At 40.1% G+C, this 60,948-nt stretch overlaps 3 protein-coding genes across 3 annotated transcripts; 1 reads left to right on the top strand and 2 right to left on the bottom strand.

The window, feature by feature from the left end:
• Nucleotides 1-1,045: 1,045 nt before the first annotated feature.
• Nucleotides 1,046-26,617, top strand: angel1 (angel homolog 1). The gene is made up of 11 exons (XM_079853193.1): nt 1,046-1,207; nt 5,386-5,564; nt 7,020-7,473; nt 10,084-10,301; nt 12,541-12,610; nt 13,538-13,968; nt 14,515-14,641; nt 17,731-17,856; nt 18,214-18,244; nt 23,987-24,150; nt 25,647-26,617. The coding sequence occupies exons 1-11, from the start codon at nt 1,144-1,146 to the stop codon at nt 25,811-25,813; spliced, it is 2,031 nt and encodes a 676-aa protein (XP_079709319.1). The 5' UTR covers nt 1,046-1,143; the 3' UTR covers nt 25,814-26,617.
• Nucleotides 26,618-29,245: 2,628 nt separating this feature from the next.
• LOC307148203 (uncharacterized protein) lies at nt 29,246-29,974 on the bottom strand (the record flags this gene model as incomplete). Its single annotated transcript, XM_079853558.1, has 2 exons — nt 29,676-29,974; nt 29,246-29,560 (listed from the first exon to the last, which is right to left on the bottom strand). Exons 1-2 carry the CDS (start codon nt 29,877-29,879, stop codon nt 29,246-29,248), a joined length of 519 nt encoding a protein of 172 aa, XP_079709684.1. The 5' UTR covers nt 29,880-29,974.
• Nucleotides 29,975-39,118: 9,144 nt separating this feature from the next.
• LOC307148202 (nuclear factor 7, ovary-like) lies at nt 39,119-57,949 on the bottom strand (the record flags this gene model as incomplete). Its single annotated transcript, XM_079853557.1, has 7 exons — nt 57,505-57,949; nt 52,466-52,561; nt 52,019-52,249; nt 51,919-51,941; nt 51,719-51,837; nt 39,284-39,831; nt 39,119-39,124 (listed from the first exon to the last, which is right to left on the bottom strand). The coding sequence occupies exons 1-7, from the start codon at nt 57,904-57,906 to the stop codon at nt 39,119-39,121; spliced, it is 1,425 nt and encodes a 474-aa protein (XP_079709683.1). The 5' UTR covers nt 57,907-57,949.
• Nucleotides 57,950-60,948: the final 2,999 nt, after the last annotated feature.

The following is a 60,948-nucleotide window of genomic DNA, read 5'->3' as shown; positions in this document are numbered from 1 at the left end:
TATTTCCCAGTGAAAGGGAATATTGGACAGAGGGCAGGGTTTGACTCTAGCGCTCCTCCTCTCCATCTCTGCTCAGAGCAGACTAGCGGTTTGAGGAGTGGTTCAGCGTTTTCAACCCAAGCCGTCAAACTGACGTCATCAGAGAAGGAACGCCAATCCAGACCGGAAGTAACTTTTCAGACTTTAGATTACGACGGCAAACAATTTTTTTCTGTGTATTAACTTGCACGGATTAATTGTTCACCACAAGACTAGTAATATGCGCTAGCAAAGTAAATAGGGTCAATTTTGGTTTCATGTCGACTTTAAGGCATGAAGACATTTTCTTCAAGGAAAAAACATTTAAATATGTCATTTTGGTGATCAAAGATGAGTTTTAAGGGATAAAATGATTGACTACAGGGGGACTTTAAAATAAGTTGCCATGGTAATGCATGAACAAATAAATACAAACAATTTGCTCATTTAATTGTTATAGCACGAAATTGAAAAGATGTCCTAGTACCTTGGAAAAGACTTATCAAATGACAAAAACAACAACAACGATAATATTAATAATCCTCAGAATTGGTCAAATGGAATAAATCTCACAAATGTTCATGCTCAGATCAAAACGTGTAAATGTAAAAAAAATGTGTTTAAAAAAATAAAATAAATAAGCATAAATGTTTTGATCTGAGCATGAACAGTTGTTATGCATTACTATCTGAACAATTTTTTGAGGATTTTTGTGTCAACTGTTTTCCAAGGTAGGAAGCTATCTTTTCAGTTTTGTGCTATAACAACTAAATATGATGCATTATAATTCTGTGCATGCTAAGATCATCACTACTGTATGCTGCAATATAGATGCAAATGCACGCAGTTCTGATAACGTCTTTCATAAAGTCATCCAATATTACCGATCAAAAACAGCTTTTATGAACTCATAACATTGCAAACATCAATCATATTCAGGCACAACATATATAAAAGATACTGCATATTGAACGAATACAATTTGATGAAAAATAATGAATGTTTTTAAACAAAAACATGACAGGTACGCTCCTGTCGGTCGTGACGTCATCCCGCTGGCGTTGGTCGTCATGCTGTTTACGTTCAGCGTTATGAATAAAGTTTGTTCTCGTGCTCCTGTGAATCATGATAGCGAGTGTGATGTTTTATGTGCTCTATCCGTTCTCGATGTTCATCGGAAGACTCTCAGGTAAGAAGTTCTCTGTGTTTCGTTCAGTTTGCTGTTTGTTGATGTTGCAGAACGAGGACGAGCACGAGCACGAGCACGTGCGCCCGAGGCTATGAACCACAACAGCGTCCGTGAGACGCGCAGCATGTCGAGGTTTGGGTTGAATAATGGATATAAAGTGTGGCGACAGAATAAGCGATCAGCAGATGCTGACATATAGCTGGGTTCTGCAGGCCTTCATTTATGTGCACGCTGTCAATCAATCAATCATCCATCCGTCAATGCTGTCAAACCACCCAATCAAATCATTTCTAACATAACCCATCTGCTGCAGTGATGGTGTTAGATGGGAATGCCATGGTATTTTGATTTAGGAATAGTCCGGGGCTGGCTGTCACACTTTTTAATCAAGTAAATATCTCTAAGGGTTGGTTTATTTTTGAATGTTTCCTATGAATTCCGTTCTATTTTTTTTCATGGACTATTTTTTTCATGGACTAATTTTATGGTTAAATTAGCCTATATGTTAGTAATAAATCAAGCATGTCTAATTAATTGAAATCATTAAACGTATACAATTTAACTACAATTTATTGAAAGTAAACAAAAATTTTTTTAGAGCCATTCCACCGAATGGAATGGATGACATTTCTGTCCCAAGGACATTATATGTATACAAATTAAAAATTAATTCTAGAATACATTTTATTATCCCACACATTAAGCTACCTGCATATAGCATAATAGTTAAAAACATTCATAAAAACGAACTAGAATCACTGAAACAATAGCATTTGTTGCATGCCCCCACTCTCTATCTCTAAACTTTATCTTGATATGATTAAAATCCTTCAGAAATCTTTTATTTTATTTTTTTTGCATTGTTGTGTGACTTTATATCCAATCTATGCTTTAAATGTTTTGTTTTGTTTTCATGAGAAAAAAAATATATTGTATCTAATATTTTAGATACAATACACATTTTAGTCGTGTCCCCGGGTTTTCACTCAGTCCTGTTACCCTAACACATGACCCCTCTGAAAAACTTGGAATATTCCACAAGACACATTTTCAACAGGAAGTTGCATCATCTGGATCTTCTGAAGGCAATGGGAAGACCAAAAGTAAGTCCTTTCATTTGAATTTCTGTATATTTTATGAAATTGTAACTATGACTGAGAAGGTCAATCTTAATATACTGTCCTGTTACCTAAATGATTTCTTAGATGTTATTTGTTTATTTTAAAAATATTCACTTTTGGTAGGCCTAAGTCACTAGAATTTGCTCAGTGTCCTCATGCTATTAGCATGTTTGCTATGTGGCCATATGTCATGTATTTGATAACGTTTTCCTTAATAACTCAATCCTGTTACTTTCAGTCCTGTTACTCATATGAAGAATAACAGGAGTGAGTTAAAGTAACAGGAGTGAGTAGAGTCCTCTGTTTTGTTGAATTAATACTGTAAATATTAGTTGATCTAATACTATTCACCTGAATTATGAGTTTTAAGGTTGCAATTACTTAAATTGTAGACATTAGTGTTAGTTTTACGGTGTGAATGCCATACTTCCAGGGAGCCAGTCCACCACGAAGTGACTTAAATGTTTTGTCTTTCTTATATTTTGTAGAAGATGGAGAAAGCCCATACTCTGCAGGTGCCAGAAACACCCAACTATGGCATAATGCAATGGAAGGAGCAAAACACACCCGCAACCCTCTCTTTCCCCCCTTTTTGTCTTAACTTCCCTCTTTCCCCCTTTCTCTCTCTTCTCCTCTCTCTCCTTCTTTCTTTTTCCACCTCCTTCGCTGTGAAATACTACTAGCACACAGTACATCACTTCAACACAGAAATCTTATGCACACACAGTCAAGTACTCTCTTTTTCATGCACACACATGTGGACACTCATTCCTGTTACCCAATGTTACCCAAATTGTGGTTCCTGTTACAATTTTTTTTCTTTTTTTTTTTTTCTAAAAAAATAAAGTTAAAGTTAAACCACTGTTTTTTTTTATCAGTTTTGTTTGGTCCATCATTTGTACAATTGTTTAATAAATTAAATTATAAAAAAATTATAAATTGAGGCTTCGGACTTCTTTAAAATGAAAAAATGGCTTTGTGTTTTTTATTAAAATACATTTACATTTACATTTATTCATTTAGCTGACGCTTTTATCCAAAGCGACTTACAATTGCTAATTATGTCAGAGGTCGCACGCCTCTGGAGCAACTAGGGGTTAAGTGTCTTGCTCAGGGACACATTGGTGTCTCACAGTGGATTCGAACCCTGGTCTCTCACACCAAAGGCATGTGTCTTATCCACTGCGCCACATATAACCAGTACATTTCTTTAAAATAAACACTTTCTTGTGAGGAAAGCAATGGAATGAATTGACATGCTTTTAAATATGCTTTTTTTTTTTTAACAGGCACATGAGTTTCGGTAACAGGACTGAGGAAACATGCACCCATCTTCTGCTTAGAAACCTTGTAAAAAATTAAATAAAGTTACCTGAGATTGACCAATACACATTTTGAATATTTAAATATGTGTAGTATTAGATTCAGTGTAGAAAAAAGATTAAAAAAAATAAAGTTTAATTTTGAAGAGTTACAACAAGCAAATGTCACCCATTCGGTGGAATGGCTCTTTAAGGGCCCTAAGAAAGTCACCATGAAATAAAAATGTTTTTTTTTATGGAACATTGCAGTATTTATTATTATAATTCTTTTTTTATTTTATATATGTACCTCGTAATCTTTTAATCAGAGTGATGAGAAGAGTGAAGTCTCTTCTCTGATGACGGGGGCGGGGCAACCTGTCACTCACATCATGAGATCCACTAATAGCAAACCACAACCATCCAATCAATTCCCTATGGACAAAATCAAGCCCCGCCCACATTTGTTCTTGTTCCAGAAGCGTTTCACTCTATATACTGCACAATAGAGGAGAAAAGACTAGCATAACTTCCATTTCATGTTAACTTTACCCATCGGGCACACATATCTGCCATGTTTGTATTTTTTTAACACTTAATTCTTGTTTGAAGTTCTGAACCGATTCCTCCTGCATTAGTGCCGGCCACTTTTTCTGTGTTGGTTCAAGAAGTATTTTTCCTATTCATTTTTCCTGTGAGGATTTAAACAAAATCTTTGTTAAAGCGTTATAAACCATGAACCAAACCAGTCAGCTATGAGGAGAATCACAACATCACAAACTTTGAATTGAAGCAACAAAAGTATATGAAAATTAGACAAAAAGACAGAGATACAAGACTGTGAACTTTAGTGAGGGAAAGAACTACAATCCCATGAAGCATTGTGAATGACAAACTAATTAAAATCAATAGAGAAGTATAAAGCCATTCATTTAAATTTGTTGATTACATCTATAGAAAGAAACAATATATTTTGACTTGATTACATCATCTGCAGTGCTTCATGGGAGTGGGCGGACCTAAAGAACTCTTTTGGCACAATTTGATCACCATGATACTCTAATTGGTGGAATTTTCTGCACAGCATCATGGGTAATGTAGTTGTTCACCATAAATTCCGCTGATTTCTGATTTTGAATACCATTTAGGATGGATATGATATGAATTGGGATGCAGCAACAGTTCCTAAATTAATCAAATTGGTTGAATGAATGATTCAATGACTCACTCATAAAGACAGTCAGTTTGTCGCCACCTACTGGTGTAACAGTGTAACATGCAGAAAGAGTCACGGTAAAATCCTCACCTCCAACACACAGACGGTCAGTCTGTCTGGACGGAACAAACTAAGACAAGCCGAGTATAACACAAAAAGTCATAATTCATAATTGGAAGAATTCATAACCTGACTTATGACTATTTAAAAATCAAAGTGTTTGAAACTAACCTAGAGAAAATAAGAAAATTTGTGCAATTGTGTCAAAATCTTTTCGTTACATCATGACAAGTTCCCCATGTGACAACTAGCCCCGATCTGCCCTTGGCTCTGAAATATTACCATATTCATACACTATCCTTTTCCAAGAAACTCCAAATTGCACCATAGTACTGCAAAAAAACAGAACCTGATGTAAATTTAAGAATTAAATTACACTAAGTGTCTCTTCAAAGTGAGTGACCTAGTCATGGAAATGACACTACATGAAATACATTTACAAATAGATCTGTGTGTCACTTTTATATTTTCTCTCGACAGAATTGTGGCGCAAGGCACCGTTTGTGTATGTTAATGGGAAAGAGGTCTGGGATGGTGGCGGCGCTGTTTCTGGACCGCAGCAGACGGGCCTGTCACTGCAGTGGCACAGCGCTGGAGACACGGACACCGGTCCCGATCCGGACCACACGGAGACAGAGAGTTCTCAGGGAACGCTGGAGGTAACAGATGGACCGGGTCCCTGCGGTCCTTAAAGTCTGCAATTCAGTTTTATCAAATTTAAGGCCATAAAATGCCTGTAGTCAATAGTTTTATCCCTTAAAACTGATCTTTGATCACCAAAATGACATATTTAAATGTTTTTTCCTTTTTCAATGCCTTAAAATATCTTGAATGTAACTCGACACCCTTGCCTCATTTAGTATGCATGGTTCTATGAATATGCAAATGAGCCCCGCCTCCACTCACTCACTCAGCTCAGAGATCCACTGGTTGACGATCACACGTTGATCTGATTGGTTACAAGGTAGTTTGTGACGTCAGAAACACCAGCGATTTCAAAGCGTGTTTTTGAGACTGTCTTTGGTTCACTGCAGTTTTAAGGAGGAAATACTCAGCAATGCTGTCGACTTATGAATTTACACATGGTTTGTCTTAAAGCAGATTAAAAACATCACATAGACATATAAACAACATTAAAAGCTTGACTTTCACCACAGGCGGACTTTAAATATCTTAAATGGTTCAAGAAAAGTCTTATTTATCATTTCAAGAGGTCTTAAATTTGGAAACAGAAATCATGGAATGGTTTAATATGATTGATTATTAAACTTCAAAAGGTGATGATGTAATAATAAGCGCTGCATGTTTCAGAGTAAAATGCTGTGCTGTTGCCCGTTCTACAAGCTCGTGGTTTCAGAGCAGTTCACAATCAGTGCAAACTGCACGCTTATGCCAAACGATCACTTATTGATCTACTGTTGATGAATTATGACATTGTTTACCTTATAGTGTTAATAATAAATTGCATGCAAAATTGTGGCCTTTTGGAGAAATTAGCTGTTCTAATTCGCGCAGTGTATACAGGGTTTACCAGGGTAACCGCTATATTTCTGCTGTTCCATCATCAGCATCACCTGCTGGAAATCATATTATTAAGCCATATCGTGATTCCTGTCTGTATCCAAATTTAAGACCTCTTGAAATGCAGTTTTCTTAACCGGTGGATCAAAAAGAAGCAAATGTGCATGCTGAGGCATATATAATATATATTTAACAAACAGAATATAAATATAATCACTTTTTACTCTAAAAAGAAGCAAATGTGCATTCTGAAAATCTAAACATATATATGCATATATAATATATCCTGCATAATCATGCATTTTAAATAATATATCCTGCATAATCATGCATTTTAAATATATAATATATCATGCATAATCATGCATTTTAAATATAATCAACAGAATATAAATATAATCATTTATAATTTTGACTCATCCCATAAAAAAATGGTTTGAAGGATGAAATGTGAAGTTTACTTGTTGTTTTTGTCAAAATCTGTATTTGAACTGTATATTGTAGTTTTCACAGTCATAATTATGCTCTACCCCCCCGCCCATGTGGTAATCATTTTATGCAGGTCTTAAAATCTGATTTTTACAACCCTGCAGATCGCCTGCATGGAAACTTCTGTGAACGATGGAAACACAGACGATGAGAAAGCGGCTTTGGTGCTGGAGGAAGAAACAAGTGATCGTGACCCTGTGATGAATGAGTCTGCGTTTGCCAGAACTGACTTTCAGAGTCACTCTGACATGGACGAACACAGCTGCGCTCAGACTGATGCACATGCGGGATGTGATGACCGGATAATGGACTCCTCCCTGTCTGACATCTACCTGGGCTTTGACTCTGACTCTGGAAACGAGGCTCTTCTCCACACCGGCAGCCCAGTGTTTGACCTGGCAGCTCTGCTTGCAGACTCTCAGGTTCAGACCGCAGCGGAGCCCTTCGGCTGGCACTTCCCCACCGGTCTCGGACTGTCTCAGATGTGTTATTGCCCTTACGTGCAGTTTCCTGACGTCAGCTACTATCCTGCCTTTCAAGACAGTGACAGTATTGAAGGTTGGATTCTCTGATTTATCCTGCAAAAATATACACTCTTCCAGACAGAAGTTTAGACGCACTGACTGAATGATTTTAAAGGTGTCTGCTCCGATTACTGAAATATGTAAAAACTAGGGCTGTGCAACGATTAATCGCTTCCAAAAAAAAGTTTGTTTACATAATATATGTGTGTGTACTAGAGCCCTGCGCGGGACTGTTTTCTTCATCCCGCTCCCGCCCGCGCCCGCCGAATTTCTGACCATTACCGCCCGCTCCCGCAACGTATGTGTTACACTCCCGCCCGCTCCCGCAATATGTATGTCCACTCCCGCTCGCACCCGCAAAACTCTGAGAATTTATTCCCGCACAATAATAGAGATGCATTGATTATGTGTCTTCTCCCCTCCCGCAGGAAAAAACATGTATTTGTATTGCTATTATTGAAGAGATTCATGGGGTTGTTTGTTTCGTTTCCCTGGCCGGCTTGTATTCTGGACACATACACACAGGACAATGGAGGAAATCGAGTGTATGCTGTTTTTGGATGGTTTTGTTTTTGTTTTTGCTGTTTTTATTCAGGATACTCCTGGCGCGTGCAATGATGACGCAGTGAATAGTGATGATTCTCTTTGATCAGCAGTCTGCCGTGTTTTCACGTCACATTTTAGTATCGCCTCAGCTCGTTTAGAACCTCGCCGGAGGTGGTACGAAAAAAAAGTACCTGGAAGCAGATACAGTTACAACTTTTACACAGTGGAAAACCAAACAAAGGCGAGTCGAGTCGATCCGAGCTGGTACTGTGTAGTGGAAAAGTGCCATTATTGACATCTCCATCATGTCGCTAGGCTACCTCCCGATCCCGCAGTGTTTTTTTTAAGCCGCCCATTCCCGCCCGCAGCAAAGTTCAAACCGCCCGCTCCCGCGAGATTTGCGTTGGGTCCCGCGGGACCCGGCGGGACTCAATCCCAATGCAGCCCTCTAGTGTGTACTGTGTATAATTATTTTGTATATATAAATACACACATGCATGTATATATTTTTAAAATATTTGCATGTATATACTGTATATTTATTTATATATAATTTATATTATATCAAAATCTATATAAATATATACATGCACGTGTGTGTGTGTTTATATATACAAAATAATTATACACAGTACACACAGATATATTATGTAAACACAAACTTTTATTTTGGATGCGTTTAATCATTGCACAGTCCAAAAAACAAAGTGTGCTGGTCAGGTTTGAGATTTTGCTTCCATAACTTGTCTTCTTTCAGACTAGTGGAAAGAAAACATCCACAACACACAATTAAGTGTTTATTTTTTTGCACTTTATCTATTTGCATCTGTAGATTTCAATTACAAGTCAGAAATCTCCACTTAAGCAGCTTTACACACACCCAACTTTACAGTTTTATTCATATCTATGTTATGAATGTTTGTTCATATAACATTCCCCTAGCCTAGAAATCTAGACGCACCCTAGCGGCAGCAAAATGTATTTTGCAGCCAGGGTAGTCTAGCAACTCTCCGTTGACTTTCGGAGCTGTAAAAACCTAAATTGGGTCAGGCCAATCACATTGTGTATAGAGTAGGCGGGGCGGGCTTAACATAATGACGACAGAGTTGCAACGGTTCCCTGCTACTTGAAAACAAAGAATGGCGGCTGCTGCTGGAGAACAGTCTTTCGAATCGGCTTTGGCCGTGACTCTGGAGGACTTGGAGTTAAGTTTTTCTTTGAGAAAAGAGCAAAGAACGGCACTTAAGTCATTCTTAAAAAAGGAAGATGTGTTCGTAGTTTTGATTTCAAAAGTTGAATCTATCAACTAACGTTAGCTCCGCTGTTGGGAAAACACTCTGGTTGGTTGTTGCGCTGTCCTATTGCGTGCTGAGTGAATTTGAAAGACAGCCGTTTATCCCACCCCTCGGATTGAGCCGTGTCTATGGAGAGTTGCCAGACCTAACATCTTGATGTAGGTCTGACTTGCCAGGCTAACATTCCCCTGGTTACAGAACATTCTATTCCTAAAAACATTTTTTTTAGAAAGTCTGTTGAAAGTAAATTTTTATTTATGGAGGGATAAAAAGAGAAATCCAAAATTAACTCTAATATACTAACAAAATAAAACATGAATTGTGAACTTGGCTTTATCCACTGTTCAGATTTCTGTTCTGGAAATGTATATACAAATTGGTGCGTATTTAATTAGATAATGCATCATTTGCATATTTAAACATTTCAGAAAAGCAATGCAAAACAATTTCAGAAAAGCAATAAACAATTGTCTTCATGTACATGATTAATCAAATGGGTAAAAGTATGGTGACATTTTTACTTTTAAATTCTATGTCAAATAAATGCTGTTCTTTTAAACTTTCTATTCATCAAACATTCATGAAAAATAAAATGTATCAGTTTTCACAAAAATATGAAGCAGCACAAAATTGATATGAAATATGGAAATAATAATAAAGAGCCGAGTAGATGTGTCCAAACATCTGACTGGTAAAGTTACTCATAGATATCATCTGCTAAATGATTGTGTAGACGACTCAATCTTCCAATTAAATGACTGTACATTGTAACCACACACACTGTCCTTTGTCCTCTTTCCAAGTGACGTGGCGAGTGTGGGAGGACTTTGGTGAATCCCGGACCGGCGCCTTTGTGGATGCGGCCGATGCGTTTGACTTCAGCATCATGTCGTACAATATCCTGGCTCAGGATCTGCTGGAAGCGCATCCCGGTCTGTACGCACACTGCCCGGAGGAAGTGTTAGCGTGGGACGGCCGGCTCCGTGCCATCCTGAAGGAGCTGCAGATCTGGCAACCTGACGTAAGACCACAGGCAACCCAAAACAGAGAAACATGACGGACATTGATTCTAATAGAGCGCATCAGCGCCGTCCACTTCTTCAGCACCGCTGGTTCCTGGAGTATTTTTTCCATTCATTTTTCCCATGGAAGTCCTTGTTAAAGCATTATGAGCCATGAACAGAACCAACCAGCTATGGGGAGAATCTCAACAGCACAACCTTTGATTTGAAGCAAAAAAGTAAAGTTTTAAAAGCAATAGATTCTATTTACACTATGTAAAAATAGCAGTATTTTCTTTGCAATAAGTAGAAATAGTAGTTAGATGCTATTTATACTTATAAATAGTGGCAGATACTATTTGCAACACTGTGTTGTTGTACATTAAACCGCATAAAATAATAACATACAGAGTAAATTGTTAGATTTATTAAAATTATTAAATGGATTTCTCCCTACAGCTACCCCTAACCCTAAACACTTTATTATTAAACATGTTAGACACTTTATTTCCACTTTTTTAATATTTTCTTAATTTTTATTGAAAATAAATGCCTCTCTGATCTGATATGTAATGGGAAAAGGGAGTAGAGAGAGTTTGGCAAAAGGTGGATTCGAACCCCGGGTCTTTTTGCGTCAAAGCTTTCTGCTTCACGCCTGACTCCTACACTATTGCTACTGCTGACAATACAGCGTCTTGCCTAATTTTGTCTGGCCCAATCAGACGTCAGTGGGCGGAGTTAGTGTAAATAATCTGCCTTGTTGGCAGAGGCTAGTTACACTTAGTGTAAATAGACACCCTGAAAAGTAAAATTGAACAAAAGACAAGACTGGGAACTTGATGGCTTTAATGAGTTGGAGAACAACAATCCCATGAAGCATGGCGAATGACAAATGAATTAAAAAACGAATATGAATCTATTTCTGAGAGCGTAGGGAAACTGTCTTGATTATATCATTAGTGGTGCTTCATGGGAGTGGGCGGAGCTAAAGAGCTCTTGGACAATTTTGCTTGCCGTGACTCTGATTGGTGGAATTTTCTGCACAGCATCATGGGTAATGTAGATAAAATAACGTCTCGGGTTACGACTGTAACGCTAGTTCCCTGAGAAGGGTACGAGACGCTGCGTCACTTTGCCATACTCCCTGCATTCCTGCGATCGACTTGCTCCGGCTAAATCGAAGGTCTCGCAGGTCAGACCGGATGTGCTTTTATCCTTTCCTGGTCGAGACGAAACGCCCGTGACGCTCACTCTCGCCATTGGACTAGTTGACACAAGTGCTACAGACACAATCACGCAGGGGCGTTCCCAAAGCGTCATCAACACGAGAAGTTGAAATAATGCGAACAGATTGCTTTAACAAAAGCATATACCATCAACTAACAAACACGGAGCTCAGAATATGTCTGTCTTTAAAGGTTTATAAGTTATCGTTAAAAATCAATTCCACTATGTAGAAAATGAATGGAGTTTTAACCATCAGACTCACAGATCCGCCATGTTTGTATTTATTTATTTTTTTTTAAAGGGGGGGTGAAATGCTCATTTTCACTCAATCTCCTGTTAATCTTGAGTACCTATAGAGTAGTATTGCATCCTTCATATCTCCAAAAAGTCTTTAGTTTTATTATATTTATAAGAGAAAATAGGCTGTACCGAGTCTTTCCGGAAAAAAACGAGCGTCTGGAGGCGGGCCGTGTGGGCGAAGCCAGAGCCATAGAGAGAATCCGTCGATCTGGGCTTTGTTTATAAAACATTCATCGTCGAAATGCAGGGAACAAACAGTCTACACAACTCGTTTCTGCATCCACTGTTCCTAACGCTGGGTTCTTTGGTAAGCTTTCCCTCACCAAAAACACTTTGCAGCGCTGCCGATGATTTCCTGTTGAAGCGCGTTGATGTGCGCGGTCTCGCTCTCCTCTGGTCGACGTGTGCGTGGCCGCGCTTTTCCGGGAGAAATGCTCATATAAGGAGTTCCACTCTGGTCTACGTCATTAGATCCACGGTCAAAAAAAAACCAGCCGAAACTTGTACCAACCCGGAAGTAAGATTTTCGGCACAGAAATTCTCCGTTATTCGTCCAAAATATTTTTAAAAAACTTTGGCCATGTTAAGCATGAGAATCCATCTCTTTAACACTGTAAACAACTCTGAATACATGAAACACCATTGTACCCCCCCTTTAACTTTTTTTGTGTGTTTGTAGTTTGTAGTAGACCCAACTGTTGCACTAATATCAATATTTCCTCTTCTGTGCAGATTATTTGTCTTCAAGAAGTTCAAGAAGATCACTTTCATAAGCAGATGTATCCTGTCCTGACTGAAATGGGTGAGATGCCGAACATAAACCGCTGCCAGAATTATTCTGGGAACATGAAATAAACCTGCCGCTGATAACATAACAGAGAGGATAATCTTCCCCTATTGAGGAACAAGCCTGCAAAAAAAAAAAAAAAAAAAATGGATGACATAAATGACCCAATGTGTAGATAAAGTCAAGTTAAATGTATTTGTATTGTGCTTTTCACAATACGCATTGTTTCAAAGCAGCTTTGTTAGTGTTATATCTTAATCTTAATATCTTCATGCCTTATAGTCACATTTATCAGGTTAGAGCTGTGCGAAAATATTGTTACATTTTACAACGATGCAAACGCAGTTCTATGAATATGCAAATGAGCCCCGCCTCCACTCACTCACTCAGCTCAGAGATCCACTGGTTGACGATCACACGTTGATCTGATTGGTTACAAGGTAGTTTGTGGCGTCAGAAACACCAGCGATTTCAAAGCGTGTTTTTGAGACTGTCTTTGGTTCACTGCAGTTTTAAGGAGGAAATACTCAGCAATGGTGTCGACTTATGAATTTACACATGGTTTGTCTTAAAGCAGATTAAAAACACCACATAGACACATAAACAACATTAAAAGCTGGATTTTCACCACTGGGAGACTTTAAGAGAGTGCACTGTGTATGTAGTTGTACCGTATCATTCGTTAAGTATCCTTTATTACAACCCTGATAATAAATGTCACTCCATGGCTTCCAAATGCATATGAAAGGTGTCCGGCAGTCTTCATTTTGTATTTGAAGAGCCTCTTTGTTATTTACAACTTATGCAAATTTTCCAATTGCAACAATTAAATCCCTTAATGCACATTTTTCACATGAATACCTGAGTTTTGAGAACTCCAGTCAGACAAGTGCTGAGTTTTCTCTTAATCACCCATTCAATCAAGCTTTTTTTTTCATCAAGGTTACATCTGCATCTACAAACGACGCACAGGAACCAAAACGGACGGCTGTGCGGTGTGTTATCACAGGGAGCGCTTTACCCTGCTCTCCGTCAAGCTGCTGGAGTTTCGGCGACCGGACTGCGAGCTGCTGGATCGGGATAACGTGGGCATCGTGCTCCTCCTCCAGCCACTGTCAGCGCAGGCCAGAGCGTTCAGCCCCGTGTGTGTGGCCAACACACACCTGCTGTTCAACCCCAGGAGAGGAGACGTGAAGCTCGCGCAGCTGGCCATCGTGTTCGCGGAGATCGACATCATGATCAAGAAATGCTGGAGTGAAGGACGGCGCTGTGAGGTTGTCTTATGTGGGGACTTTAACGCTTTACCCAACAGCCCTCTGTGGAGGTTCATCAGCAGCGGACAGCTCTACTACCATGGGCTACCAACCTGGATGGTGAGTGACCCGCTTACTCGTGGGACAGCACAGGTTTCACTACAGGACCCAGATTTAAATAAGGGATGATGAACATCCAGCTGGTTGTTATCTCAGAATAAACCCGACAGGGTGATCAGTAGAGGTCGACCGATAGTGGATTTTACCGACATCGATATATTTAGGTTTGACCTTACGTGCCGACAACCGATTATTCAACCGATATTTTTTAAAATGGATACTGGGATTAAAAACCAACATAACACGTCTCTCGAGCTGTCGCAATCTTTTTCTGCTCTATCACTGTAGTGCCTCAGTTCAAGCAAACGGCAGCGCGAGCGCACATGACCTGATCATCTGTTCTGCTTTACAGATGTGTGGCTTGACAGTGGCAAAGACATAAATCTTGTGTCCATCGGGAAGCTCAATGGGCTCAAAAATATTCCTATTGTGTATATTCCTATTCATATTTCCTGTTGTGTACTTCTTGTATGCGTGATGCATACAGTGATTCTGATCACAGCTGCAGTTTGTAGAAAACACTGAATGTATTGTTTGCCTTTGCAGGTTTCAGGACAGATGGATTTGTCATATAAAGTCCATCAGGCGAGGCTTTTCGCCCCCTTGTGGCCCAGCAGCCTCAGCATCAGTGACCGCTGTCAGTACAAGTCTGAATTCCAGACCGCAGCGTCAGGTCAGTGCCAGATCACATCGTTTCAGGACTATCACCTTGTATTACCTTGATACCTAACCCTTGTGCACCAATTAAAAAAAGTTAAACATAGGTCCATAGTGGACAATTTTTTTTAAATTTTGTCATAAAAATGTGAAGCTTGGGAGCACAGGCTTAAGTTTGGTCTCATTTAACACACCCACATAATTATTGCTGCATAATTTATCCAATTGGCTCTATAATATGCAGAAGCAGAAACGGGAATAAAGCGAGTATTTCCTTTTTAGGCCAAACCTGAGGAAATGGCACCATCTTGTGAAAAAAGAGTAACAATTTAAATTTTGAAGCCTTGCCAACAGAATGAAAGCCTATTAACAAAGATTGCATAATTTTAAATGGCCCTGGGATTAAAAATTGCAGTTTTAATGGGTTTCAATGGGGACTGTTTTGTCCTTAAAGGCAGGGTAAGCAGGTTTATTCGAAAAAACTTTTCCCCAAATTTGTTTAAACTGTCTTTATATACCAATACATAATTAAAATGTAAGTACTCTGAAAAAGAGAGTATAAAAATCGAGTGTCTGTAGTCCTCTCAGGGCACAATAAACACAGCTAATTATTTCCATTCGGAACGAATTAAATGATTGGCTGGGCGACTGTCACTCTCCCTCGCTACCATGGCTACCACCCCTGCTGCTACAGGAGCCGCCCACATGTGCGCACCCGTTTGACTCGAGGAGAGGAAGAGGCACGGAGAGAGGCACGGAAGCTTGGAAGAATCACAATTATGGCAGAGAAAGAGCAGTCAAAATTCCCAGTACCTGCATATACAGTCAGCAAAGGCAAACAAGGCAAAAAAAGGAAGACAGTATTCGAAAAGGCTATGACCAAAAAGTCTTTGGATGAAGCAAGAAGTCAGACGAGAGTCAATATCGGCGTGGCTTTCCAGCGGAGTGTAGTCCTCATCAGAGCCAACAGTGCTTTCATCGTGGAAGCTCTTACATGCAAAACACCGTATATGTTATGAATCTTACACGAAATTCACCTTCATCACAGTGTAACTGATGGTAATGGGAAAACGTGTATCAATGCAACCTGTTTTTAGCTTTGCCTTATGTTACTAGCTCGTTACGGAATCAAACTCAATATATTTTAAACTTTACCAGTATCGATATGCTAGCTTGATAGTGAGTACTAACAGCCATGTTAGTTGTTTATATTCATAATGATAAAGTTAGGTATTTCATTACATGTGATTCTGACATGATGTCACTACATGCACTGTTCCTCTCCGCTCGGCGCTGGTAAACGCATCCTCCTCCAGCTGAGCGGTTGGCATCACGCGTTCATGTGTTTTGGGGGCGTGGCTTTGGAAGGAGCCCAGAAGGGAGGGGGTGGGAGTGAATGGAATAATTAGCTGTGTTTATTGCAGTCCTGAGAGGACTACAGACACTCGATTTTTATACTCTCTTTTTCAGAGTACTTACATTTTAATTATGTATTGGTATATAAAGACGGTTTAAACAAATTTGGGAAAAAGTTTTTTAGAAAAAACCTGCCTACCCTACCTTTAAGGTCCTGAGTGGAACTATTTTGTCTTTCTAGTGCAAAATAGATTTATTAAAGGAAATGGGGGTGAAATAGTAAAATTCCAATAAAATACACACCTGTGCCAAAATTTTGCACTTGGCATTAACACAGGCAAAATGATAACAAAAGAAAATAAAATAAAAAACGGAAAAAGACGAAAATGTCCATAAGGGCTAAATTAGTGTTCCGGGTCAAAAAAGGCCAACCTTTTAAATTGCTTGTAAATCTCTAATCATGCTATATTATTACCAAATACTGGATTCAATCTTTTTGTCAACTTGTTTTCTTTCAGTTGGCACTGGTTTTGTATGTCTTTTTTGAAGTGATTGATCTGAGCTCATGCATTTTTGAGGTCAATAAGCTTGTGTAAAGTTTTTCCTTCATACACTGAGGGGCATGAGCTCAGATCAATGAGGCCTACGATCAGTCAGTAAAAAAAACATACAAAACCTGTGCTAATTGAATGCAAACAAGTTGAGAAAAAAGATTGTATCCAATATTTGGCGATTACAAAGTGTAAAGAGAGATTTATTAGCAATTTTTGGTTGGCTGGTTGTTTTTGACCCAGCAAGCGTAAAAAGGTGGGGGGGAAAAACCCTAAAAGTACAAAACTTCTCAAAAATGTTTTTGGAAGTTGTTGTACTTTGTGTGAGCAAAGCCGGTAAGTTTTCGTCCAATGCAAAAACATTGCAAAAAAAAATTCTTCTTCGAGTGAAAATTACTGGAGCAATTAAAGGATTAGTTCACTTCAGAATAAAAAATTCCTGATAATTTACTCTCCTCCACGTTATCCAAGATGTTCATGCCTTTCATGTCCTTCTTTGTTTTTGAGGAAAACATTCCAGGATTTTTCTCCATATAGTGACTTCAATGGGGTCCAACGGGTTGACGGTCCAGATGTGAGTTTCCCATCTGCCATTTTATAAAAAAATAAACATTTATATACTTTTAACCACAAATGCTCATCTTGCACTAGCTGTGATGAGACACACATTACGTAATCACGCTGAAAGGTCTCGCGTGTTCCGGGTCAGAAATGTAGGGAAGGGCGAAAAACTTAGTCTCATTTTCTCCTCCAACTTCAAAATCGTCAGACATCGTTGTTTTACCTTATTATTTATTTATTTTTGTAAATGGCCGTTAAACTTAGTCTTTGGTTGGTTCTTCCGCCTTCGTCACGCTTGACCTTTCAATGTGATTACGTAATGTGTGTTCGCACATCTGGGCCTTCGACCCGTTGGACCCCATTGAAGTCACTATATGGAGACAAATCCTGTAATGTTTTCATCAAAAACCTTAATTCCTTTTTGACTGAAGAAAGAAAGACATGAACATCTTGGATGACGTGGAGGAGAGTAAATTATCAGGACATTTTAATTCTGAAGTGAACTAATTCTTTAAGATATATAATCAACCATAGCATTATTTTTTGTTCAGTGTATAATGTATATAATCGTTAAGGAACCAAAATGATCAGTTGGTTTTGATTCCCAACATGCATGTGTTTAATTCTGTGCATAAAGGTATTTTCCCAGTGTATAATCGCCAGTACAGCCATGACTCGATGCTTCAGCTGCGTTACTGTCCGGCGGCGTGTGTGCGGCCCGCGGATCTGGAGCTCATACCAGGAGTCACCGACAAAACACCAGGTGATCGATTCACACCGGCTGCGCTCGAGTCAACGCTAAGCCTAGTTCTGACATTAATCTGCACTGAGATACAATTAATGCACTATTCAATATTTGAGCGTTGCACCACTAAACTCATTTGAAACTTAATTCTACATATTAACTAAATATTTACAGAATGTTGGAGTAAAACAGCAGATTGATTGAATTACGTTGATTTAAGAACAAATGTTGCAACAAAAGTTGATTACAAACTAATTAACTAGTAGTTACTAAGTCTCTAGAGTGGATTTTAATGAGCGTAACTGTGGACTGTGGACGACTTCTGCATGTGTCTGAAGTGTGTCCAATGATGGTATTTCTTGTTTTTATTTCCAGACCCAGAAGACATGGAAATGTTCAGTAGACGGTGAGTCAGCTGGTGTTCAGGTTTAACAAGTCTTTCCCAAGCCATAATCCTGAGGAGAAAAGCATTAATCAGAGAATCGGCTTCTTCCTTGAGACACTTATTTAAATTGCCTTTTTTTCCTATCGCATATTTTAGTGATCATCGTAAATTAGGTATCATGCACAAAAGGCACTTTTGCATCTTTTACAGATATTTCCCTGCCCTTCTTTTCTCTGTAAAGTAAGGGTTCACACAAACCTACTTAGCAGTCAGATGTCCGTATGAACAAAGGCACAGATGCCTCAACAGGTCATATCTGCTGCTAAACCTATTTTAATATGCACCATTTTGTGCTGTGCTGTTTATATTTGCACCAGATCAGTGGATTGCGGCTTTGAAACCGAGTGCATTTGGACTTATTTTTCCAAAATGTCTGTAGTAAAACACTATAATGCCTCAAATTACGCTTTTTTTTCCACTGAACTTTCGAATTTCTAGCGCTTCACATCTGGAAGCTCATTGGTCAGCTGGTCCTTATGGTCCATGGAGAAAACGAAGAGAAACTCAGCAGCCGTTTGAAACACCAGGCGCCTCATTTATAACCGTTGCGTCGCACAAAACAGGCCCTGAAAGAGCCGTATGCCACTTCCCACGCTCAAGTTGTGATTTATAAAAGCAAACTTGACGGGAGAATGTGCGGACCTGTAAGAAAAATCTGACCCATGCGTACGAACATTCTGGAGACGTTTGGCGACACCGATGGTGAGCTGAGGGACTGACGGCAGATGAAGGACAGGGTTCCCACGGGTCCTTGAAATCCTTGAAAGTTCATTTTCATTTCATTTCATTTTTTATTTTGTTTCGAACATATTACAAATAGACAAAGAAAATACATTTACATTTACATTTACATTTAGTCATTTAGCAGACGCTTTTATCCAAAGCGACTTACAAAGTAGGACTAGATTAAGCGAGTCATCATGAAGAGGCAAAAAACAAAAAGCAGCGCAAGAAGTGCTCAAGATACAAAGTTCAGGCATTATTCAGAGTAGCATAAGCCCGATAAGTGAGGTTTAGAGGGAAAGGGGAGGTGTTTTTTTTTTTTTTTTTTTTTTTTTTTTTTTTTTATGAGGTTAAGTGCTCCCGGAAGAGATGGGTTTTCAGATGTTTTTTGAAGGTTGTCAGGGATTCTGCATTCCGGATGAGGGTGGGGAGAGCGTTCCACCAGCATGGAACTGTGAATGAGAATGTTCTGGAAAGTGATTTTGTGGCTTTCTGGGATGGAACCACGAGACGTCGCTCGTTGGCCGATCGTAGGCTTCTGGCAGGGATGTAGACTCGTAGGAGTGAGTGAAAGTAGGAGGGAGCTGAGCCTGTGATAGATCTGTAAGCAAGCGTCAATGCCTTGAACTTGATGCGAGCAGCGAGAGGTAGCCAGTGCAGTGAGCTGAACAGAGGAGTGACGTGGGCCCTCTTTGGCTCGTTGAAGACAAGACGGGCTGCAGCATTTTGGATCATCTGTAGAGGTTTAGTTGCACATGCTGGAAGTCCGGCCAGAAGAGCATTACAGTAGTCAAGCCTAGAAATGACCAGGGCCTGGACGAGAAGTTGTGTTGCATGCTCAGTTAGGAAAGGCCTGATCTTCCTGATGTTGTGCAGTGCAAACCTGCATGATCGAGCTGTCTTTGAAATGTGATCTGTGAAGGTCAGCTGGTCATCAAACGTTACTCCAAGATTTCTCACCGACTTTGATGGGGTGATTGATGATGACTCTAGCTGGATAGTGAAGTTGTGCTGTAGAGACGGATTGGCAGGGAGGACGAGAAGCTCAGTCTTTGCCAAGTTGAGCTGCAGGTGATGTTCCTTCATCCACGTCGAGATGTCTGCCAGGCAGCTTGAGATCCGTGCAGCTACTGTGGGATCATCTGGTTGAAACGAGAGGAAGAGCTGTGTGTCATCAGCATAGCAGTGGTAGGAGAAGCCGTGTGCTTGTATGATGTGTCCCAGTGATGTGGTGTAGATGGAGAAGAGGAGGGGACCAAGAACTGAACCCTGGGGAACCCCTGTGGTCAGTTGATGTGCTCTGGATACCTCGCCTCTCCATGCGACCTTGAAGGACCTACCTGTGAGATAGGACTCAAACCAGTGGAGTGAAGTTCCTGTGATGCCCAGTGCTGAGAGGCTGGACAGAAGGATTTGATGATTCACAGTGTCGAAGGCAGCAGACAGGTCCAGGAGGATGAGGACTGAGGATTTGGAAGCAGCTTTTGCGATCCGTAGGGCTTCTGTGACAGACAGTAATGCAGTCTCAGTAGAATGCCCTTTCTTGAAGCCGGATTGGTTGACATCCAGCTGGTTGTTGAGAGACAGAAAGGATGTTACTTGGTTGAAAACAGCTCTTTCAAGTGTCTTTGCAATGAATGGTAGGAGAGAGATAGGTCTGTAATGTTCTACAAATGATGTGTTTAGCGTTGGTTTTTTAAGCAGTGGAGTAACCCGAGCCTGCTTGAATGCTGTAGGGAAAATGCCAGTATGGAGGGATGAGTTGATGATGTGTGTGAGTGCTGGTAGAAGTGTGGGAGAGATGGCTTGTAGAAGGTGTGAGGGGATGGGGTCTAGAGGGCAGGTGGTAGGGTGACTGGAGAGGAGAAGTGTAGATACTTCTTCCTCGGTTAGTGGAGAAAAGGAGGGCAGAGGGATGTTGGCTGTGGAAGGGGTCGGTCTGGGTTCGTGTGTGTGTGGAGCTGAGAACTGACTGCTGATAGATGTTGTTTTGTTGGTGAAGAAGATCGCAAAATCGTCAGCAGTTAAGGAGGCGGCGGGTGGTGGTGGAGGTGGACAGAGGAGAGAGTTGAATGTCTTGAAGAGTAATCGTGTGTTGGGGGAGTTGTTGATCTTGTTGTGGAAGTATGAAGATTTTGCAGCATGAACATCAACAGAAAAGGAAGAGAGGAGAGATTGATACGTACTCAGGTCAGATGCGTCTTTTGATTTGTGCCATTTCCTCTCCGCTGCCCTGAGTTCGGTCCGGTGTTCCCTAAGAACCTCAGATAACCAGGGGTTAGAGGGAGTGGCGCGTGCTGGCCTGGAGGAGAGAGGGCAGATAATGTCTAGAGAAGAGGTTAGAGTGGAGCATAGGGTATCCGTTGCGGTATTCACATCCAGAGATGAGAATTGTGGGGGTGGGGGAAGAGAAGATGAGACGGCAGAGGAAAGATGGGAGGGGGAAAGTGAGCGCAGGTTTCGCCTGAAAGTGACTGGTGGTGGGGTTGGTGGTGCAGGGGTAGAGAGTTGTAGACTGAAGGTAATGAGGAAATGATCTGAGACATGGAGAGGTCTCACCAAGATGTTGTCTGTGGTGCAGTTGCGTGTGTAAACCAGGTCCAGTTGGTTGCCTGATTTGTGAGTACCTGTGGTGATGAGTTGTGTGAGATCGAAAGAGGCTAGGAGAGAGATGAAGTCTGCTGCATACGGCTTGTCGAGATGGATGTTGAAGTCACCAAAGACTAGAAGTGGGGTGCCGTCCTCAGGGAAGGAGGACAGCAGCACATCCAGCTCATCCACAAAATTACCCAGCTGACCTGGGGGACGATAAATGACTACAATATGGATCTTAATGGGAGTTGTGAGTGTAATAGCATGATATTCAAATGAGTTGTTGTTGCATATAGAAGAGAGCGCAGAGTATTTGTAATTGTTAGAAACGAGTACAATAAATACAATATACAATATAAACAAAAAATACAATATAACATATATAAGTTGTAAACAAAGCAACAAAACAAAACAAAACAAAACAAAACAAACAAAGTATTTATCCACAATATTTGAATAAATAACTAATGTGTTCGAAAAGGAGCAGGAGGAAGCCAAAGCTTATTACTTCCCACCCCTAATTTCAATGCTCATAATTACTTAAACACTTATTTACACCATTTCTTTACAAACCTAAACCAAACACCCCAAAAACAATGAAAACAGAAACACAACAGCCAAACATAATAATTTACTGTGCAGCCCAGCACATTATAATCACCTGTCCCTTTACAGTCTGTATAATATCCCCGCCCAACATTACCTATCTTCATCCCTGTATCCTTTTATAAGCATGTTTCTATACAATATTTTAAACTTATATATATTTGTACTGTTTTTTAGCTCCAACTCCAAACCATTCCACAAACTCACACCACATACCGTTATGCACATGCTTTTCATATTTGTTCTGACTTTTAATTTTTTGAAGTTATACTCCCCTTTTAAGTTATACCCACCCTGCCTATCCATAAACATTTTTTGCATATTTCCTGGAACTAAATTATTTCTTGCTTTGTACAAAATTTGAGCAGTCTTAAATTTAACCAAATCAATGAACTTTAATATATGTGATTTAAAAAACAATAGATTGGTATGTTCAAGGTGTCCTGTATTATTAATGATTCTTATAGCTTTTTTTTGTAATGTGCATAATGGCTGTAGGTTGGTTTTGTAGGTATTACCCCATATCTCCACACAGTAACTTAAATACGGTAAAATGAGAGTGTATGTAAAGATTTATGATCTAAAATATGCCTTGATTTCACCAGTATTGATATAGATTTAGCTAATTTTGCTTTGACATAATTTATCTGAGGTTTCCAACAGATTTTATGGTCAATAATCACACCAAGAAATTTATTTTCATAAACTCTTTCAATACAAACGTTGTCTATCTCCAATTTATTGTGAAAGTTTGTGAATCTGAAAAAAATATTTCAAGGCCCTGGAATGTTTTTGAAAATAAACATACATAGATACAGGTCCTTGAAAGTGCTTGAATTTATTTTGTGCAAGACGTTTTCTGGAAAAAAAAAAAATCCATATTATTCCTTCTGGTCCGCTAATGTGTTATTTCACTTCGTGGCCTATGCATAATAGCTTGCTTGATTAACGTTAGTTATGCGCATTAACGCGTTACGTTAAGTGTTTCCCCCGTGAGGTACTTTGTGTTGTATGTTGCCATGATGTTCAAGCGCACAAAACTACTACGATGGTACCTCAACTTTGTTGTTGAACACCACATATGTGTCCCCACATTAATTCCTTGAATTTGAGGGTATTGGACCTGGAAATTCCTTGAAATTGAAGTTAACCAAGGTGTGGGAACCCTGGAAGGACAACCACTTTATGAGTCCTAATCATAAATACAGTGCATGTTCACAATAACAGTTTAAATTAATAAAATAATGTTTTAAACTATGTTTTACATCTGATATACACAATTAGATGAAATATGCCATTCTCATTAATGGAGTTAAGCACTTAAACTACATGAAATCATTACTGAGAAGTTACAAAATTCTATTAAATATAAATATTTGTAGTGGATGCGCTGCTTTTGAACACTTTTCCTGTGGCATGTTGTTTTAATGTTTTAATACAGCGAGGATTAAACGTGGTATCACGTGGATGAATATGCATATGCAAATGATATGCAGATGAGGATATGCACAGTAAAACGAGGCATTGTAAGTGCCATATATGGTTATTTCGGGGAGGAGACGCATGAGCGCACAGTCTTCCACTGACTGGGATTTATAAAGGGAATTCTGTGCAGGTTTGTTCTGAATCCTGCTGCCCAAGTCTGAATATTTAAGCCATTTTTGGCTTTCGTGCGCACATACACTTTTAGTAAGGATCCTACGCACAGTTATGTACAGTTATTATGACCCCAGATCAGAAGCATCTCCCGTTCCTCACATGAATCTGATTGTGTGTTTGCAGGTTCGGGCTCACCTTACATCACACGCTGAGCCTGGCGTCAGCTTACAGCGAGGTGCGTCCCGACACTCAGACCCCTGCGGTCTCCACACTGAACTCAGACGGGGCGGCCATGGTCGACTACATCTTCTACTCCACCCGGAGGAGCGGATCTGCTGGAGAGGAAGGTAATGACCTGAGCTCCATCAACTATCATCCAGCATGAAGATGAGCTCAGTTTAAGGCTTCGTCTGTATTAATCCGGATACATTTGAAAATGCCGTTTTCGTTTCAAACCGTAGAAAAACACTAAATTCACCTTTACTGCGCATGAGTAAACCCTCACAAAAGCTCACTGAGATGGAAAGTAAATAATAAAGTTATCGCGCAATTCTTCTGACAGGATCATTTTATTTAGCAAAATATCTCCTCATTCACTGAAGGTCGCTCTCAGTCACCATTATATGTTTGGTGTAAAACGCTAAAACTGCTCTCATGTTCAGCAAATGCGAGTGAATCCTGTCATCTTTGCAGGACTGTGATATGAAGGGTGTGCAAAATAACATATTTTAGCAACTGTGTGAGAGTGAACAGCTCATAACAGACACAATACCGGTATAAACATCAATATCTATGGGTACAATATGTGTCACATGACTAAACTTACGTCATCGTTTTCAAATACCTCTGTTTTCTCAGTCCACACTACAACACGAAACAGCGTTTTCAAATTTGTCCACTTTGGAGTGTGTTTTCAAAAAGCTTCGTTTTCATTAATAAAAACGCATCTCAGTGTGAATGGAAGGGCAAAACGGAGAGAGAAAGATGTGTTTACAAATGAAAGTGTAAGTGTGGACAAGGCCTAAAGCCATCAAATATCTGTAACCGCACTGATTTTGATCCGTCCCAAATCAAACATCGTAATTTTATCTGTTGAATTAGCATTTAATTGTCTTTTTAATTTTCAACAATTTGTGCTAGTGCTACTGTATCATATTTATAAGGTCTTTAAGTGCTCAACATGATCAGATAAACCTGTTGCACACGATTTCCTCCTGAAACTGAAGCAGCTTCGCTTTACTTGATTATCATACATCATTTATAGAAAAATCATGAGTATCAAATATGATCATCAGGCTTTTGAGGAAGGTTTATTTGTTCATCTCTCAATCATCATTATATTGCATTGCATTATATGATTTAAAACTACAGATCTTTGATCATAAAACTAAGCATTTAAATATCATCTAAATAAAACATTATTGGCAGATATTGATATTTAAATGCGTTTTATGTTAGTATCTGCTATACTGTTATAAAGATCTCACTGATTACAAGCATCAGAATTTCATCTTTTTGTTCATAATAATATCAGCATCTGCCACAAATTGCATATTTTTGCTCAGTTTGGGCCTGTGAATAAAACTGAGCTGTTTTTCCTTCATATTCTCACTTTATCAGACTATATGAGCAATAAAAGCATGATGTATCAAATATGATACTCAACAAAAAACACATGCAAACTTCTTTTTTATATATATTTTGTCTAAAAGTTCAATAAACTGTATATATTTTTTGACTGTTATTTGATGGGATTATTGTTTGGAGCTTCAGGCTCTGTTTGTTGACTGTCACATGACTGATGACGTCAGCGTGTGTGTGTGTGTGTGTGTTGTCCGCACAGAGAGCGCTGGTGGTCTGCAGATGTTGGGTCGTCTGTCTCTGCTGTCGGAGGATGATCTCTGGTCTCTGAAGGGTCTTCCCAACCAAACCTTCCCCTCCGATCACCTCAGTCTGCTGGTCAAGCTTCAGCTCCGCTCACTGCCCGACTCTAATAGTCGTCTAGTGTAAGGATCGTTTGTCTTTAATTGCCTTATAATTGGATTGTGAATGGAAAAAATATATATTTTTGGTCAGATGAATATTTTGTTCGTGTGAATAACGTGTGAATATTCTCCAGCATGACATTTGAAGATGCACCATTTACGCCTCCAATAGTTTAATCAAAATGCACTTGCATTTATGATACACTTTTTGTATTTCTTTTGTTTTGGTTTTGAATTTCTATTTTGAACAGACCTGAATAAATAACTGCATGTGCTGCTGCTGTTTTTGCTTTTAGTTTAAGTACTGTGCCAGTTTGAAGACACACACATTATTAGCAGGGTTTGTAAAACAGCATTATCACCTTTGTGATGCATTTGTTATAGTTTTTCACAAGCATCAAACATTCGCTTCTCAACAGGTAAGGCTGGTCAAGACACAAACTGTCATTGGTTTTTAGACAGGGGACAGAAATGTTTGGAAAACCTGTCTGGAAATGATAATTTTTCAATTCCATTAGGTGCAGAAATTAAACATGTTTGTTTCATTTTTTTTTTTTTCATTTACAAAGATAAAAATGAGCAAGTACATCATAAAACCATTTTCAAAATGGTATAAATCTCTATGGTAAGCTTATTTTTATTTTAAAGCCGTCTGGACTTTCATCATTAGTCTGTGTGTTTACATCATATTCATAATAAATGAAAGGTCAGGCTACTACTCGGCTATATGCAGAAGCTTGAAGCCCAACAGCTGAACCTCGATCTGAAAAGAGCTTGCAAGTAAAAAGAAAAAGCAGCAGTTATCCACAATAAAACATGAATCAACATGGTTTGTGTGGCGTCACATTTGTTGTGCTGCTTGTGTGTTGAGTCGGATCTTTACACAAACTCCATCTTCAGTGCAGACGAATCACATCTGAAAACTGGGCGTAAGAGCGGAAGACCATTCCTGATTCGCTCCCGACGTGACGAAGATAAATTCTGCGTCTCAATTCGGCTAATTATATTACACCCTAAAAGTATGTACTCTTTTTGTGAAGAAAAATATACTTTTGTATGGGATGAATTTAGTCTCAAAATGATTAACACATGCATGCACAATTATGCATAAACTTGATAAATGTAAGTAAACTCAATGTATGTTTTACTATCCACTAACCAAATGCCTTTCAACTTGCACACCTGCAAAATTCAGAATTAAATGAATGTGCAGTATTTCGTATAAATAGATTCATTTTTGTTAATACAAATGTTTTCTTTTGTGTTAGTGTTAAATGATTTGCGCATACAACACAGAAGATGTGCATTTGTGGATCAGGCGACACGTTCATTCATTGACTTCTTTTCTGAGTCAATCTCATTTAATTCATTTGGATTTTGAGACTTTTCGCTGTTTTTAAGTATTTCACAAACCACACACAAACTACAAATGAAAAGGCCTGGTTCTGATTATTGATGTGTGCAGAACTACCCATCTATTTGACAAATTCACAAATTTGCGTTAGTACATTTAAACAATAGCATACTTTACAACTTGTGTGAGCATAATCCAGTGTTACATGAATTTGCAGCATTTATATAAAAAGCATAAATATAAAGGCTGGATTTTGCATTAATGTTGGTCAGAATTTGTGGATGCAACAAGTAAGATGTGCATTTGTGGATCAGGTGGCATGCATGCATTCATTGACCCGTTTCTGCGTCAATTCTATTTGATTAATTTGGATTTTGATTTTTGATTTTGATTTCGCTGGTTTAGCCTTGCACGATACACACACACACACGTCTGAGAAAACCTGTTACCACTAGATGGCAGTAGCTGCTAAAACAGACAACGGCACCGTAATCAAGGTTCCCTTTCATATTGCGTAGCTACACACAGTGGGGAAACTCCTTTTCCTCTATAATACTGAAGCCTAAAATGTAAAACACATTTGCAGCTGCACAGTGTCTGGCTCACTCATTGGCTGTGCTGCAGCAACTGCACATCCAATGGCGTGGCGCCTCTGAGCTAGCAGCGCGCTGACACACGTCAGAGACCACCAAATTGGGTGTGGCTAAGTCTATATTAGAGCCCGAATTCGCCATTATAGCAGATTTATCTAGCCTGGATGCCAGCCGAACTTAGCCCCGCCCACAAAATTTTTAGGTCGGGAAGTTCGGTCTGGACTTGATCCGGACTTGATCTGTCATCCACGTCATCAAAGAGCGCTTGGGTTGAATTTGTTTACAACAAAGATGACTGCCACTGGAGAATTGAGATTTCACGAGTTCACACTTACAAATAAGTCAGATAGATTAAATGCATATTTGGTGTGCTGTCCGAGGAGAGGAGAGGCTCTGGGCTCGGTATTTGGCCCGAACCCAGAGTACTCCCTCCGTATTCCTGGCTGTGGAAGAACAGTCTAAGAGTGAGTGGAGGGATGCTGAAAACTGTCAGGGGATGTTAGGTGAGTTGACAGAGTGAATATATGCTTCCTCTCATGCTGATAGGGTAGACATGGTAATAGTTTGATGACAAGTTGATTGGATTGATTATTTGAACGTGCTCCTCCCGAACTTTGTTTATGAAACATCATGTGTAGATTCCGCCACCGCGTCTGTTATAGAAGATATCGACCGCGATCAAGGCATTCGTCGATCGAAAACATGAATGAAAAATATGTCACTTACTCCGTTGCTCTGATTGGTTGTAGGTCTATCCAATTGAGTGCAGAGGCATTTTCTTTCCTGGTTGGGTTGAAACATGCCCCATAATTACAGCCCAATGGAGCAGTATCAGACTTACATTCTGACTAGAATCTGAGTATGACAACGTCAGGCTAAGATTTATCTCCTTCAGCGACACAATTTACGTCTCTGACTCCTCTTCAAGCCTTCGCTTTAGTTGGTCTCACGTCCCGTTGAATAACACGGGGAGGCGGGGCTTATGACCTATACTAGGACCAGTCACCGGGGGGCGATCGAGACGTTTTGGCTTCACTTTTCAGGGCTTGTGCGGCACGCTTGCAAATGCCTCACTCTACATGTGCCACGTGCGGATGCCATCTGCACTATAGTAGGGAGGTTAAGTGACTTTTGACTTCAAGTCATGATGCAAAGGTCCCCTTTGGTATGGAAGACACAAGAGAGATCACATTTTGTATCTTATATACGCACATTTTTTAAAAATGGCCGCCGACCATACTTGAGAGGCCCATATCTTTGCTTCTGTTATAGCTATAATGACAAATTTGATATCAACGTGTACATTTTTGGGGTCAAGGAGTCCAATAAAATAGGTTCTAAGACTAAAAAACAATAATGTTGTCCTTACCATGACAATTGGAGGTGAAGTATGCAATTTTTTTATTAAAAAACGCATGCCAAACACACAGTCCATTCACAACTTAATAATAATTTAATAAATAACAACTTAAAGTGTTGAATATGTGTATTATGGGTGCAAAGGAACTGATTAGTGAGACAACAAGTTGTCGTCCAGGTTCTCTATGACACCACCATGATTCTTGAGCCAATCAATTAGTTGCTCATGCATCTGGTCATGGGGGATCTTGGAGAACGCTCGTCTCGACTTCTGCCCCATGAAGTGACCACTCTGGAACTCCACAAACAGAGCAGGATGTCGTTCTTCTAATGTAGCCATATCACGGAGATGGATGGGTAGGTTCCGGGCATAGTGCGTATGATCCAGTGCAAATACCCATGGCATCAGAGAGTCAAGTGTCTCCATGTAGAGGGAAAAGTCTGCTGAGCGAAAGGACTTGACAAACTGAAAAAACAAATAATATTTATATGAAATACTAGGTGAAGGAGCTTTAATCTTGACTTAAGAATATGAATTGGATAAAGGACTGAATGAGACACACGATTTGAACATATCTTACCTGAAGAATGAGAAGATCCAACTCCATGGACTTCAACCAGAAATCTGCTTGGGGTTGTGAGGCACAAAGCGTCTTGAGCCATTCATCAAAAAGCTGAGGGATGAGATCGCTCAGCTCATCATTGTCATTTGTTGCCTTCTCCATGTACTTATCATAAGCCTTCTTCATGAGCACATAGAGAGCAGCTACAGACACCTGATGCATGTATCGGGTTCTGCATATGTGGTGAAAGCCTGAGCTTTGCCACTAGTCGAGATGCCACTATTGATAAGAGCTGTGGTCCACCCGCTGCCATCCAGCCAGTCACCAGACACGCTCCACAGCATCTTTTCGGTATGCATTGGCCCCAGTGTTACCAGAAGGAATCCTCGCCAAGCTCGGTCTGAGGAAACTTCCACTGAAGTTTCTTGGCCAGTGTGAAGAGTGTTGATCAGCTACCATGACTGGTGTCTGACCTGGATTAAGGTAGCTGATTGTTTGTCTGAGGACTTTCATTGCATGCCAAGCCATAGTGGGGCTGGTAGGGGGCTCTGTGAACAGTGGCAACATGTATGATTTGGATGGGGGAGGTGAAGTAGCCTCTGTGATGGTGGCATAATATGCAGCCCATGAGATCCATTCTCCGGCTTCAAGGTTCTCTTTCACGAGAATGTTTCTGACTCTCTCTAACCACTGGTAGCCTTCTTCAATTACATTGATGAGAGGATGGAAAGCTGGATGAGGATGACTGTTGGTATTCAGGGCAGGAACATACAAGACCTCATCAGTTGGCAGTGAAACATCCAGATCCATGGTTGTCTAGTGAAGGTGTCAAGGATTTCACATGCTTCTTCCCCATTTCAGCTGGATCTAGGATGTCAGTCAGATTCTCAGTCTGTTGGCTGTCTGAAGAGAAGTGCTGTTGAATGCTGATGTATGTCCCATGGAGGGCTGATGTTGCTATTGTCGATGATGGGTTGTGGTCAATGTTATCAAAACCGCCAATGGTGAAGACACCCTTGACTGTCTGAGGTGGGACCACGACACCAATCTGCTCCCAGTGACTGATCACTGAATTCGCTATATCTATGCTAAATGTTTTCAAGCGGTCATATGACACACACATTCCTCTTTTATGCATGGCCTCCACCAGATATCTACTACCACTTTGCTGGTGTAGTTTCATTGCCAGATATAGCGAAGCTGGTGTTTCCCTCTCTTATTTTACGAGGAACACTGCCATGTTTCTTGGATCTGCATCTTACAGAGTTGAAAATTATTTGCCTGTCACCCACCACCTGAGCACATTCTTTCATTTTTTTATCCAAGCCAAGGGTGGCAGCCCTCCTCAGTTCCTTTTTTTTTTGCCCACTTCACCACAGAAGAGACACGGTTTATCGAATGGTTCACATGATGATGTTGAGGGTCTGGGTAAAGCGAGTGTGGTGGACTTGTCACTCATGCGCCGTGTTTTTACTGGGCTCACAGACTCTTCATGCTTTTTTCTTTTACTTGCTCTCTCAACTTTTTGTTTATCAATCGCATTTCTGCAGCTTTTGTGCCACACCATAAGATTTTGAATCATCAGCTGAACTACATCCTGACCACCACTAATGTCCACTATAAACTCAGACAGATCCCCTAATGCCTTCAGCTCCTGGATGTTATCTAAAGCTTCTTTGTAACATGATTGCAATCTTTCAGGATTGTTTCTCCGTTTGAATGATGAAGAGGGATCTAATGTTTTTTCAATCTTTAGGGCGGACAGACATAGAAAGCATAAACTCCAGTCACGGCATTCCATTATGGCTAATCTGAAAAAAGAAATGAAGTTGCTTTAACATCATAAGATAGATAATATGAGCATTAACAAGCATTCGCAAAAGTAAAAATCTATCAAATAATGAAGCTAACTAACTAGCTAGCAACATGTAGGCTATGTGCTTGCTTCAATAAAAATGACGCTAACTAGTCACTAGCTAGTTATGATGAAGCTAACTAGTTACTAGCGACCTAGTTATAATGAAGCTAACTAGTTACTAGCTAGCTAGTTATTAGTTATCTAACATTAAAAACATTTTTCTATTTAATGAGAAAGTCATACGAACCTCAAAGTGTTAACCTGTCACCTCTGACCTTCAACAGCTGTCACAGCTCCTGGTGCAGATGGGATGTGTTGTTGCAGGAACTGATTTGCTATAGGCTACTCCTGACTGGTCAAAATCTCATGCTACTTAGGACAAATGTAATGTACAGAAGTAGCTGCACTGCTTAAATACAAAATTAAAGTTTTTGAAGGAAAAGATAAGTAAAGTCACTCTGATGACACAATTTTTATGTGAAATGTGCATATTTACCCACAATTTTCATGGTATGGGGAAAATTTTAGTTTTTTTAAAATTGAAACCAATTTTATTGGATTCCTTGACCCCAAAAATGTACACTTTGACACCAAATTTGTCATTATAACGATAACAGAAGCGAAGATATGGGCTCTAGAGTATTTTCGGCGCATTGACGGCCATTTTTGAAAAAAACCTGTTTATTTTTGATACAAAGTGTGATTTCACTTGTGTCTTAGGATAAATTTATTTGTATGACCCTAAGGTACTTCCATATCAAAGGCGACCTTTGCCTCAGGACTTCAAGTCAAAGGCCTATTTTTTGGGCTTAACCTCCCTACTACTAGGCCGACGGGCACACAAAGTGCGTCACATGCCTGGGATCCCCCCCATGCTGAAGCTGCACTCTCTGCTGGAGGCTGCTCTTTCTGCGAGAGTATGCCTGTTCTGTGACTGCGTACACGGCTAGCTCTCTGCTAAGATGGCGACGCCGCTTCTCCTGCTCTTACTTTTACCTGAGGAAAAAGAAGCGCCACAGCCAATGACAGCCCGAAAGAATGGAGGTGAGCGAACACACGCCAGCCACGTCCCCGTGTGCCTCGGTTTCCCCATCTCAGTCTCACTCACTGGTCCTGTTTACTCAGGCAGACCTGCAACCCTCCCTTCGAGCGGCGGGTCTCGTCTCCCTCAGCGGATCGGCTTATTTACACCCTGCGCTCATGGCTAGCTCTCCTTTGGATGGCAAACCGCCTCTTGCGCTCCCCCCGTTTCTTCCCTCGTCGAGCCTCGACAGAAGAAGTGCGCGGGTAAATGTTCTCGCAGCTAGCTCTCTTTACGACACAAGAGAGCTACCCCGCCCTCCGTTCTGCACGTCACACAGAAGCGTGTCTTCTCTGAAAATGTTCTCTCTCATGCGCTTCCCCGCTTCCTTCCCTCATTGAGCCACGACAGAAGAAGCGCGCGGTCAGATGTTCACGCGGCTATCTCTCTTTATGACACAAGAGAGCTACTGCTCCCTTCTGTTCTGTTCATCACGCAGTACCTTCTCCGTGATTCAGACTCAACAGTGCGGTTTTCATGCCTGGAATCAAACCACGCTGAAACGGCTCTCTCTCATGACGGCTGTTCTCACTGATAAGAGCTCTTATCTGCCAATCCCCCCTGTGGCTCAGTGGTGGATTCTAAGACTTTTGCGCCAGAGACCCGAGTTCGAATCTCGGCTGAGCTAAATCTTTTCACCAAAGCGAACGAGCTCACACCGGCCCCACCCCCACGTGACTCACTCTCTTTGGCAGTGTCCGAAGAAGGGGTTGGTCGGGCTCAATGTTGATCCCGCCCCCCCATCTAAACCCAGCAGGAGTGCAATTGGACAAGGCATGGCCAACTAGTCATGTTAAATAACCATTCAAACAGAGCTATAGCTGCAGTCAAGGGGCCTGCTGTAAACCGCGCACCGCTGCAAACTAACGTTGTTCTCACAGTAGCTCAAACTTTCTCCTCTGAGGCATCAGGGAGTGCACGTGCTAAATTATTTTGACGACTGGCTGGTCCTGGCATAGTCGAGAACCGAACTTTTGACAAACAGAGCTTTGATTCTCAGCCATTTGGAATGCCTGGGTCTCAAAATCAACTTATCCAAGAGCAAACTGAACCCCAGCCAGAGTCTGATCTTTCTGGGCACAGTTATCGACTCTACAACTATGAGAGCGCGGCTTACACAAGAGCGCACACTCTCTATACAGCAGCTGGCAGCCTCCTTCAAGGCAGGCGAGCGCATACCCTTAAGAAGTTTCAGAAACTTCTCGGTCTCATGGCAGCCACATCGTCAATACTCCGTATGGGATTACTGCACATGCGCCCACTGCAGCACTGGCTCAAACGCTGTGTGCCAGCCCATGCATGGCAGTCAGGCAGCTTGTGCATCATGGTGAATCATGGTTGTTTACGGACCCTGATTCCCTGGTGGGCTCAGGACTGGTACCACGAGGGCGTGACCATAGGTGTGACTTCCGGGAGGAAAGTGGTTTTCACAGACGCATCCAACCTAGGTTGGGGAGCGCTGCACGAGGGCAAACCTGCCTCCGGCCTCTGGTCGAGCACGGAGCAGAGCTTACATATCAACTGCCTGGAAATGAAAGCAGTTTGTTTGGCCCTCAAAATCATTTCTGTCAAACCTCAAAGGACACCACATTTACATTTAGTCATTTAGCAGACGCTTTTGTCCAAAGCAACTTACAAATTAGGACTAAATTAAGCGAGTCACCGTGAAGAGGCAAAAAACAACGCAAGAAGTGCTCAAAATACGAAGTTCAGGCATTGTTCAGAGTAGCATAAGCCCGATAAGCGAGGATATAAAGGGGAAGGAAAAAATTTTTTTTTTTTTTTTCTTTTTATGAGGTTAAGTGCTCACGGAAGAGATGGGTTTTCAGCTGTCTTTTGAATGTTGTCAGGGATTCTGCATCCCGGATGAGGGTGGGGAGATCATTACACCAGCAGGGAACTGTGAATGAGAATGTTCTGGAAAGTGATTTTGTGGCTCTCTGTGATGGAACCACGAGACGTCGCTCGTTGACCGATCGTAGGCTTCTGGTAGGGATGTAGACTTGTAGGAGTGAGTGAAAGTAGGAGGGAGCTGAGCCTGTGATAGATCTGTAAGCGAGCGTCAATGCCTTGAACTTGATGCGAGCAGCGAGAGGTAGCCAGTGCAGAGAGATGAACAGACGAGTGACGTGGGCCCTCTTGGGCTCGTTGAAGACAAGACGAGCTGCAGCATTCTGGATCATCTGTAGAGGTTTGGTTGCACATGCTGGAAGTCCAGCCAGAAGAGCATTGCAGTAGTCAAGCCTAGAGATGAACAGGGCCTGGACGAGAAGTTGTGTTGCATGCTCAGTTAGGAAAGGCCTGATCTTCCTGATGTTGTGCAGTGCAAACCTGCATAATCGAGCTGTCTTTGAAATGTGATCTGTGAAGGTCAGCTGGTCATCGAGTATTACTCCAAGATTTCTGACCAACCTTGATGGGGTGATTGATGATGATTCTAGCTGGATAGTGAAGTTGTGCTGTAGAGACGGATTGGCAGGGAATACGAGAATCTCAGTCTTTGATTGAAAACTGATGATTTGGAAGCAGCTTTGGCGATCCGTAGGGCTTCTGTGACCGACAGTAATGCTGTCTCTGTTGAATGCCCTTTCTTGAAGCCAGATTGGTTGACATCCAGCTGGTTGTTCAGAGACAAGAAGGATGTTACTTGGTTGAAAACAGCTCTTTCAAGTGTTTTCGCAATGAATGGTAGGAGAGAGATAGGTCTGTAATTCTCTACAAATTATGTGTTTAGTGTTGGTTTTTTAAGCAGTGGAGTTACCCGAGCCTGCTTGAATGCAGTAGGGAAAGTGTTCTGTCACAGTAAACTGACCTGTCAATAATCTAAAAATCAGTGAAACGCTTATAGATAATTAATTAAATGTACCGGCTATGAAAACACACAGACTGAGAAACTGCTTCTTTCCGAGAGCTGTGACCTTCATTACTCCCGCCACACACACACACACACACACACACACACACACACACACACACACACACACACACACACACACACACACACACACACACACACACACACCTTCCAGCTAGTGACATAATTGCACTTTATTTTGCTGTAATTGTTGCTGTTTATTATTAACAAAAAGTTTTGTTTTTGTTTAGGTCTTTAACCGAGATTAACTAGACAGAATTACGTTGAACTAAAAATTACAATAAAGTCTAAAGTTGATTTTTTTTTTTACCCCAATAAAACACATTTAAAATCTTAATTTAAAATGAAGAGACAATTTCATTTATTTTTTAAAATTTCTATAAAGACATTTATTGTTTAGGTATGAATAATAAAACAAACACTTTAAAACACTTTAAACACTTAAACTGCAAGCATAAGGTTAGGAGGAAAACTATATATAGAAATAAATTATACAAATGAAAAGAGCCTTAAGATAAATAAGGTTTTGAGCTGCAAATTATCTTCACATTCATTTAAAATTGCCCTGTGACATCCATCCTATGACGTGACTGAAGACAGAAAGATAAAGGAACAAGAGAAAAAGCTAATATGACGGTGTTTAAGACAGAAAAAGACATTTCCACAATAGAATACATTATGCATATTTCATGTACATTAGGGACCGTTCGGTATTTCTGGAATGGACCACCGGAGGAAAATAGGGGAGGGTCATGTCTTTTTTATTCTTTGTTGAGGGGAGGGTCATCCAAAATGTTTTAGTCTAGGGGGAGGGTCACCCAACTTTTGTATTCATGAAAACAGCAACATTTCAAAGTGGCTTGTTTTGTGCATATTTTTCCATCGCTAGCAGATGGGTCTGACCCTACAAAAGTTCAGTTTGGCGCTGTTTGACAGTGTGTGCGCGCTTCGGGGCGTACACGCTCAGAAAAAGTGCATCGTGTCAGAACAGAAAGCCAATGAAATGTTTACCCGGCAAAGCTTTAAAGCACAAGCAAATAATGGACTTTTGTGGTTGTGAATAAGTGCAGTGTCCTGTGAGTAACTCTACCGCTGCATTAACATACCGGTACAGTATTGGGACTGAGGCGCCAGAACTGCAGCTGATAGAATGTGTGCTGTAGCATGTTTCCATGCTTATTGTTTCCACAACAATGTTAGTGAGTAAATCTACTGAAATGGCCACCATAACAGTGGAGTGTGATGTGTAAGATGAGAAAGCAGAGGTTAACGCCTGTTTCACACATACTCCATGTGCAAGTGTGTATGCGGTGCAGGAGCAGCACGCTATAGTGCTTTCACATATGCTGCGTTTGCAGTGCGTAACTGATCCACGGCTGTACCACAAACACATACTCACTATTTTTATTTAAAATCCAGAAGTTATCAGCAACTTTTATTTAAAAAAAAGTTTTGTCAGCATTGTGATTCTCTCTAGGATACACATACACTCTTTAATAAACTTAAACTTAAAATTGACAAAAAAAGCCGACTCTCATGCCTTTTCTTTTGCATTAAAATTTTAATACAATAAATATTGTATCTCACAAAGAACTTGTTTTTCCACCTCCACGAATGAGACGAGTGTTGTTCATTATGTTGCCTTGTTGAGGTAAATTGTAGTTTCCCTTGCTTTATCCCAGTCTTAAAGTAAAAAATATGACTGAAAAATAGTAGTATTTAATTCAATACATTTATGGTGAGATTACTACATTTTTTTAATTAAATGCATTTATGGTGAGATTATTATATTTTCATGTCAATCTGTGTTCATTTTGACCACGAACCATGCGCTGTCACTTTAATTCAGCGCGTGCAGCACAGCAAAAATAGACTCGGTGCGATCTCTGCACTGCTGTATACGCACCACACCTGGAACGCATTGCCGGACCGCATCCGCGTGCAGTGTGAAAGCTCTAACCTGTTAACCTAACTGCAAACGGAGTATGTGTGAAACGGGCGTAAGTCGTTTGTCATGGTTGTAACAATGGCTATCTGACATCTTTGCCAAGCGCAAACCAGTACAGAAGTAATCAAATTATCTGGGAGGGTCATGCCTTTCTTCACAATCATTTTGGAGGGTCATAGAAAAATGTATTGCTGACGAAGGGAGGGTCAAGTCTATTCTGACTATAGATCTCAAAACTCCTCCGGTAGCCCCTTAAATAAAAAACGAACAGTCCCTTAATTGATATTACATTAAGGACGTCTCTACAGTTATTAACTCAGAAAAACAAAACAAAACAAAACTATGCTTGACACACTTGAGTTTTCACAATTCCTAATTAATAATTAACTATTTAAAAATGTCAAGCTCTTAACCAGCAAGATTCTTAATAATTTCAGAAAGAACCTTTTTCGTTCTCCACGTAGATCATAAACCACTGAAATCGGTTGAGAAATATCAACGTTATTGTTCTTTTTGTCCAGAAAAGCGCAGCTCCTCGTTTACTTGTATTTGTTTATAGAGCGGTCTTGTCCTGATCAATATGGCCGACTCGTTGACGTATCGCAGCAACGGTCCAAACCGGCCAATGGGGCGTCTGTATTTATTATGTCTATGCTCTCATCTCCTCATAATGGTTATCATTTACATCCATGTACTTAAGTGAGCAAATGATCATTTAAAATTAAATAAACAATTATTTATTCACAATTTAATTGAAAATGTGCATATGTAGAATTATAGGCTCAGTTTATAGAAAAAAAAAAAATATATATATATAATTATGTGAAACTTCACTCTTGTTTATTGAATTCTTAAAGCAACATGAGAGTGTGAGTGTTGCTGTAGTGCTGGATATCTGTAACGGTCACCAGCTGGAGTGCCCTTGAGAGCCACCAGAGGGCACTCCACATAAGACTATTATCACTCTCAAACTACATTTCCCATACTCACTGCCCGGACTCATCATCACTTATCACTGATCACATTCACCTGTACCTCATTCACTGATTGCATTCACCTGTGTCTCATCATCCTGTTAGTCTCAGTCTATTTATACCATGTTCATTCATTCACTCACCGCGAAGTCTTGTTTAAGTGTTACACTGCATTACTGAGCATTCTCCTGGTTTTCTTGTCTCTTGGTTTTGGTTATCTTGCCCTGTTTCCTGGATTATTCTCTTGCCTCTGGTCCCTGGATTACTCTCTTGCCTCTGGTCCCTGCCTGTTTTGTTTGTTTGTTTGTTTGTTTTTTTGTTTTGACTGCCTGCCTGTGTATGACCCTTGCCTGTACATTGGATTACGCCTCTGGATTGCCCCATACAATAAAGCTGCGTTTGGATCTTAACCCTCTTGTCTCGGAGCAGTTTCATAACAATATCAGTCATGTGATCATCACGGCCCAATCACAGCCACCGTACTATTCAGATCAACAGCACTTTTACTCATGAGATATGGATTAAATATTGGAAACATGATGAAAGTAGGAAGATCCAGACCTACAAGCATAGGCGTAATTTGCGGGTGGGGCGGGTGGGACATGTCTCCACCACTTTTTGCCAGGGTCAATTTTGTCCCCACCACTTTTTAAAACATCTTGCGGCACGAATGTACCAATTCTGCGGATTAGAACCCAGAACCTCCAACACACTTGGCGAAAGTTCTACCACTGGACCATTAAGATACACATCTTATACACATACTTTAAACTACATTAAACTACAAATTAAACCCCATGTAGCCTACTATTTAAATCGATTGCTGGACATCGTAATGTTATTGTACATATATCTGATTTAGCATTGTATTAGCAACCACCCCACCTCACCCCACCCAACCCCACCCCACCTGTCCCACCCGACCTGTCCCACCCACTTTTTAAAACAAAGTTACGCCACTCCCTATTGACCGGTAAGATCCACAGAGAGCCATAACAATGGAAGAATGGAAAGAGTGTGTGAGTGAAGGTGGTTGTGAATGTGTGTAGATGTGTGTTAGTTACAGCATCAGAGAACGACACTGTTCCTCCGTCATAGTCCAGATTCACTCTCACACGATCAAGCTTCTGTTTAACACGATAACCTAGAGTCCATCCGTACGACACACTCCAGACATCAGTGTTGAAGAAAACACTTCCCTTCCTCTGGATTGATGCTGTAGTTACTCCAAGAGTCCAGTATTTACTCTCTTTAACCTCCACATCCCAGCAGTGTGTTCCTGAGTTAAAACCCTCTGAACCCAGAACACAGGGAAGAGAGTCAAATCTCTCTGGATTATCAGGAAAAGGTTGATTGTTCCGGCTGTATCTCACACTGGTCAGATCATCAGACAGGACGAGACGTGGATCTGCAGTGTTTGGATCCAGAATCACAGGAGCTGATGAGACACAATCAAAATATGCTTTTATTCTGATCTTCATATAATGATCAACAGTGAACCCAACACAGATTATTATGAATTATGACACTCGTCCTGTTGATCAAACACATTTTCCTCTGATCACTGTCAGTGCTGTTATTAGTTTCACACTCGTTTTTATCATCATCAGTAAATATGGGATTCAGACATTTGTGTCCATCAAGAGAAACTGATACTTTGGGAAATTTAAATAACAACTAGATTAAGAAAATCGAGACAAACTTTAAGTTGGCTTGAGAAAGTTTGGATCAGAAAGTTTGAAGAAGTTTAAAGTAGTTTGAAGTAGTTTAACGTTGCTAGGGTGTTTCTAGTGGGTTGCTAAGGTATTCTGGGTGATTGCTGGGTGGTTGCTAGGGTGTTCTGGGTGGTTGCTAGGGTGTTGCTGGGCGGTTGCTAGGGTGTTCTGGCTGGTTGCTACGGTATTGCTAGGCGGTTGCTATGGTATTCTGGGTGGTTGCTAGGCGGTTGCTAAGGTATTTTGGGTGGTTGCTAGGGTGTTCTGGGTTATTGCTATGGTGTTGCTAGGCTGTTCTGGGTGTTGGTATGGTGTTCTGGGTGGTTGCTATGGTGTTACTAGGTGGTTACTAGAGTTCAGTTTATTAATTTATGAGTTTAAGAGTTCATAAGTCTATGAATTCATGAGTTAAGTTAATTAGTTTATAAGTGTATGGAGTAGAGAGTTTATTAGTTTAAATGAGTCTCAATGGCTCATATAGTATATAGAATGGCAGTTTGATTGAGTCTAGGGCTTAAAGGAGTTTAGATTTGAATTTTTGAAAGTTGGGGAGTTTGAAAATCTGAACATTCCGCAATGTTAGGTCAATGGGAGTTTTTCCGAGTTTTGATTGTCATTTTTAGAAAAAAAAAAAACATAAGTCCAATCAGTTAGAAAAGATATAGCACAACCGAGTCAGAACAGTCTGAGTGTCTGAGCTGAGTTTGGAGTATGTAGAGGTAAAGCTCTAGGGGGAGTTTGAGTCAGAAATTTTAGGGGCAGAAGAAAAAGAATAATAATAATAAGTTTATTAGGATTTCAGTAAGTTGGCTCTCCAGCCAACTTAATAACTAGAATGTACATTTCCTGAAGAAAATGTGAGTGGTGCTTGCAGTGGCAAAACTCGCCACTGGACAGATGTTAACACAATTAACATGTTGTGATACCATGATATACCACGTTTTAGCATGATTTACCAAAATTGACCACATTATAACATGATTTGCCATGTTTCTATGATGATTTACTACGATTTACCACATTCTAGCATGATTTACTATGATTAGTATGTTGTTAGAATAATGCTAGCATGATTAGCATGTTGCTAGCATGATGCTAACATGATTAGCATGTTTTTAGCTAGATGCTAAAATGATTAGCATGTTGCTAGCATGATGCTAACATGATTAGCATGTTTTTAGCTAGATGCTAAAATGATTAGCATGTTGCTAGCATGTTTTTTTGCATTGTGCTAGCATGAGTACCATGTTGCTAACATGATGTTAGCTTGATTAGCAAGTTGCTAGCAAGTTTTTAAAAAGTTGCTATCATGATTAGCATGTTTGCTAGCATTATTAACATGTTGCTAGGGTATTCTGGGTGGTTTCTAGGCAGTTGCTAATGTGTTCTGTGTGGTTACTATGGTGTTCTGGGTGGTTTCTAGGCAGTTGGTAAGGTATTCTGGGTGGTTGCTAGGGTGCAAGAAAGAAAGAAAGAAAGAAAGAAAGAAAGAAAGAAAGAAAGAAAGAGAAAGAAAGAAAGGAAAGTTAGAAAGACAGAAAGAAAGAAAAGTTAGAAAGAAAAAAGAAAGAAAGATTAGTTAGAAAGAAAGATTAGTTAGAAAGAAAAAAATAAAGATTAGTAAGAAAGAAAGAATAGTTAGAAAAAGAAAGATAGATAGATGATAGAAAGAAAGAAAGAAAGAAAAAAAGAAAGAAAGAAAGAAAAATAAATGTATATTAGTTAGAAAGATAGATAGATAGCTAGATTAGTTAGAAAGAAAGATAAATAGATGAGTTAGAAAGAAAGATACATAGATTAGTTATAAAGAAAGAAGGAAAAAAAGATTAGTTAGAATGAAAGAAAAACAGATAGATTGTTTAGAAAGAAAGAAAGAAAGAAAGAAAGAAAGAAAGAAAGAAAGAAAGAAAAATAGATTAGTTAGAAAGAAAGGAAAATAGATTAGTTAGAAAGAAAGATAGATTAGTTAGAAAGATAGAAAGATAGATAGATAGATAGATAGATATATAGAAAGAAATATATATTAGTTAGAAAGAAAGATGGATAGATAGATAGATTAGTTAGAAAGAAAGAAAGATTAGTTAGAAAGAAAGAAAAATAGATTAGTTAGAAAGAAAGATAGATTAGTTAGAAAGAAATATAGATAGATTGATAGATAGATAGATAGATGATAGATAGATAGAAAGAAATATATATTAGTTAGAAAGAAAGATGGATAGATAGATTAGTTAGAAAGAAAGAAAGATAAATAGATTAGTTAGAAAGAAAGAAAGATTAGTTAGAAAGAAAGAAAGATAGATTAGTTAGTTAGTTAGAAAGAAAGACAAAGATTATTTAGAAAGAAAGATTAGGTTGAAAGAAAGAAAGAAGAAAGAAAGAAAGAAAGAAAGAAAGAAAGAAAGATTAGTTAGAAAGAAAGAAAGATAGATTAGTTAGAAAGAAAGAAAGACAGATTAGTAAGAAAGAAAGATTAATTAGAAAAAAAAGAAAGATAGATTAGTTAGAAAGAAAGAAAGATAGATTAGTTAGAAAGAGATAGACAGACAGTTAGGCTAAATTTGAACATTCTGCAATTAAAGTCAATGGGAATTATCCGAGTTTTAGTTGTCATTTTTAGGAAAACCGTAAGTCGGATCAGTCTGAAAAGATATAGCAACTCGAGTCAGAACAGTCTGAAGGTCTGAGCCGAGTTTGGTGAATGTAGCTTGAAAAGTCTAGGAGGAGTAGCAATTAGAAATTTAGTCTAAATAAGTTTGTCGAGACAAACTTTAAGTTGGCTTGAGAAAGTTTGGACCAGAAAGTTTGAAGAAGTTTAAATTAGTTTTAAGTTTAAATTAGTTTAAAGTTTAAAGTAGTTTGAAGTTTAAATTAGTTTCAAGTTTAAAGTAGTTTAAAGTTTAAAGTAGGGCTGCACAATATATCGAAAAATTATCGTTATCGCGATAATAGTATATGCGGTATCCATATCGCAGAGAGGTGCGATTAAAAAAAAAACAAAAAAAGTATGTGCCAACTTCTGCCAAGCATTTGTACGTTGCATACATAGGTTCAAAAGTAGGCCCAAAACTGCTAACGAAACAGACAAACATTGATCAAAGTTTTGCAAATGTAACTCCATATGAAAAAACATCGAAACGCCACAGGGAATTAACAGAAGCTATCACGCGCTTTTTAGCTAAAGACATGATGCCTGTTAACATCGTGAGCAGAGAAGGCTTTGTGAGTTTAACCCTCTGAGGTCTGAGCTGTTTTCTGGGCCCTGGAGGTGTTCTGACATGCTCTGACATTTGTGGTTATTTCTGTTACTTGTGACATTTTCATGGCTAAAGTCTAATTACACTGTATTCAGCACAAACTCTGCTACAATAATATATCAGCAGCATGTATGTAAAAGTTTGTAGTTTTGAGATAATGACATTTATGCGTGGTTTGTGAAAATACAAAAATAAATTCTCACTGAAATAAGGTCATGAAACCCATACTGATTATTTCTTCACAAGACTTTTGAAAATTGTATCACGTAGCCTAGAATATTTGCTCTAAAACTATGTGAGAATCACCCTGACTGCTCATTCAGAGAAGACAATATATTGATTTAAAAATTTTACGACGTGTTTTGTGTTAGAAAGCAATATGCGAAGGGGTGGATCACCTCATTAATATGAAAGCTTTCCACACCTGAGAAAGACAAAGAACCTCCCTAAAGGCCCTATTAGGAGCTTATCAGGGCCCATCATTCTGACCAACCTTGCACAAAGAATGAGGAGATTTAAAAAAGAATGGCTTTTAAAATTGTTTGGATTTATTTACAACACAACATAATCCAAAGATACACAACAAAAAAGCACTTATTGAAGAAAGAGACCTTTGTGCCATTCCTAAAAACATTGTACATACCTTTCATTTTCTAAGGTGTTTGATTTTCACTTTACCATGTTCATGTACAGAGACATGTACTGTGAATGTTTAAGTCAGCAGGACTCAGTGGCATCTGGGCCCTGAAAAAAAAAAAAAAAGAACATACTGATATCAAGAGAAAGGCCTGCACGATTTTGGGAATACATTTTAGATTTTTCTTGTTAAAATTGCTTTTTAAAATTCACAGAATACACACACACACTCACACAAATGTTTCCAACAATATATAATGAACACCAGGTTTGTTGTGCCTTGTAGGTATAGGCTATGCGCAGTGCTGCATAAAATAATAACAATATAGCAGCCTATATATATTTTCAAAAAAGATTTCAGTAACAACTAAGCTAGAGAAAAATATATTGATTATCATGTTACTTCAAATGTTTCCATTCGTTATGATGATATGAAATGAGATAATAGTAAAAACATGAAGCCGTTTGGAGCGTTTTGCTTTTCCAAAATATGATACATTCAAACGCGATCGCGATCAAAAATATGATACATTAAAACGCGATTGCGATCAAATATAAAACATTATGGTTAGGCCTACCATATACATAGCCTATCTACGTTTGAGCAGATATCCACAAACACAGTAACAGTAAACACGGGTCTAAATATTATAATATTCACCATATATCTAGCAACAGTTCAACTGCAATGTGAAATTTATGCAACAATAGCAAACTAATATGTAAGAATTACTTACCTTATCTTTCTTGTCTTCAAATATCGTTCTTCTTCTTCTGATGTAAATCCAATGTAAGCTCAGGCACGTCTTTCAAACTCGACGAAAAGTGAAGTGAAGTGTTTTGTTGTTGAGGTAATGAGGGCGATCGCGTTCCATGTGGAGATTTGCATGTGAATATCTTTTGCGCGAGTGGGCGTGGCCGAATTAAAAATAATTAGGAAGCGTTTGAGAAGCTGGAAATCTTGTTGGTTTTATACAAATTACTTAAACAGAGAATATTTGTTTTCGTTTTGAATCCGATCATTTAAAAGTACACACTTAAATGTTTATAAAGGTGTATGGCTCATAAATGTGTGACAAGTATTCGCTGAGTTTTGTTTCAGTTTATAGACGTGCTCAAGAAAAAAAAGTTCACCGCGACGGAGAGGCAGAACGCACACACTGTTTATTTTCTTTATTTTACAAAAGCACAATGTTTTGATTTGATTGGAAGTGGACACATACAAAAGTAGAAATACCACAGATTCTTTTTTTATATTTATTTTTTCTGTATGACCATAAATGACGGAGAAATTTAAGTTTATAGTGCTACAATGTGGAGAAAATCCAGCAAAACGCGCCGGCGCGTTTGTCGACCTCAGAGGGTTAATTAACAAATTGGACTGGAGATATCAGCTGCCATTGAGAAATTATTTTTCTCAAGTTGCAATTCCACAGATGTACGACACATGCGTGAAGACCGTGAGTTCTGAGCTGCGCCAAGTGGACTTCTACGCTAGCACCACTGACCTGTGGTCCAGTCGTACGACTGAGCCCTACATGAGCTTTACCGTTCACTTTCTTACTTAAGATTTTGAATTAAAAGCACGTTGTCTGGGCGTTGTATATTTCCCCGAATCCCACACCAGTGAAAACATAGCCCATGGACTGTGGGAAATTTTAGCCAGCTGGAACTTAAAAGAAGAGAATCAAGTATCCATTATTACAGACAACGGCGCTAATGTGGTGAAAGCTACCAAACTTAACAATTGGGTCAGACTACAATGCTTTGGTCACCGCTTGCATCTGGCCATCGGTGAGTGTTGAATGTTTATATTTGCAATAATTAAATGAAAACAGAAAAAGGTATAGTTGTTTGTATAGTTGAATGTAGTATATAGGCATGATTTTGTAAGTATAAGTATAATAACTTATATTTCTTTTTTTATAATATAATATTTAAGATAATGTGTTTATTTAAGAAATATATAGTAAATTGTAGCTGACTGTTATCTATCTCTTCTGTCTTGTTATATAAAATTGTAATTATAATATTGCAATGTTATTTCACCCTGTATGTCCTTGTTTTGTTTTGTCTTCTCTCTTCAGAAAATGCTATTAAAGGTGATGAGCGCATTACTCGAGCTGTTGGTCTTTGCAAAAGATTAGTGGGACATTTCTCCCACAGCTGGAAGAAGAAGATGGCCCTGAAAAATGCACAAAAAGAGCACAACATCCCGGAGCACTACCTCATCACAGAATGCACTACAAGGTGGGGTTCGAGACAGAAAATGATTCAGAGAGTTCTGGAGCAGCAGCGGGCCATAAGCAACGTCCTGTCAGCAAACAGAAAGTCAAGACATTTGGTTCCTTCTTGGCAGGACCTAGATGTACTTGAGTCTATAAACCAGGCATTGCAGCCTCTGCAAGAATTTACAGATGCTCTGTCAGGTGAAAGTTATGTAAGTGTTTCGTATGTGAAACCTGTACTTCACTTGATGAACACCTCAGTTTTTGCTGCAAAGGAAGAAGACAGTGATTTAACAAAGTCCATAAAGATGAAGATTCTAGACTACATGAACAGTAAGTACGACAACCCAGCAACTCAAGAACTTCTGGACATGACCTCCTTTATGGACCCCAGATTCAAAGTCGGCTACATCAGCAGTGACAAGGTGTCAGACATCAGAGCCAGGGTGATGTCTGAAATTGAAGCAACCGTGTCAAAGGTAAATGTTAATATCACAATAGAAAGTGATAATAATACACTATTACTAGATTTGATTGCAATATTTACTTTATTTCTCTATTAGGAGCAAAGCCTAAGTAATCAAGATCACCAGGGCATGGGTCCATCAGATGTCATCCTAAAGAAGGCCAAAAAATCCCTGGGCAGTTTCTTCAAGACATCCCCAGCTCCGTCATCATCTATGGTACCATCGCACGCTGTGGAGGCTGAACTGAACAGCTACTTGGTGTCTCCCACCATAGACAGTGAGATGGACCCTCTCACTTGGTGGCGACTCCATCAGGTCAACTTCCCACACCTGAGTAAACTAGCCAGGAAGTATCTCTGTATACCTGCAACTAGTTCACCTTCAGAGAGACTTTTTAGTACAGCAGGAAATGTTGTGACATGCCAACGCACATGTTTAAAACCTACCAAGGTCAATATGCTAGTTTTCCTGGCAAAAAAACTGAAATAAAATTGTTTCACTTTCACTGTTAAGCACATATGGCATTGCAATTGCATTGTGCTGAAATATAGGTTTACATGTTATTACTTAAAGCAGAACTTGGTAACTTTTTAACTTAATAAAACTGTCTAGAAATCATTTGGATGGTTAAACAACCTGTTCTGGTGATATTGGTGACTTTCCCCGCTCCCCCCAGCGTTCCCAGGCGGAAAACCAACCTTGCAACTTGGGGACTACCGTCCCGGCAAGATAGAAATTGGAAGTCTTGTGAGAAACGAGAACGAGCGCGAAACACGAATTGCTTTACGGCAATTCGACATAAACACACGCATGTATGATGTATTACCAGATTACCCACCTCGGTAAACATAGCTCCACACGATACAGTTGGCTTTCTCCGATCATAACAAACGCACATGAGCAGCGGTAGAGAGGGGGAGGAGGCCGCCGCAAGTGAGTTTTTTACGACCGTGTTGTGAAATATACGCCCCACAGCTGTAGGGGGAGCTCGTGGGGAAAACATGCGACAACAAAAGGGAAAATCAGCGAAGAAGTGACTAAAGTTCGCTAGAGTTGCCGAGTTCTGCTTTAATGTTTACATGTTAATACTTAATTATTTTATTCTTGTGGATGTTAGTATTTCCACTAAATAGTAGTTTATTTAAGGCCTGTAAACTTTGTTTAATAGTATATTTTTATTTTAAAAAACAGGCAAGAAAGGGAATATTTTGTTAAAAAATGCTCTTGTTTTTGTTTCAAGATACTCTTGATGATTGCATGATTGCATGGTATATGGTAACAGCAAACCAGAAATCGGAATATATGCCGAGGTTTTCAGCCATTCATAGTGTTTTAAAGTCTAAATGTTTGCACCTTGATAGTTTTTAAAAAAAAAAAAAAATTAAAAAAAGTGAGATGAGAACTGTTTAATTGCCTTTGTTCACAGTGCATTTAATTAAATCAGAAGAATATCTCTTACCTGTTTATTTTAGTATGATCATTACAATTTTTTTAAAACAGCTAATAAAACTAGCATTTCTCTAGGGAAATGTAATATCGCAAGAAATATCGTTATCGCAATATTCAACAACAATATTGCATATCGCATATTTTCCCAATATCGTGGAGCCCTAGTTTAAAGTATAGTTTGAAGTAATTTAAAGTTGCTAGGGTGTTTCTAGTGGGTTGCTAAGGTGTCCTGGGTGTATGCTAGGTGGTTACTAGGGTATTCTAGATGGTTGCTAAGGTGTTGCTAGGTGGTTGCTAGGGTGTTCTGGGCGGTTGCTAGGCAGTTGTTAGGGTATTTTGAGTGGTTGCTATGGTGTTCTGGGTGGTTGCTAGGTGGTTGCTAGGGTGTTCTGGGTGGTTGCAATGCAGTTGGTAGGGTACTTTGGGTGGTTGCTAGGGTGTTGCTAGGTTGTTCTGGATGGTTGCTATGGTGTTGCTATGCGGTTGCTATGGCATTCTGAGTGGTTGCTAGGGTGTTGCTAGGCAGTTGCTAGGGCGTGAATACACAGTTTCCATGCTGATATTTACAGACTGTTTCCCAACCGAAACAAACGAGCCAACCCCCATCTCTATACGATGTTCTGATGCAGAGATAGGTCTTGATAAATGGTTGTTAGGGTACTCTGTTTTGTTGCTAGGGAGTGGCTTGGGAGCTGCCAATGATGAAACTCCAAAGGCTGCTTGTCAGTATGAATGATATAAACCAACTCCCATTCGTCTGTGACATTCAGAATGGAAGATATCCCTCTTTGGATTTTGGTTGCTAAGGTGCTCGACAATGGTTGCTAGGATGTTCTGGGTGGTTGCTAGGGCATTGCTAGGTGGTCTCTAGTGTTTTGCATGGTTGCTAGGCGGTTGCTAGGGTGTTCTGGGTAGTTGCTAGGGCGTTGCTAGGTGGTAGCAAGGGTGTTCTGGGTAGTTGCTATGGTGTTGCTAGGCAGTTGCTAGGGTATTTTGGATGGTTGCTAGGGTGTTCTGGGTCGTTGCTAGGGTGTTGCTAGGCGGTTGCTAGGGTGTTCAGGGTGTATTCTATGCTGTTGCTAGGTGGTTGCTAGGGTATTTTGGGTGGTTGCTATGGTGTGGCTAGGCGGTTGCTAGGGTATTCTGGGTGGTTGCTAGGGTGTTCTGGGTGGTTGCTAGGCAGTTGCCAGGGTGTTATAGGTGGTTGCTATGGTGTTGCTAGGTGGTTGCTAGAATATTTTGAGTGGTTGCTATGGTGTTGCTAGGCAGTTGCTAGGGTGTTCTGGGTGGTTGTTATGCTGTTGCTAGGGTATTTTGGATGGTTGCTAGGGCATTGCTAGGTGGTTGCTAGGGTGTTCTGGGTCGTTGCTAGGTCGTTGCTAGGCGGTTGCTATAGTGTTCTAGGTGGTTGCTATGGTGTTGCTAGGCGGTTGCTAGGGTATTGTTGGTGGTTGTTATGGTGTTGCTAGGCGATTGCTAGGGTATTCTTTAGTGGTTGCTAGGCGGTTGCTATGGTGTTGCTAGGCAGTTGCTAGGGTGTTCTGGGTGGTTGCTAGAACGTTTCTAGACGTTGCTAGGGTGTTTAGGGCAGTTGCTAAGGTATTTTTGGTGGTTGCTATGGTGTTACTAGGTGGTTGGTAGTTGTCAAAGATGGTTACTATGGAGTTCTTATAGAGTTCTTAAAATCTTTAATAATAGACTGTTTCCCAACCGAAACAAACGAGCCAACCCCCATCTCTATACGATATTCTGATGCAGAGATGTAGGTCTTGATAAACGGTTGCTAGGGCACTCTGTTTGGTTGCTAGGGAGTGGCTTGGGAGCTGCCATTGATGAAACTCCAAATGCTGCTTGTCATTATGAATGATATAAACCAACTCACATTCGTCTGTGACATTCAAAATGGAAGATATCCCTCTTTGGATTTTGATTGCTAAGGTGCTCGACAATGGTTGCTAGGGTGTTCTGGGTGGTTGCTATGGTGTTGCTAGGTGGTTGATTAGGTCACTTGATGGAGTTTTTCGGTTCCTTGCCACTGTTGCCTTTGGCTTGCTCAGTTGGGGATATTTTGGGGATATTTAATTTTATTTTATCAATCAATAAATTCCACTAGAAACAAACCTTGTTGTATTATTTTAATTTAATACCGTGAAGCTGCTTTGATACAATCTGTATTGTGAAAAGCGCTATACAAATATACTTGACTTGACTTGACTTGATAGGATATTCTGTGTGGTTACTATGGTGTTGCTAGGCAGTTGCTAGGGCATTTTGGGTGGTTGCTAGGGCGTTGCTAGGGTGTTATGGGTGGTTGCTAAGGTGTTGCTAGGTGGTTGCTTGGGTATTCTGGGTGGTTGCTATGGTGTTGCTAGGGTATTTTGGATGGTTGCTAGGGCGTTCTGGGTGGTTGCTATGGTGTTGCTAGGCTGTTGCTAGGGTATTTTGGGCGGTTGCTAGGGTGTTGCTAGGGTATTCTGTGTGGTTGCTAGGACGTTGCTAGGCAGTTGCTAGGTAAATCACACGTTTCGGCGAAATCCTCGCTCTGAGTTATGACTCGTCAAAGTTTGTCGCAATGTTAAGTCTATGGGATTTTTCGGCCGCTTTTTCGCCCCTGGGGCGAACACCGTACCCCCGATCGCTTAAAAGTCATAGCACACCATTCCCGAATAATCCGCATGATTTGACGCCTCATTCGTGGGTCTGTGACAAAAGCTGCGGGAGGAGTAGTGTGTAAAACTTTTGGTGGAATAAAAAGAATAATAAATATGAGTAATAACAACAGTGAGTGCCTTGCCTTTGGCAAGCACCCACTAAAAAGAAGAAGAATAAGTATGCAAGAGAACACTAGTGATGCCTTGCGTTTGGCAAGGACCACTAATAATAAGTATGAGCAATAACAATAGTGATGCCTTGCCTTTGGCATGCACCATTAATAAATATGCAAGAGAACACTAGTGATGGCTTGCCTTTCAGACCTTCAGACTGTTCTGACTCCGGCTTTATCTTTTATAACTGATCAGACTTACAGTTTTCCTAAAAACGATCAAAACTCTGAAAAATCTCATTGACTGTCTTTGACAGAATCTTCAAATGAACCAAAACTTTGACACAACTAACAAAAAAGCTAAAAAATCCAGAAATAAAGTTTTATAAGCCGTCGACCTAAAAAACGAGCGTTTAAGGACAAAAATTGGATTGTTTTACCCCCGGTGGGCGTTTTCAGATTATGACGCGTGTCGCTCTGTCTCTATTAGACTCAATTAAACTGCCATTATATCTAATATTTCTAATCTGTGACCCTGGACCACAAAACCAGTCACATGGGTCAATTTTTTGAAATTGAGATTTATACATCATCTGAAAGTTGAATAAATAAGTTTTCCATTGATGTATGGTTTGATAGGATAGGACAATATTTGACCAAGATACAACTATTTGAAATCTGAGGGTGCAAAAACATCAAAACATTGAGAAAATTGCCTTTAAAGTTATCTATCTATATATATATCTGTCTGTCTGTCTGTGTCATGCAGAACCTTTAACTCTCCAGCTCAAATCTTCTGAAGTCAGACTCACTGTTTTGGACGATGTCCTGCATCTTCTTCCAGACTCTGAACGGCAGGTTGCCCAAGTATTGTGGTGAATGAATCAAAGCTCCAGAAGCCATCTGTGGATCCGGCTGTGAGCTCTGGACTCTGGAAGAACATTCAGGAGTCAGAACTGCAGTGGCTTTGGATCAGAACCAGAGAGACCAGAGACAGGAGCAGATCACTCACCTTTCCATTGAGACTGGAAACTCCTGCAGAACAAACACACCATTTATCATCAAGAACTCAATCAATCAACCAATGATCAACTAATGATCTGAAATCAGACCTTCAGAAAGCAGACGTCATTGGCTTTCATCATCTCCTCCATGTCTTTGATTGTGTGTGAAAGAGCTGAGATGTGTGTGTTCATCTCCTCCAGCTTCTCCTTCATCCTCTGCTTCTTCTGCTCCTCTTCCTCCCTCAGTGCAGTGACTGTAGCTTCTTCTTCATCTCTGAGAAACTGATGAAGCTTCTCAAACTGCTGTTTAATCTGACGCTCTGTGTGCTCAGCTTGAGACTGAAATCACATCACATTCACTTCAATCATCTCAATCGACACACATCAACACTTCACATCATTCATATCAGAGATAAACTCAGATACCCGACATAGAACGGATCCAGAAGCAGATTGATGCTCGTCATTTACAGAAATAATAAACTGTAATCCATTATATTAAATCATAACTGTATACAGTGATACTATACATGACTCTTGATTCTGTTTCCTCACCTTGATGTGTTGAACTGTTTTCTCAAACTCTCCTTTCATTTTTTCCTTGCGTTTAAGTTTCTCTTGTAAGGTCTTCAGTGCTGTATTGAGCTCCTCCTAGAATTGAACAAAAAACATAAAACACAAGATTACAGTGAAGAGCTCAAACATGACAATCTGGGGCTCAGGTCAGGAAGCAGACAGACTGGCTAAACCGACCATCTGCCAGCTGTCTCACGTCATCAAGGTCAGATAAATCCCATCACATAGAGCCTCTTTCACCTAGCTATCATCATATAGAGACTGAATGTTCCCCATATGTTCCCCGAATTAGGAAATACAAAAAACTTCCAAACCCATCTAAGGGTAAAAATTTAATTGATGTTCAACAAATAAAAAACAGATATAATACAGATGAGCAAATGATAAAGCTTGGGTTGCTGAATATTAGATCCCTTACTTCAAAAGCACTTATTGTTAATGATATGATTACAGACTATAATCTAAATGTGCTGTGTTTGACAGAAACCTGGCTAAAACCAAACGATTACATTACTTTAAATGAGTCCACCCCGCAAGATTACTGTTATAAACATGAACCTCGTCTGAAAGACAAAGGGGGAGGTGTTGCTGTTATTTATAGTAATATTGTTAGAATTACTAAGAAGTCTAGTTTCAAATATAATTATTTTCAAGTGTTGGTGCTTAATATAGCAATATATAGTGTAAATGATAAATCACATTTGAGATTTGTGCTGGCTACTGTATACAGGCCACCAGGGCACCATACAGACTTTATCAAAGAATTTGCTGACTTTCTATCAGAGTTAGTACTGGCTGCAGATAAAGTCATTATTGTTGGTGATTTTAATATACATGTAGATAACGAAAAAGATGCATTTGGACTGGCATTTAAAGACATTCTTAACTCTATTGGAGTTAGACAACACGTGTCAGGACCTACTCATTGTCGTAATCATACTCTAGATCTGATATTATCACACGGAATCAATGTTGATGCCGTTGAATTTCTGCAGCAGAGCGATGACATCTCAGATCATTATCTAGTCTCGTGTAAACTTAATTTAGCGAAGGCTGCAAAGCCGACTCCATGTTATAAATATGTTAGACCTATCACTTCTGCCACTAAAGATTGCTTTATCAATAATCTTCCTGATCAGTTTCATCATCTCAGCATCCCGGATAGCTTAGAAGAACTTGATATTGCAACAGAAACTTTTAACTCTCTCTTTTCCAGCACTTTAGACACAGTTACTCCGTTGCGCTTAAAGAAGATTAAAGAATATAGTCCAACGCCGTGGTACAACGAGCACACTCGGCCCTTAAGAGAGCAGCCAGAGAGATGGAGCGCAACTGGAAGAAAACAAAACTAGAGGTATTTCGCATTTCATGGAAAGAGAGCTTGATTACGTACAGAGAGGCTTTAAAAGCTGCTAGATCTGCTTATTTTACAACCCTATTAGAAGAAAATAAACATAATCCTAGGTATTTATTTGAAACAGTGGCTAAACTAACTAAAAAGAAAGCTTCAAACACAGAAGTTTCCAAGCAGCACAGCAGTAATGACTTTATGAACTTCACTTATAAGATTGATAATATCAGGGACAAAATTATAACTATGCAACCGTCTACTACAGTATCGCATCAGGCAGTGCTTTGTAGTCTCCCTGAGGAAAAATCTGATTCATTCATTGCTATAGGAGAGGAAGAATTAGTTAAACTCGTTAAATCATCTAAATCGACAACATGTACTGTATGTTAGACCCTATACCGACTAAGCTACTGAAAGAGATGCTTCCAGAGGTCATAGATCCTCTTCTTAATATCATTAATTCATCTTTGTCTCTAGGATACGTACCAAAAACTTTTAAGCTGGCTATGATTAAACCGCTTGTTAAAAAACTGCAACTTGATCGTACAGAATTAGTCAATTACAGGCCGATCTCGAATCTACCTTTTCTGTCAAAGATATTAGAAAAGGCAGTATCTTCACAACCGTGTTCCTTTCTAGAAAGAAATGATATCTGCGAGGATTTCCAGTCCGGATTTAGACCATACCATAGTACTGAGACTGCTCTCGTTAGAGTCACAAATGATTTGCTATTATCATCCGATCGTGGTTGTATCTCACTATTAGTGTTACTCGATCTTAGTGCTGCATTTGATACTATTGACCACAACATTCTTTTAAATAGACTCGAAAATTATGTTGCCATTAGTGGAATTGCATTAGCATGGTTTAAATCATACTTATCTGACCGTTATCAGTTTGTAGCAGTAAATGAAGAGATGTCTCATCGATCACAAGTTCCGTATGGCGTACCACAAGGCTCAGTACTAGGACCGCTGCTGTTCACTCTGTACATGCTACCATTAGGAGATATCATTAGGAAACATGGAATTAGTTTTCACTGTTATGCTGATGATACTCAGCTCTATATTTCTTCACGCCCCGACGAAACTTACCAATTCACAAAATTAACGGAATGCATAGGTGATATAAAAAAATGGATGACTAGTAATTTCCTACTGCTTAATTCTGAAAAAACAGAGATTCTAATAATTGGACAAAAAACTTCCTCACGTAATAACCTAGAATACTGTCTAACACTTGATGGCTGCTCTGTTAAGTCTTCGTCGTCAGTTAGGAACCTGGGTGTGCTCTTTGATACCAATCTTTTATTTGAAAGTCACGTGTCTAGTATCTGTAAAACCGCATTTTTCCATCTTAAAAATATATCTAAATTATGTCATATGCTCTCATTGACAAATGCGGAACAATTAGTCCATGCGTTCATGACATCAAGGCTAGATTATTGTAATGCTATTATGGGTGGTTGCCCTGCACGCTTAATAAACAAATTACAGCTGGTCCAAAACGCAGCAGCTCGAGTTCTTACCAGAACCAGGAAGTATGACCATATTAGCCATTGGCTCCCTATTAAACATTGTATACATTTTAAAATATTGCTGATTACTTATAAAGAACTAAATGGTTTAGCTCCGCAGTACTTGAGCGAGCTCTTAGCGCATTATAGTCCTTCACGTCTATTGCAATCTCAAAATTCCGGCCAGTTGATAATACATAGAATATAAAAATCGACCGCTGGCGGGTTTCCTATTTAGCACCAAAACTTTGGAACAGTCTTCCTACCATTGTCCGGGAAGCAGACACACTCTGTCAGTTCAAAGCTAGACTAAAAACACATCTCTTTGACCTAGCATACGCATTATAGACTTCTATAATTCAATGTTAGGCTGCATAGATTAGGTCAGCCGGAACCGGGAACACTTCCCATAAATCCTGATGTACTCGTTACATCATAAGAAGAATGGCGTCTACGCTAATATTAGTCTCTCTGTTTAACCCGAGGTTTAACCCGCAGTCCGCCGGATCCAGATTTGATGAAGGACCTGTGCCTGGACGCGACGACAGCGCAGTTCTGAAATGTCATCTAGGCTCTTCCCTGTGAAAGGTATTCACAGGCCCTCATCCTGATATCTTCAATTTTTGCGCACATCTCATATTAAATTGATTCAGAAATTAAAACATAACACAAAGACAACCTGAGTAAACGCAAAGTACAGTTTGTAAAAGAAAATGTTATTAATTGAAGCAAAAAGTTATCCAATACCAACAAGGCCTGCGTGAAAATGTTAGTTTTAATAGTTTAATAGTGAAAATAGTTACTAATTCCTCAAATCTTTGAAATGTATTTATAGTGCGGTTCAGCTGGACTAAACACAACCAGTCCTGATTACTGAAGCCCTATTCAATCAAATCAACACTTAAATAGGACTTTTTCAACAGCATCAAGTTTGTTAAAAGGTCTTAAAGTGCCCCATATGCTTTTTCGAATATTCCATTTCATACAGTGTGTAATACGGCTGTTTGTGAATGTAAATGTTCTGCAAAGTTGTAAAGTGTAAAGTGCTCGATAAATAAAGTTATTGTCTCCCAAAAGAAAGAATCGAGTCAGAACCGCCTAAACGAGTCGTCAGTAACTCCAGTCTCACTTCTGTGACCGGCATGCGTAACAATGTAACACATTTGCATAATTAACGTATATGGTCTTCATTGGCTGCCTGCAAACAATGTCTTCTTCTTTGTTCTGTGACCTCACACACACATGCACTTAAAATTTCAACAACTTTTGGACTTTTATGTTCAAACCGGAGTCAGACAATGATGGAGAGACTCAAGAAGAAGTGCTAACATGTCGAAGCAACAGGACATTTCTGAATGGTTAGTTGATGAATTTATGTAGCTTATGTGGAGTTAACTATCTTCTAGACATTGATTAGCATATTCTTTCTTGATAAGCTATCAATTGTGTTCCAGGGGCGGGGTTTATGTAAATTTTAGTGTTGGTGATGTCACTAACCCAGGAGGAATGTCGTGTAGTCCTTACCAGCCGTTTGTTGTAGTCCTTAAAAAGCAATTTCTGTCAAATAAAATATCTCCCTTTGCTTTGAACTTTGTAGATGTTGTTTATGCTCAAACAGCAACATTACACACTAACTAAAGTTAGAAAAGTGAAATCATAATCAACCACCCCTTTAATATTTGTCAGGTGTGTGTGTGATAAGCAGAGTGTACGTGCGTTGTGGACCCACCTATAGGCGCACATTACTAACGCGCTCTTTAAATAACAAAAAAATATTGCGCCATTGACTTTAGACCAGGTTTCAGTTGGTCAATGGCTCAGACCAGCAGCCCATGGGCGAACAGATTGGCGCAAATGCATTTGCTATTTAAACAATGTGGGCCGGACGTGAAAATGAAAACTTTTCAGGCTGAAACTAGCAAAACACTTGCGTCGCTGCTGGCGCTGCATTGCTCCGGATGTATGATAGGGCCCTGTGTGTGTGTGTTTGAGTGTGTGAGTGAGTGAGTGTGTGTGTGTGTGTGTGTGTGTGTGTGTGTGTGTGTGTGTTCAAGTGTGTTCGAGTGTGTGTGTTTGAATGAGTGTGTTTACTACTCTCTTCATGTCACTTTCAGTTTAATTTACATGTAAAACCAGAGATATTTGTCTTACCTTATATGATGAAACCACTTCACTGATGGGTCTGAATTTATGATTGTCATGTTGTTGTGAAGTAATACACACTAAACACACAGGCTGTTTGTCCTCCAGACAGAAGAGTTTGAGTTTCTCACTGTGTAAACTGCAGATCTCCTCAGATCCTGATGAATGCGTCTCATTTCTCTCCTTCTGGATTGACTCGCACAAGTTTTTTAATGCCAGATTAAGAGGAGGTTGATCTTTTGTGAATCTTCTCCTGCAGACAGGACACTCCTGAGTTTTCTTGGTTCTCCAGAACTGTTGAAGACACTCTTTACAGAAACTGTGACTACATGGTAAAAGAACAGGAGCCTTGAAGATTTCATAGCACACAGGACAAGAAAGCTCTTCTGCAGAGACATTTAGTGAAGCCATTTTCACCGTTTGAGCTCCAACAACATAAACTTTACTTTCACTTTCTGAATAACGGTTTTAAAAATGAATCACCTTGAGAATCACAGCGATCTGCTGTCTGTTCAGAAACAAATGTCTCAAAAATCCTTCTTGAAAGTGTTTGTCATCATTCTCCACTGATCGCTGCTTCTTTATTGCTTTTGTGGAGAGAGAAGAGAGTCAGCATGACAGAAAAGAGAAATAATAAGTCAATCTCTTCCTGGTAAATGTTGTAAGAGGGTGGAGTTTATGATCACATTTGGTTCAAAGAACAACATCAGGATTTCTTCAGGTTAGATTTGAACAAAACTTCCATTAAAACTGTCAAGGTTCATGAATTCACTGACTCTTTTTCGCCTTGTGTTGTTGTGTGTGCGTGTGTGCCTGGTCACTAATCACTACCGCTGATCAGCAGCGCCAGCTGCATCTGATCAGCGGCTCCTATTTATGCTCACAGTTTGCATCTTGTCTTTGTCAGATCGTTGTGGAGTTGTCCCGGTGTGTTTCCCGTCCTCTGCCTGTCCCCGAGTTTCCAGGGTTTCACAGTGGATTTAGCACACCAGTCCGTTCTCTCTGCCGTCTGCTACAGAAGTCTTCCCTTCGAGTTTCTGTGGGGATTCTGAGTTCCAGTTGGACTTCCTTCGCTCCTTCATCCACTTCGTGAGATCGGGTTGCTCATCGGCGTCCCTGCGTCGCCAAGAGAGACTGTTCCGGGTACTTGCTTTCTCCCACCACTCATCCCATTCCATCTGACTGTCATCAATAAACATTATTTTACTTGCATTTGAATCCGTGGTTTCTATATCATTACAGAACGATCTGACCAACCATGGATTCAGCAAGTACTCCTGATTTGGGTGAGTTCCTTTCTCGTAGTATTTCTCGAATGGATCAACAAGAGGAGAATTTGGCCGTTACTGGTCGTGCAGTGCAAGCCTTGGTGACGCAGGTGTCCGAACTCACCCTGCAGCTTCAACAACTAGCGGGTCCCACTGCGACACGCACGCCGCCTGTTCCCCCCACCCCTCCTGCACCCAGCCGTCAACCGGAGCCACGGTTACCTACTCCAGAGCTTTATTCGGGTGAGCCAAATTTTTGCAGAGCATTTTTAACCAAGTGATCGATGTTTTTCTCCCTTCAGCCACAAACCTTCAATACCGAACAGTCCAAGGTAGCGTTTGTGCTGACGCTGCTGTCGGGACGTGCAGCTCTGTGGGGAACGGCGGTGTGGGAGAACCAACATCTGTGCTGTTCCCCATTCCAGGCACTCTCGGAGGAGATAAAGAGGGTGTTTGATCGGGCGGTTCTGCAACTCGCAGATCTTCGTCAGGGTAACAGACCGGTCTCTGATTATTCGATTGAGTTTCACACCCTTGCCGCTGAGTGCCGTTGGAACGAGGAAGCGCAGTGGGACATGTTCCTGCATGGGTTGGCTGGCCGTATCCAGAGGGAGATTTACACCCTGGATCTTCCAAGGAGGCTGGATGAACTTTTTGAACTGGCTCTACGGGTGGACTCTCGTCTTCATCGTCTGGAGCAGCGAACATGTGTGCCTCCAGTGGCAATGATACGGTCAGCCCCGTTTTCGATCAAGAACCCATGAAGGTGGGTAGAGCTCGGCTTTCCCGGGAGGAGATAGAACGCCGGAGATCCAGGGGACTGTGCCTCTACTGTAGCGGAGCTGGGCACTTTCTGAACACCTGTCCCGTAAAAGATCGGGCCCGGCAGTAAGTATGAGGCTGCTGTCGGGTGGGATCTCCACAGGAAAGACCTCATCTTCAACTCTCCTCCCGGTAAGACAGTTATGGGCAAATTATTAAATAAAATTTAATTAAATAAAATTATTAACAATAACTGCACTCTAATTTGGCGTGCAGGCGGCAACATAAAACAAACACGTGCGCTTATAAAACTCAGAAAATACATTGAATTGTAGGCAGAAAAATGCATATATAAACTTGTTCCCATTTTATGACACTTCTATAATAAATTTCAACTTGAAACTTTACTTAATACAGCATATTTTCGCTCTTAAATACAGAGACATATCTGACTCTCTCCAATCACAGGCTGTTCTGAAAGAGAGCAGGCACGTGACCGGTCCATTACCAATGACGTCACTCACAGAACAAACTCAAAATATTAATTATAAACAAAAATACATATTTTCCCTGTCTTGCAGAACAAAATAAAGATTATATTGATAAAGTAAGTAATTGTTTTAAATTCTATTTAACCAATTTAATAATTAAAGAAATAAAAGTTTGCTGGAACAGTTACCAGGAAAACTCCAAACACTACACAATGATTTATCTGATTTTGGTTAATCTTTATGTTATTTAAACCATTTTGTAAATCTTCATCACCATCATTGAACTAAAATGTTACATGTTAATTCACAGCTACTCTTGTTCTGCAGTTTTTACAAATATGCTGTGTTTCCTTTCAAAGGGAACTCGCGATGCGTCAATGGCGCTTTGGGAACGCTCCTGCGTGATTGCATCTGAAGCACTTGTGTCAACTAGTCCAATGGCGAGAGTGGGCGTCACGGCGGGTGATGTCACGACCAGGAAAGGATAAAGGACATCCGGTTTAGAACCGCGCCAGCTTCTGTGCCTCAGCAAGTGCTCTGTGTTACATACTGTCTTGTCTTATTTATTGTTGTCTGTCATTATATCAGTCACAAGCATAGATATTGTGGCGAACAAAACAACCTTAGATCGTGTGTTCCTCCCTGCCCTCTTTCCTTACGGGTGGGGATACACACGATGTATGTGTTGATTGTTTGGAACGGAGCATAATCTGTGAGCGCTCGAGGGCGCTGACTACGAGCATTGCGAGTTACAATCGCTTTACTCGCTCCGTTCCCGCTTGTCACTCTTTGAGGAGGGTGTTCAGGCTCGCGTTCCTCGCAGTACTGGCCCCGTTGTTGCCGAGGCAGCACGGAAGCTGGTATTGTGGGGTTCGCAAATGGCTCTCGCGGAGGGGTTACAGACGGGCTCCGCCTTTTCTCTGCCTTTACCC

The sequence above is a fragment of the Squalius cephalus genome (assembly GCF_949319135.1).
Source record: "Squalius cephalus genome assembly, chromosome: 20".
Taxonomy (NCBI): domain Eukaryota; kingdom Metazoa; phylum Chordata; class Actinopteri; order Cypriniformes; family Leuciscidae; genus Squalius; species Squalius cephalus.
Note: the sequence above shows the minus strand (reverse complement) of the source record. Positions and strands in the feature narration are given on the sequence as shown.

What these genes read in the sequence shown, in the direction of transcription:
- angel1 (XM_079853193.1), top strand. Translation starts at nt 1,144, where the DNA reads ATGATAGCGAGTGTGATGTTTTATGTGCTCTATCCGTTCTCGATGTTC. An exon ending in ATGGGCTACCAACCTGGATG is followed by an intron (nt 13,969 to 14,514) that starts GTGAGTGACCCG and finishes TTGCCTTTGCAG; the next exon opens with GTTTCAGGACAGATGGATTT. An exon ending in ATTCCAGACCGCAGCGTCAG is followed by an intron (nt 14,642 to 17,730) that starts GTCAGTGCCAGA and finishes CTGTGCATAAAG; the next exon opens with GTATTTTCCCAGTGTATAAT.